Source organism: Rhinolophus ferrumequinum, chromosome 10, assembly GCF_004115265.2.
Source record: "Rhinolophus ferrumequinum isolate MPI-CBG mRhiFer1 chromosome 10, mRhiFer1_v1.p, whole genome shotgun sequence".
NCBI lineage: Eukaryota > Metazoa > Chordata > Mammalia > Chiroptera > Rhinolophidae > Rhinolophus > Rhinolophus ferrumequinum.
This window is the reverse complement of record NC_046293.1, coordinates 9971285-10028853: the sequence shown is the minus strand read 5'-3', so window position 1 is coordinate 10028853 and position 57569 is coordinate 9971285. Positions and strand designations below refer to the sequence as shown.

The 57569-nt window shown below is 50.5% G+C and overlaps 1 protein-coding gene across 1 annotated transcript; it reads right to left on the bottom strand.

The window, feature by feature from the left end:
- Positions 1 to 39613: 39613 nt before the first annotated feature.
- On the bottom strand, positions 39614 to 57150 carry IFT27 (intraflagellar transport 27). The gene is made up of 7 exons (XM_033116735.1): positions 56708 to 57150; positions 50065 to 50144; positions 49623 to 49682; positions 48486 to 48545; positions 47036 to 47153; positions 46089 to 46198; positions 39614 to 39828 (listed from the first exon to the last, which is right to left on the bottom strand). The coding sequence occupies exons 1-7, from the start codon at positions 56739 to 56741 to the stop codon at positions 39730 to 39732; spliced, it is 561 nt and encodes a 186-aa protein (XP_032972626.1). The 5' UTR covers positions 56742 to 57150; the 3' UTR covers positions 39614 to 39729.
- Positions 57151 to 57569: the final 419 nt, after the last annotated feature.

The window sequence follows — 57569 nt, the reverse complement described above, 5'->3', positions numbered from 1 at the left end:
GTCTACTGCCAGACAGGGCTGGGAGAGTGGGTCAGGGCCAGCCCAGCCTGTAAAAGGGGTGTGTGGGTAGTTCTGATGCTGAGCAGCCACGTGAAAAGGTAGGACACTCCTCTCCATGGGGATTTCAGGTGGATCAAGAAGGGATTGCTGAGGTGTCAGGGTTGGCCCATGGCAGGCCGGGGACCTCAGGATCTGGTCCCTGTCCTAAGGCCTCCTAGCTGTGTGGCCTCGGACAAGTGACCACGCCTACCCAAGTCTCAGCTGCCCCTCCTGGAAGACGGGACAGCGTTGCCTGCCTTGAGGTGCTGTCCTGATAATTAAACAACATTTAAAAAGTACTTCCAGTGCCTCTTCCAGAGTAAGACCTAAATAAATATTAGCTACATGTCGTGCTCCTGTTGGATGTTATGTGCTTTGAATAAAATACAAACACGAAAAAGAGGTGGTCCCTGTTCAGCAGCATGGAGAGAGACCTGCAAGTGGACCTCAGTATAGTGGATGGACACAGAGGGAGGAACATGGAGGAACCAGGTAGAGGGCAGGTAATGCCACCTGGGTATTCAGGAAAGACTTTCGAGAGTCGGTGACAGCTGAGCTGGATGAGTGGAAGACAAGGAGCAGTGAACGCCAGGGAAGGGTGTTCTAGACAGAGGGAACAGTAGGTCCAAAGATAAGGGATGTGAAGCATTCACTCAACAAAAGTTTGTTGAGCACCTGCTATGTGCTCAAGACTCGTTAGTGAACAAGACTGGGCTCATACACACCTGGAGACAGACACTAAATAATTGATCACACAATTGACTGTTTAATTGCAATCATGGTGCATTTGTGGAAGCTACTGGTAATTCTGTTTTGCCAAAGTGTCAGGAGGAACTGGCAGAGATCAGGCTGGAAGGGAGGTAGGCCAGGTCAGGGAGGACCTTGAATCAAGCACAGTGCCTACTATGTGCCAAGCTCTGTGTGATGTCTACAGAGATGAACAAAACCAAGTCCGTCATTGTCTGGAGTCAATGACTGAATGTGGAGTGATAGAGGGAGGCACATGTTGTGACAGGAGCACTGCATAGAAAGTGACAGGCAGGGAAGGCTTCGTGGAAGAGGTGACCTTTGTCTTTTCCCCCAGTTGGGTAACAGTCCCAAAGCCCATTGTCCTGCCTTTCAGGAGTGGGGCTTCTTCTTGGTAAGTTTTCATTCGGAGTGATTTGTTATGTTCTGCATGTGTGTCCCCAGTGTGGCTGACCCAACTCCTTACAGAAATGGTCAAAACGGCTAAGGGTGTTCTGTGGTGGGGGGTGGAGAGGGCAGCAGGTTCTGAGAACCTAGGAATGTGGCCCAGCACCTGCTTTGGCCAGGTCTGATTAGGGACCAACTGTAGTGGGTGGATAATGACCCCTCTCCTGACCCTGATGGGTTTCGCAGGGTGTCAAGTCCCTCTGTCCCTAGAACACCTTCCTCTTCAACACCCCACATGTACCGGAAGTCCCCGTCAGTGTCAGTGGAGACTCCTGTACATTGTGGGCAGTCTGTTATCCGAGCCAAGTAACTCACTGTGCACTAACACGTCTACCTAATCTAAGGCCTGCTGGGAATTCAGAACCCTGTCTCCCAGAGGGACATGGGGCCTTCCAGAGAGGGGGGTGGAGCCTGGCCCGAAGGGTGGAGCCTGGCCCTGGAGGTGGAGCCTGGCCAGAGGGGTGGAGCCTGGCCAGAGGGGTGGAGCCTGGCCTGAGGGGTGGAGCCTGGCCCTGGGGGTGGAGCCTGGCCTAAGGAGTGGAGCCTGGCCCTGGAGGTGGAGCCTGGCCTGAGGGGTGGAGCCTGGCCCTGGAGGTGGAGCCTGGCAGGGGTGGGGGGGCAGGTGGAACCCAGCCCCCTGACCTGGTCAGTCTTGATGCCCTAGCTGGGTTCCCCCCAACCTTCCTCCCTCCTGGCACTGCAAATACTCTTTTGTTGTCTTTCCTGAGAAGCCCTGGGTTCCGAGAAGCAGGGTCCCTGTCCCTCGTGCTTGTCCTGGTCATGGCCTTTGCATCTTGGGCAGAGTTAGGCACAGAACAGGCCCTCAGTCATTGTTTGCAGATAAATGGGGTGGGGCTGGGTGGAAGCAGAGAGAAGAGGAGGAAGAGTGATAATAGCACATTCTCATTAATGACAGGGGACTCCTGTTGATACTCCAGTTCCCATGATTTTTGCTGAACATGGCCAGATAATGCGTCACAGCGTATGAACTCATTTAATTCTGTGGCAAACCTGGCTCCCATTTTACAAATGGGGCACTTGAGGCACAGAGAGGTTAAGCAATTTACCCAAGGTTGCACAGCTAATACATAATAGAGCAAGATTCCAGCGCTGAGGCGCTCACACTGTAGAGCCTCATATTATTTATGGATTGCCCACTGCATGCCAGGTACCTTTCTCCTTTCATGTTGCAGAAACCTTGTGGGAAACTAGGGCTCAGGTGGGGCGGGATGGGGTGAACGTGCCAAAGCAGACAGCTAGCGAAGGGCAGATTCGCAGTTTTCACATGTCTGAAAGGTCCCGCCAGTGCATCACCAGGGCCCCAGAGTGGGGAGAGTCTGCTGGTCAACTGCTTCCTCCCCTCGCGCTTGACTCAGCGACAAGTAGGTTTCTACGGAGCCCTGTCATCTTCCCTGCGGGCCGGTGGGCAGGCGGGCACGGGGCTGCCTCCGCAGGGCTCACGTCTGGGCCCGTCCCCTGCTGCGAAGGGGATTATATTAATATTAGCGGTGGAGGCCAGACTGAGCGGGGTGGTGCAAAGAACTTGGAGTCTGGACTGAGAAGATGGATTAGAGTCCAAAGGACCTTGGGGAAGGTGCTTCCCCCCCTGAGCCCCCAATTTCTTTACCTCGGAAATGGGAAAAACAATAATGATTCCTTCAGATTAATTTATACCAAGCACCTACGACTGTGGGGTCCAGACGGGGTGCTCAGGACAGGTGCGAGATGGAAGCATCTCCCTTTAATGAGGTCTAACCCCGTTTGTGAAACCTGGCCCGTCTCCTCCAATCTCATCCATGGTTTCATCCTCTCCCCCAACGTCCCCTCCCAAACCCCACATACGCACTGAGCTCCAGGCACACTCCCTTCTTTCTCAGGCTCTTTCATGCCATCCATTCTCCCACGCCTCTCTTTGTCTTTCCACGTAGATCCATGTGCAGATAATCTGCAAAAGGGCATAATGGAGATAATGCCATACATGCCGGCTCTTTCTCGGTCTCTTTCTTTCTCTTTTGCTTGTCTCCCTCCTCCCTACACCTGCCGCTCTCCTTATCGCCTTCATCCCATGTTAGCAACCTGTGTATTTCTGCATGACCATATGATTGTAAACAAAAGAGCCATGCAGATACTATTCACACATGAACACACGCATGTACTTACCCACACACGCATTCCATGTGGCCCTTGGGCCCTTGTTTCCCAAAATGGGATCACATGAGGTACCCTTTCTGCATCTTGCTTTGTCATTCAAACAACACTCATGGGACACTCTCCAAGTCAGTTGCAGTAGCTCTAATTCATTCTTTTAATGGCAGCATTATATTTCATAGTGAGAAGTGCTATCAAGTTCTTCATCTGGTCTTCATTGACAGGCATTCACTTTATTTCCTGGCCCCCCTACCTCCCGCTATAAACAATGCTGCAATAAAAATCCTTGTATATACATCCTTCTAACTGAATCATTTATTTTGATGGAATAGATCCCCAGGAGTGGAATTGTTCTCTTGAAGGGTGTATGTATTTTTTTTTTATTTCAGTCGATGTTGCCAGATTGCTTTCCAAAAAATGCTGTAATACATTACATTTTCTCCAACAATTCAGGAGCCTACGATTTCTCCACATCCACTCCAGCAATAGGTGTTAGAATTATTTTTATTTTTATTATTTGCCAGTCTGGTCGGGATGAAATAAAATCTCATAGTTAACTTTAATTTTAAGTTCCTGTAGAGCCAGTGAGCTTGTACATCTTCCTGTATGTTTGTTGGCCATTTGCGTTTGCTCCGTATCTTGCTTAGTCGAATCCTTTTTCCGACTCCAATTCTCCTCATTCACTTCTTACCAGTTTGCAAGAACGCTTTGTATGCTGTAGACATTCACCTTTTATGGGACAGCTCTGTTGCAAATAGTTTTATACTCAAATTTCTTGTTTTTATATTGACTTTGTGAATATCTGTGCCATAAAAGTAATTTTGTGAAGTAAACTGTCTCTCTTTAAATATGACTTGCTTGTTTTTTTAATGTCCCGAGACTGCCCTTGTCATTTTTTGCATTTTTCTTTCTTCCGAGATATTTATTATTTTAATATTTTTTGGCTGTTAACTCCTTAATCCATCTGGGGTTTATTTATGCATACAATGTAAAATGAGGTCTCACCTTTCTTACAGAAGATAGCTGGTTATGCAAGTTTCATCAATAAACCAATTACTCGTTCTCCAGCTGAATCCCATCGCTGCCACATACTGGACTCTCATGAAGACGTTGATCAAGTTCTGACCCCTTTGTTCTGTTCCACTGATCTATGTATCGCTTCCTCGCCAGCACCATTTGGATTTGATTACCGGAGCCTTAATATATCTGATCTCCAATAAGCCAAGTTCTTCCCCAATACCCAATATCCCTCTCTTCCGTAGGATCTGGTTACTCCTGTGTCTTCATTCTTCGCCACGACCTTTAACGTTATTTTATTCAGTGGTGTCTTAGTCACCACTGATTCCCAGTGACTTACATGGGACCAAGCATTCTAAGGGGATGTCGCCGCTCTTCTCCTTCCCCAGTTGGCCCTGTCCCTCCACATCCAGGACTCTAAAAGGTATCCAATACTAACAGTCAAGCCCAAAGTCATTACCGTGAAAATGTGTGCAGAGCTGACACGTCTAACTGAATAGAGAAAGCCTCAGAGATGTTGAGACCCTCAGGGGGTTGTGATATTTGAGACCCTAGTAGAAGCAAAGAGATAAGGCATTCATTTATTCAATACCTGTTTATTGAACACCTACTGGATCCTACACCTTGTTCTCGGCCTGGGGGTAGAGGCGTGGCCAAGAACAAGTCAAAAGTTTGGTTTTAAGGGTGTGACGATGGGATGGTGTTCATTCTTTTTTGGTGTGATAATGATATTGTGGTTATGGTTAAAGAGTCCCTCTGTCTTTTAGAGACACATACGGAAACATTTACAGGTAAAGTTATATGAAGTGTAGAATTTGTTTCAAAATAAGCTAGGGCTGGGAGAAATGGGTAGCAGTATAGACAAAACAAGATTGGCTGTGAATTGATACTTATGGAAGCTCAGTGATGGTTTAACGGGGATTTATCATACCGTTCTGTCTACTTTTGTCTATCTTTGAAATATTTCATAATAAAAATGGTTTTAAAATGCATGCAGAGCTTGTTATGTTTCAGGCATTAGTCTAATTGCCTCACATCCATGAATCCATCAGATCCTTAAAATAGCCCTGAGTCAGTCAGCTCTGGCTGCCATAACACGGTATTATAGACTGGGCGGCTTCAACGACAATTTATTGTGTGCAGTTCGGAAGGCTGGGAAGTGCAAAATATAGGAGCCGACACATTTATTCCCAGTGAGCACTCTCTTCCTGGCTTGCAGACGGCCACCTTCTCACTGTGTCCTCACAATGGAGAGCGAGCGAGAGAGGGAGAGAGAGACAGGGAGAGAGATCTTCTTATAAGCGCAGTAATTCTAATTCCATCGTGAGAACTCCTTCGAAAGGCCTCACCTCCAGCTACGATCACACTGGGGGTTAGGACTTCTACATGTGAATGGGGAGGGGGCGACACAATTCAGTCCATAGTAAGACTCATGAGGTGGATATGATCCCAGATGAGATCACTTGCCCAGGATCACAGCGAGGAAGTGGCAGAGCTCTCTGGTTCCACGGCCCTGCTCTCAGCCGAGGATGTGGGACAGAAAAAGACTGGTCGTGGGAGGAGGACGGACGGAGGGTGGGGCCCTCCTTCAGCAAGGGCGACCAGAGAGGCCCCTTCCCAGGAACTGAGACCTGAACGTGGATGGGAAGCTGCGTGGAGATCTGGGGCGGGCGCTTGAGCAGAGGGACTGGCAAGTGCACAGGCTCTGAGATAGAAACAGGAAGGCCGGAGGGGCTGGGGCGCAGCGGGCCAGGAGGAGGGCAGGAGGCAAAGTGCTGGGAGCAGGTCTTACTGCAGACGGTGGTCAGGCGTGTATAGTTTCACAAGAAGGAACTACGGTAACTCCATAAGATCATAACGATTTATTGGATTTATTAGCTCAACGATCATCTAAATACATTTCCTACACTTCGCAGTGTGAAATTCATCTATAACAGAGGAATAATTTAATTCTGAAGCCAAATGAACTGCTCTTCACCTTCTTGCAAAGTCACCCGCTTTTGGTTTTTTTTTTCTTTTTTGCATAACTTGATTCAATTTCTCTGCTCTTGCCACATCTTCTCCAGCTCCTCCACACTTTTTTGGGGGGTGGTTATAATGCTATTATCTTATTATTAGTCACTAACCAGGGATAATTCATTTTTCCAATTGATCTATGCTGCTTATAAAGTGCTAGATCAACTGGAAGCAGAGGCAGCGAGTGGTTAGTGTGTGCGGAAAGCCAGTGTAGACACAAAACTGTGTGTGGCAGGCGGGGGAGCAGGCGTTGATAACCTCCAATGAGTGGCTTTTGTGGTGAAACAGTGCCAGTGTCCCAGAAGTGTCCACAAGGCACAGGTGGTGGTAATTGCCTGCATCAAACTCATGTTTTGTGTGGTTAATATTTTACACAGTCCTTGCTAGTTTGTATTTGTTCTAAGTAAGAATCTGACAACATCAAGTTCAGTGAATTCTGTAGATAAAACGTGCTTAAGACAATGCTTCTGTTGAAAAAAACGGCTGGCAATACAGGCACATTTGTAGCGTAGCCTGCACAAAAAGCACCCTTATTTGGAGAAAACGGGGATGTGTACACAGGGGCCAGTAGGCCCTTCTGCCATTTTGACTTGTGCCTGGAGAGTGTGAATCATAGACGAGCGAGGTTGGGGCAGAGAGTTGCTCGGTTCTCTACAAGGTAGATTCACCCCTGAGGTTGTAAGCTGGAAGAAAAGAGGATGAAGGCAGACATTAAATAGACTGAAAGGAGATGCCATAAAATAAAACTTATTCTTTGGGTTAGAGGAAGCCATTAAAAAGGACAAATTTATTCATGAATGAGAATTCCCGGTTTCTCCTTTCAGACTGTCAGCTAGTGAAGTTTTGCTGATTCTTGACTAGTGTTTTAGGGCAGCTTTGGGGGAAAAGGAAATGGACAGGAAGCCCTCCGTGTGGGGCTCGGGAGGAACTTTTCAGGGTGTTGGAGGAAAGTATGTTGGGGGATCTACAGAGAGAGGCCGATGGGAATGGAAAGGTGGATTTTAAGAAATACTGATTCAGATTATGTGTCCCTTTATGATGCTTGAGGGACACAATTAAGGAATTTGAGTCATCTTGAGCATTTTAGTTGCTGGATTGATTCTTTGACTATTACACCTCCTGGTGGACTGGAGCACAAGGGTCTGGGCTGCAACAAGACTCTGGAGAGCCAAGGAGTAGCTGTTCTGAGAAGATGCTGTTTTGGTCAAAAAGTTGGCGAAAGTCCATATCAAACGATACCATGTAGACATTAGAATTCGTCTTTTGGTTTTAGGTGTTAGGTGAAAAAGCCAGAAGAAATAAACAGCTCTAGGTAGAGGCTCAAGAGACCTCCATGCTCGTCCTTGCTTCACTTGGTTCAGTAGATTATTGAGTGAGCAGGTTGTGTGTCCCGGCCTGAGCGAGGTGCTGGGCCTTTAAAGAGAAATGCTTCATCTTTCTGGGCGATGTCGAGCTGTGTGTTGAAGAGAGGCTACGAGCTTACAGACAGATAATGGAAGGAAGGGAATTTTAGGCAGAGGGAACAGCATAGGCAAAGACATGGAGGCTTAAAATGGCAATGAGTCTTCCACAGCAGAGGGCAGTTTAATGGATCTTAAATCCAGGGTATGTGCGGTTGGGGGAAAGTGGGATTAATTTTTCTATTTTTGGCATGAAGGAGGTTCCTGTTTTTCATGATTATAAATAACACTGAGGTGAGCACCTTAGCACATAGATGGTCTCCGTGTTTTGCCTTAGGGTAGACTCCTAGGAATGCAAATCACAGCGACTTTTAATAGGAGCGTAACCTGGTGGGCTTTGCCCCATGACTTTGGCCACGTCACTGGCCCTTCTGGTTTTGTTTCCCCGTCTCTCAGAACATGGAACCCAGAAACCAAAATGGCCTCTCGAGTCCTCACATTCAGGCTTCTGATGGCATCAGCATCCTCCTACTACGCTTGGTCCAGGACTCAGGAAATTACTCATTATTATTTCATCTCAAGTAAGTCGTGTTCCTCCTGCCTGCCTCGATTGTTCTACCGGCTCCGTAAGGACACTAAAAGCGGGTAGGGGTCACACATCGATGTTCATGAAGTAGTTTTAATAAAAGAATTCGATGCCCCGGGGCATGGAGCTTCCTTCCACACCCCCTTGTATGCAGCCACCTCCTTTTCTTGTTCTCCTGAGCACACATCGTCCTCTCCATCCTGCTGCCACTGTCCGCTGCAGGGCTCTCCCCACCTTGCTGGTCACTGGAGCCCCATTCCTGGTCTCCAGCCCACCCCCGGAAAGGGGTGGAAAGTAGAGTCAGCTTTCCAAACTTCATGTCCTTCGCTTGGGTCATATACTGTTCCCCACAGGAATGACCTGGGGGGCCTCTTCCCTCTGCCTCTGCCCTTGCTGATTCTGTTCGGCCTCCATGACGCCACCCCTCCAGGAAGCCTCCTGCTGTCCTGGCCTGGGATGGGAACCCCTTTGGGATCGTCTTGGCCTCCATAGCGACCCTCTTTCATACCTAGTTATACTGCCTGGGACCTGCGTGCATTCTTCTTGCTGTCTTCTTCCCTGCATGTTCTGAGGGGCTCGAGGTGGGGACTGCAGCCCAGCCTCGTGGTGAAGCTCAGATGGTGGGGGTTTATCTTTCATGTGACTGTGGTCGCCCGTCTGTGCCTCAGTGTCCTGCTCTGTGAAATGGGAATCCCAGCTGTGAAACAAAGGGCAAGTAACTTTACACCTTGAAAGCTCAACTCCCCCCTCTGCAAAATGGGGATAATTCTCCTTCTCTTTCATTGGGCTGAACTGAAGTAATCTTAAGCTATGCATGTATGAGAGCTGATACAGTGTAGGTACTTAATAAAAAGATGTTTTAAAAATTATGTGGACTTTTATACTCCATCGGTCCTGCAGACCTGGGGCATGTGACACGCTGGTCTCTCTGAAAGCCAGAGTGGGAAGGCACCTTGGAGGACAGGTAAGCCCACCACCTCATTTACAGATGAGGAAACTGAGGCCCGAGAGAAGGCCAAGACTCACTTAAAGACCCCAGCTAGTAGGAGGTCCTGGAGAAGAGTCCAGGTCTTCCTGACCCCAGTGCCAGAACTTTAAGACCCTCCAGGCTGGCCTGTGGACATCTCGGGTTTGGAGAGCATGTGGGGCTTGTCAAAAACCACAGAGGCATCAAACTAACGGGGGCCTCACTATTTCTGACAATGACTTAAACAGATGGGCTTTGGTTTTCTCTTTTTCTTTTAATTTATTGGGGTGACAATTGTTAGTAAAATTACATTGGTTTCACGTGTACAATTCTGTATTACATCATCTATAAATCCCATTGTGGGCTTTGGTTTTCAAATGGTCAGACAAATAATTTTTAAATGCATCAGTTGTCCTGAGATCCAGAGTCCCACCTTCTCTTCCACTTTAGCCCGAGCATGGCGTGAGGGTCGCTTGCTTCCAGACGCTGCAGTGTGGCTTTCACCCCCGGGTCCAGTGTGACTCAGTGTGGCTCAGTCCTTCAGGCCTTGGGCCTGCCCCTCTTGGCCAAGCGTGGAGGTGACAGGAAGCAGAGAGAAGCCACGTTTCCTGGCCCTCCCCCGGGGGCTGATGCAGTGCCGACCACGCTCCCCCTCCATCCCAGCTAGAGGTTAAGAGGGCCTCTTGGAGCCAGGTGGCACGTCTGAGTCCCAGGATCACCACGCCCCAGCTGTGGGACCTCGGTAGTCTCCTCACTCTCCAGGTCTCAGTTTGCTCATTTGTCAAATGGAGCAGAGGATGGACTCTCCCTCAGAGTAGTGTTGTGGCAGAGACAGTATGAGGTAGAGCAGATGAAGCATTTAGGGCACATGGCAATCACAGTCATTGCGATCATCTCATGTAATGACAATCCTTAAAACTGGGAACCCCTGGTGTCTTTGGCCCGAGAGAGGGAACATTATATTACTGCTGTGTCTCACCGTTGCAGGCCCGGTGGCTGTCCACACGCGGGCCCCCTGACATCGTGAAAGGCGCAACCAGTAGTTCCCTGGTGTTTGCAGAAGCTTGGATGCAGCGTTTCACACCTTACAAAGGCCCTGAGTCTTCACAATGCGTAACTACCCCTCACAGGACTACCCCTCATGTACGTGCACCTCCAGCCTCCAGCGCATTACAATCTATACATCACAAAACGTCTGCCAAAGGTTAGGGAGGCTGAGCCTCAACTTAGAGACCAGGGTGTGGAGGCTGAGAGAGTCACACGTGGGCCAAAAGCCCTGCCTCTGCGGTGGCCCTCAGGGGAGTGGCCCCCAGGGGAGTGGTCCCAACGGACTTTACCCCTGTCCTCTGGGCTCTGGCGCCTCGCTCTCCTTCTGAGTCCTGCAGAAGATGGAGTCTTCCTGAAAAAGGCTTGGGAACATTGCCACTGTTCAATGAGCTAATGGCGAAATTGGAAACTCAAGGGCTGGTGGTGGAGGGAAAAAGAGAAGCTTTGATTCTCGACAGGAAGATCGGTGAATGGGGAAGACTCATCCTGTGGTGATTGGAGGGAATGCCTGAGTGGCACGTCCTGTCCTTCGAGCAGAGTCCCTCCCAGAGAGAGGAAGCTCAGGCCAGTGGAGACCTCAGCTGGTTAGTTAGCAGCGGGAGCGGATGGGGAAGGGAGGGAGCACTCGGAGCGCGCGCTCGGGGCTTGGGGCAGACAGGTCTGGGCTCACATCCCGGCGCTGCCCTGGTGAGCCTCAGCTGTGAAGTGGTTGGGGGGCGCTAGTATTTGTCATCACCCCCCCACCCCCGCTGCCCCCGTCAGCTGGTAGGAGCCAGGCACAAAATAGGGGCTCACAAAATGAAGCTTCTCTTGTTAGGGGAGAGTGGAGAGAATTTCCTGTTTCTTTAGAAGATGGGGATAAACTCTCACACCTACATCCACTGGTCCTGAATGAATGAATGAAGAGTCCATTTCCACAGCATCTGATCTGATTCTGTGAGGGGTAAGTAGCTGGAGTCATGAAAATGTTTCTAAAGGTAACAACTCACATGTCTAGTGGGTCCCATACCGTCTCTGTCATCTGCTCTTCATACAGACTCTGAGCCGGGTGCTCTGATGACGGTTCAGGCGAGGAGTTAGGGAGCAGAGAGGGCCAGTGATTTGTCTCAGGTCACACAGCTAGCAGATGGCAGAACCTAGTCTGCAGTCTGGATCTGCTGCCTCCAAATCCCCAGAACCTTCTCATACTCCATCTTAATTTGGGAGGAAATGAAAACTTCTGAGAATAGAGAGGGAACAGCCACACAGTGTGAGGAGGAGAGCATTATTGTACGTTGGTTGCTTATAGAAGTTTCTGCAGGCCCTGTAGGCTGGTGGGCTTCTTTGCCAACATTTTTTGACAGGAAAGCAACTCGGCTGCAGCGACAAAGTCTTCAACTCACCAGTTTTTTGGTTCACACATCAGTTTCCCAATTTAATGGAGGCTTCCTCTGAGTCCTGGGAGGATGGGAAGAAAGCCTCCCAGCCCGAAATGGGGGCAATAATCATAATTAATGAAGCTGGTTTGGGGGAGAGGCCTCAGCTTGCGGAGGAAACAGGAAAAGGTGATATTTTATTTTTTCTAATAACTTCTCCCACTGTGTTTTTAAAAAAGATTTTTTTTATTAAAAACATAGCTACCGTACAATATTACATTAGTTTCAGTTATTCAACATTTATGTGCCTAAAGAAGTGATCACCATGGTAAGTCCAGGAACCATCTGACACCGTCCCGTGCCATCACAATATCATTGACTATATTCCCTCTGCTGTATACCGTGTTTCCCCGAAAATAAGACCTTATAAGACCTTATTATAGGTCTTATTTTTGGGGAAACACGGTATTACAGCCCCATGACTTATTTGTTTTATACCTGGAAATTTGGACCTCTTATTCCCCGTCACCTTTCCCCTCCTTTTTAAATGTATCAATTACAGTTGACATTCAATATTATTTTATGTTAATTTCAGGTATACAGCATATGGTTAGACATTTATATAATTTAAGAAGTGGTCCCCCTGACTAGTCTAGTACCCACCTGGCACTATACATAGTTGTTACCATATTATTGACTATATTCCCTGTGCTTTACTTTACATCCCCATGACTATTTGGTAACGACCAATTTGAACTTCTTAATCCCTTCACATTTTTCACCCTGGCTCCAACCCCGTCCCATCTATCACCCCAACAAATCTGGTACCCATCTGACACCGTACATAGTTATTACAATATTATTGACTATATTCCTTATGCTAAACCCTACATCCCCATGACTACTTTGTGACAACCAATTTATGCTTCTTAATCCCTTCCCCTTTTTTCACCACATCCCCAAACCCCCTCCCATCTGGAAACCATCACAATGTTTTCTGTATCTATGAGTTTGTTTCTGTTTTGTTTGTTAATTTTATTCTTAGATTTCACATATAAACGAAACCACATTGCATCTGCTTTTCTCTGTCTGACACACTCCACTCAGCACAACACCCTCCAGGTCCATCCATGCAGCTGCAGACGGCAAGAACCCATTCCCTCCCATGGCCGAGCAATATTCCATTGTATATATGTACCACCTCCTCTTTATCCATGGTTCGATTGACAGATACCCAGGCTGCTGCCACGTCTCGGCCATTGCAAGCAGTGCTGCAATGAACATATGAATGCACAGGATTCTCTCTGTGTCTTTAACCTTTGCCATATTAATTATAATGTGTCTAGATGTGGGCCTGTTTGGGTTCATCCAATTTGGGACTCTGCACTTCCTGGGCTTGTATGTCTATTTCATTCACCAGGTTAGGAAAATTTTCAGTCATTATTTCTTCAAACAGGTCTCAATCTCTTGCTTTCTATCTTCTCCTTCTGGTACCTGTATGATGTGAATGTTATTACTCTTGATGTTGTCCCAAAGGTCTCTGAAATTATCCTTATTTTTTTGGATACTTTTTACGTTTTGCTGTTCCAAATGGGTGTTTTCTGGGTGTTTCCAAATTGCTGATTAAATCTTCTGCTTCATCTAATCTGCTGGTGATTCCTTCTAGTGCATTCTTCATTTCAGTTATTGTGGTCTTCACTTTTAACTGGTTCTTTTTTATGGTTTCTATGTCCTTTTCCATGCTTGCTATCTCTTCGTTGACATTCTCACTAAGTTCCTTAAGCATCCTTATAATCAGCGTTTTGAACTCTGTCTCTGGTAGGTTGTTTGCCTCCATTTCATTCAGTTCTCGTTCTGGAGTTTTCTCCTCTTTCACTTGAGATGTATTTCTTTGTTTCCACATTTTGGGTGCCTCTCTGTGTTTGTTTCTATGTATTAGGTAGATCTGCTCTGTCTCCCAGTGTTGGCTGGGTGGCCTTATGTAGTAGGTCCTGTGGAGCCCAGGTCCTGTGGGGCCCAGTGGCACCGTCTCCCTGGTCACCTGTTCTGGGTGCTCCAGGAGTGTATCTTGTGTGGGTCGTGTGTGCCCTCCTGTTATAGTTGAGCCTCCATTGCTACTGGCACAACATTGGGTGGAATTGACCCTTAGGCTGACCTGACTGTGGAGTTTGGCCACATCCACGGCTTATGGGCTGCTGTGTGGGAGGCTTACCCCACTGAGTGGGATTCATCTCAGTGGACTCTGGTGTCTGTTGCGACCACTCTTTGAGTGTGCCACTTGTGGGGCTAATTGGGAAGTGCTCTGCTGTTGTCTGAAGCCAACCTCCAGGTATGTTGGTTCTGCGGCCTTGTGGGAGGAGCTCTGGTACAGGCCCAGATCACTCACTGCCTGTGATCCGCCAGGGGCTACCTGGTAGGAACTGCAAAGCGACCCGTAGTTGTTCACTGCCTGTGCTAAACCTGAAGGTGTGTGGGAGAGACCACACTACAAACCAAGGACAGCTGCCTCCAGTACCAGGCCTGGGGTAACTCCACAAAAAGTCAGGACACCTGGAGGCCTATGGCCACCTGCCGGTTCCCTTAAGGTTCAGTCACTGATAAAGCCTCCTGCAGTAAGTTGGGTGAGGCAGGGTTTCAGGGAGTCACTAGAATTGGGAGAGCTGTGGTCACCAGGTTAATGTAGACTCTGGTGTAGTGCCAGTGCTGAGCCTGGAGTGACTCAGCAAAAGTCTCAGAGCACAGCAACGCCAGTTGCCACCCACCTGGGGCCCCTGGACTCCGATAGTTTTCCAACAAAGAATGCAATGCGGGAGGGGCTGGCTACTCCTGGAGAAATTGCCTCCGGCTGTTGGAGAGCTGAATGGGGTAGGATCCCAGCTGAGTCAGCAGGGTGGAGCAGCAGAGCTCAACGGGCCAATCAGATTCAGATTTGGCCTGCAGGGGGCGGGCTCAACATAGGAAAGATGGCGGCTGCCTGCCCGGCTTCACAGGAGAGGATCCCTCACTGGGAAAATGCTGACTGTCCTTCAGTCCTCCCTGTGAAGCCACACACCTCAGTCTGCACCCCCGGACGTCTCTGAGGCCCCCTGAGTCTATCCCTTTGCTGGAGCCCAAGGTGAGTGCCTGCGAGCAAGTGAGTCTGTTGTGCACAGGCCATTTAAGAGGAAGTGTGGGTTTCCCCCTGGGTTTCCCACAGCCTTCCTTCACACCCAAACGGTCAGAATCCCCACTGTTTTTCACAGCCAGATGTTGTGGGGGCTCCTATTCTCGGCACCAGTACTCTGGGCTGCAGAGCCGGGTGTGGAGCTGGGGTCCCTCACTCCTCTGGGGGGAACCTCCATGGCTGAGATATCTTTCCTAATTCTCAACCGCAACACAGAGGTTTGGGGCCTGTTCTGCATCTGCGCCCCGCCTACCAGTCTGGACGTGGCTTCTTCTTTATATTTTTAGTTATAGGACTTCTGTTTAGCTACACTTCAGATGGTTCTCCAGGTTGATTGTTTTATAACTTAGTTCTAATTTTAATGTGTTCATGGAAGGACGCAAACACAGTGTTTATCTACTGTGCCATCTTGGGTCTCTCCTCTCTATTGAGTTTTATCTTTCTTGCTGGGTAGCTGGTTTCCTTCAGAACACCACAGGCCAATTCCCTAATTTTCCAGTCACTTTCAGTTATTAAAAAGAACAATTTCATTTTGGTTATTAAGACTCAATCCTGTTCATTTTAAAATGTCAATCTCATGTGAAGCTTGGAGCACCCCTCTGGGGTTGCGTGTGTATATATGTGCATCCATGCCTGCACATGTGCGCGCGCGCACGTGCCCTCTGGAGTTGGGTCCAGGAGAACGTTGCCTCCTCGTGTGCCTGCATCCGGCGAGTGGGCTGTGCCCACCTGGGGGCTCAGACCTGCTGCCCCCTCTGCAGACGGCCTCATGTCAGAGATGGTGAGTTTTCTACACTCCCCGGTCCATGGTTTTGCCTGTATTTCTGTCCAAAACACAGGAGCCGTTGGCTCCCTCTGTGAGGCTGGTACGCGAGGGCAGGCTTTCTAGGGAGGAGGTGTTGGTCAGATGTAGCTCAGGCTTAAATATCCCTCCCTTCTCTCAGTTCTCATGGGCAAGTGAGGGTTCACCTCACAGCTCTGACTCCCAGGGCCCCTGATTTTGGGAGTGGGCCAGGATGTTGACTTAAGTTCTCACCGCCTCCTATGATGTCCACTCATGCTGAGGGAAGCCATGGGTCCTTGCCACACCAAGCGGTGGGCATCCTCCTCTCTGCCCTGCCATCAGGCTTGGTAGCACAGGACATATTGCAGGTTCATGGCAGATTCACTCACTGGCGCCTGATGGCGTGGGGGGGGGAGGGGCAGGCGAGGTGGTTTCGGACATTCCTGGTCTTGTGGACAGACAGCTGGATGTGAACTCTGTGCTTCTCCCCAGACTTCTCTTTTGCACCTCTTACTGGTAGGTGCCGTCTCCTGCCCCTGGGGCTATAGGAACTCCTAGGACTCCAAGAATCAGACCTTCCTTGAAATGGCTCTGGAAAATGAAGCCACTGGATTCTCTGCAGTGAACCTTTGCAACCCCTTCAGAGGGAGGGTGGGTATGGAAAGCCCAGATCTCACCCATCCTATTACTGGCACCCAGACTGAGCCAGGCACTGGCATATGCTTTATAAATGTCTGGGGATGCGTCTCATGATCTTCATAGCAGGTTCTGTTATCCCCATTTTACAGGCTCAGGCATAAGATGGCTTGCCTGAGGTAGCACGGACAGCATGTGGCAGAGCCTAGAGTTGAATTTAGGTCGGCCTGTCTTCAAAGTCCAGAAGTGATGGGTGTTGGTTGTTTGGGGTCACCCAGAATCGATTCCTTGTTCTCTGGTCACAGACCCTGATTTCTTTTGAGGCAGTTACCTCTCCCCCATTGGGTACCGTCTTGGGGGCACCATCAATTCAGGTGGCCTGCCCTTCCTTAGACACCTGATCCAAACTTAGCTAATTGAATGAACCCTCTGTCCTCGACCTTTAGTCTAGAACAGAGACATACAGTGACAAATACCATCCTCCCGCCCACCCCCTGCCAAGTAGCAGACAAAGGAGAAGAGCTGGAGCACAGTCACTCCAGCACTGGGAGTTCGGGCTTCCCTGATGCTGGAACCCCTACAGTCCTGCTTCTTGTCAGACCCTAGTTCCCTAGCTGGTCCATCAGTTCAGTGAACTAGCCAATATCCTTCTACTGATCCCCTCCGTCGCCCATGTTATTTCAGCGAAGTTGGTTTCCATTGTTTGCAATCTAATAATCCTGTCTGCTACCCTAAGCACGGTATTGGGGGTCCCGCTCTTTGCCTGATGGGAACACCTCTATTCTATGTGTCTCAATGAGTCATGACAGGTACAGTGTTCGGGACAGGGTGTGGCACTTCACAAATGACCACTGCTATTATTATGATTGTTCTCTCTGGCGCTGATTCAGGTTGGGGTCCAGGAAGGTGGGTGGCCACGCCTGGTCCTTCCAGGCCTCAGGGCTGTTGGTGATCTTCACGCAACCTGAGCTGACAGGTCCTGGTTTAGTTCCTACCAGGCACATGCTTGTGTCATATCAGATGGCCGCTCACCACAGCTGGCACTAATTGACCATGTTGTAGCAGGGCAGTGGGCAGCGAGCTCAGTGGGTTGGTGGGTGGGTGGTGTTTGTGGGAAGCCAGCCGTGCTGCTGCCTGCACTGTGGTCCAGGGGCCCCAGCCTGGGGCTGACCATCTTGTCCTGCAGTTCTGCAGGCTCTCACCGGCAGGCAGGCAGGGCCTCAGCCGGAAGGGCTAGACTCACCATTCTCCTCATTCCAGCGTCATCCTCTGTGTTGTTCTTAAGAGTGACAATCATTGCTCTGAGCACCTACTATGTGCCAGGCCCTTTATGATAGTAAAGACAACCCCAGTCATGAAAACGACAGCAATTAACATCATCACAGTTACTCTTCCCAGAACTCTTATGGGGCAGCTTATGCCCATATTATGGATGAGTAAACAGGCAGAGGGAGGTTGCTGGGGAGACATGGAAAGTGCTTGGGGTCCATTTGGTGTCTCTCCTTCAGCAGTGGCTGTGGCTGGTTTCTCCTGATTTACTGCAGGCAAACACAGAAGTATTTGATTCGTTCAGAGACAGCCATTTGATTTACATCAGAAACACATACACTTAATATGGGTTTGATCCTGCTCCTTGTAAAAATAATCCTGGGTCTGAGATACTAACGGGAACTTCCTCTCCTCCCTGGGCCAAGTCTGGATCCTAGGGGACAAACGGTGTTATCCTCACAAATTCCCTCCACACGTGGATTTCTACCCCCGGTCAGAGCCCTCTCGTGCTCTGCAGACTCGCACCTCCACCAGCCTTCTCACCTCCACTGGGGTGTCAGGTAGACACTTCCAGCTCTAAACCCTCGGTCTCCTCCACCCAGACCCTGCTTCTCCTTTAGCTTCCTCCACCTTGATTGCCGGCGACTCCATCCTTCCTGTGCTCAGCCCCGAAGCCCGGGAGTCATCGCTGGCTCCTCTCTCCATTTCATACCCCGATCTAATCCATCAGGAAATCCTGTATTCAGAATGGATCTGCTTTCAGCCTGCTTTGAACCACCATCCTCTCCTGCTTGGATGATTAACTTCTAACTGGTCTCCCTGCTCCTACCCGGCTCCTCCTCCATCCATTCCCAACGCAGGGGCCAGAATGATCCTTTTAAGACATAAGTCAGACCATGTCATGTTGCTGCCTGAGCCAGGGTGGCAACTCCCCACTTCCCTCCGGGGAAGAGTCAAAGGTTTAAGGGGGCCTCCGGGGCCCTCCCTAACCTGCCCCGTACCTCACAGCTCTCCTCTGCCCACTCTGCTCAGCCACACCGGTCACCTTGCTGTTGCCAGCACACCAGCCACACTCCTGCCTCAGGGCCTTTGCACTGGCTGCTCTCGCTTGCCCCAGATATATATACAGCTCACTCCCTCACCCCCTTTGAGTCTCTGCTTCTTCTTCCCTGACCACACTAAGATCGTATCACTCACGCCCTACACCCCAAACTCCCGATCCCCCATACTCCATCCTACTTTTTCTTTGTTTCATAGCAACTATCACCTTCAGACATTTTATACAATTGACTTAAGGAGAATTCGGATTGCCGTTGATTGTCTGACCCCTGACACCTGCATGAGGGCTCTTCATGGGTGAAGCTCTTTGCCTGTTTTGCGTACCCACATGCCATAGGCTTCTGGAATACTGCCTGGCACACAGTAGACACTCTGTGAATGAATTCCTGATAGTTTTTCTCTGATCCTCAACTTGCTCCCTGAAACGGGGGACAGGAGAGCATCCATTCATTCCACTATACAAGGTATCGTTAAACTATGCAGGGGGTCCAGGTTGCTGACCTGGCCCCTGCCCCCACTGCCAGTCTCACCTCATTTTACTCTTGTTCTCGCCTTTGGGCTCCATCAATATCAACGTCCTGCAGTCTCCTGCTCTGTCATACCTCAGGGCCTTTGCACGTGCTATGCCTTTCTGCTTGGTGGGATCCTAGGTGTCATTCAAAGTCCTGGTTAGGTGTTGTCTCTTCCCTGAGGTCCTCCCTGATGCCCTCACCCTCCTCAGTCCTGAGAGACTCCTCCCTTCCTCTGACTGACTTTTGCACCCTTTGTGTGTTTCTCAGTGCACGGGTCGCATTGTCTCACTGGGCTCGTCTGCATGTCCACTGCACCATCCGACTGCGAGCTCCTTGAGGGCGGAGGCTGGGCTCTGGCCCTGGGCCTGGCACATGGCAGTTGCCCCGTCAGTGTTTGTTTATTGCTGACATTAGAGCAAGTTTGAAATAAGCCGGGAGAGAACAAAGACTGTTCTAAAGACCCTTCAAGGTCACCGTATGGCAGGGAATGAGCAATGTCTTATTATTTGATCATTTATTTATACTCGATTTTCAAATAGGATATGAGGCAGCCTGAGATGAAAGGCACAGATATGGCAGAAACAAAGCTCTGTGTCCCGAACAGCTCCTTCTCCTTCACTGCTGGCCTATACATGCCCCCTTCTCTGTTCTCTTCACAGAAGTACCCCCAACCCTCACGTGGCAACATGTCCCTCTGCAGCTGGCACCTTCAAGCCAGGCCTTCAGGGTTGTCTCTGTTCGGACCACTTCCTCACGCCTCCACTAACCTGCTCTTATCGGGGACAGCAGCGGCCCCGATGACACTAAATACAGTGGACGCTTCAGACCTAAGTCACTTGAGCTCTGGGTAGCACCGTGTTCCCTTCCTGAGAACAGGGCAAGTCAGGTGGCTCTGAGTCCCCGACCCAGCCATCCATTACCATCCCTGCCACTGGGGGACATCTCTGCCTCTCTGAGCACCCACCCTTTCCCTGTCCATCCAGAGAGGAATAACCTTTAGACGGTTGTGAGGCTCCCTGAGAGCCTGGACTCACATGATGCTGACAGGAAGCCCTTCAGGCAGGGAACGGCTCCCTGTTCTCCCATTCTCACATTTCTTGGGCCCCGGAGTGACCGGTCAATTGGCTGAGCCCAGGAGTTGGGCATTGGTTGGCAGGAGATGGAATCAAGAATCAACCGTGGGTGGCTTGCTGCTGGGAACGATGCAGGGACATGCCAGCCAGAGGGCAGCTGTGTCACTGGCTCCTCCTCTATAAATCTGTGACCAGAGCTTGGGGACTCACCCAGAGAACTGACTCAGCCTTGTGGCTGGCACTCAGAGCCTGTGCTGGCTGTCCGGCAGGGTTGATGGTCGAATCCATCACCCACGGTCAGTGGTATGACTGGGCATATGTTACTAGCTCTTGAAGCTCGATAGGCTGGATCCTCTGTCCTCTTTAAGGAAAGGAGAGCTGACATTGATTAAGCACCTACTGTGTGCTAGACATTCTCCTAAGTGCTTTACACTGACAATCATTTAATTCTCACAGTAGCCCTGGCAGGAAGGGCTGGTTGTCGTCGTCATCTAATAGATTAAGCTTAACATTTGAACAATTCAATAAAAGCACAACAACAAGGGGGACACCCAAAGATTGCACATTTCAAAGGTCCAACAGCTTATTTTTGAACTCTCACTTGACTCACAATTTTAACTCTCCTAGGACCATAAGACAGAAAGGAAAAAGGCATGGACTAGGAATGGGGATACCTGGGCTTGCAATCCAGAGTCCCGCACTTACTAGATGAGTCATGTTGTACAAGCCATTTTCATCTCTTAAAAAACTCAGTTTTCTCATCTGTCAAATGGGCACACTCATGCTGATCTCCCAGTGGCAAGTGAGAGAGCTTTATAGACTATAAAGTCTGAGTATCTTTGGTGGAGTTGCTGTCATCTTTTGCCTATATGTTTCTTAGGGGTCTTCTCCTGTTTATTCCTGCTCCTTCCTCTGTAACCTCTTCTCTGCACGGGGATTTTTTAGAAACAGAAATGAGTTCATGTCACTTCCTTTCTGAAAACCTTTAAATGGGTTCACATACATTCCTAGTACCCTGTATGACCTGGCTCTGCCTGTCTCCCCAGGGCCCACCTCTTGTCCCTGCCTCAGCCCCTGCCTTTAACTGTCTCTCTTCAACCCACTGGCCACCTTTCAGTTCCTTCATCACATGGTGCTCTTTCTTGCCGCAGGGCCTTTGCACAGGCTCACCCTGCTGCCTGGAACATGTTCTTGTCACTCTTCACTTGGGCAACACCTGCTCCTCCTTCAGATCACAGCAGAAACTCCACTTTCTCAGGACGGCTCCTGTCTGCCTCTCTATCTAAATTCGGTTCCCTGGTTTTCCTCTCTTGTAGCCATGTTTCCTTCACCCTGCACAACCTGTCATTGTGTTCTTACTTGTGTGTGTGATTCTGTCTTGTTTTGATGTCAGTCTCCCTCTCAGAATGTGAGATCTGTGAAGACAAGCACCTTGCCTGCTCTGCCCACCCTTGTGTCCCCCTCGCCAGCACAGTCACTGGCACAGAAAAGGCACTTGGCACTTTCAGTTGAAGGAATGAAGAGGTTCCCTGCGGGTCCCTAGGATGCCCGGAACGGCTCGTTTCCGTCTTGGGCTGGAAATTGCCGGGAGACGGAATCTGCCCCCAGCTGCAATTGTTAACCAGTAGTAGTTCCAGAGCTCTTTTCAAATCTCTCGTCTCATTTAACCTCATGACATTTAAGCCTCGATTTCTTCATTTGTAAAATGGGAGTAACTGGGGCCACCCCACAGGTTGGAAGGTTAGACGTGATAAGGCGTGGAAGTGTGTGGCTAAGTGAAGGTATTTTAAAAATGCTGTTTCTTCCCCATTTTACAAATGTCCTTGCTCCCTCTGTGGGTGATATTTCAGGATGCTGAGGACCAGAGAAGTTAAGCAGTTAGCCCAAGAACACGACAGCAGAGCTGGGCATTGTGGGTTCTGTGAGATCAGGCTGCCTCCTCCCCCCGCCAGCCATCGGGCTGCAGTCCCAGGACCCTCTCTGAAGCAGTGCCCGGAAAAAGCCCTCCTGCGCTCACAGGCCCCAAGGAGGAGCAGAAGGAGCTCCTCTTACCCGGCTCCTCTGGTTCCAGAAGAGCAGCCCGCCCATCTTCTCCTGCCACCGTGCCAGGTCCCCTCCTCGCAGCTTCCCTGAGATGGCACCACGGCCACCTCTGCAGAGCCGGCCCCAGATGAGGTTCGCCTTTCCCTGGGACCCCTGGGACGCTGCTCTGCAACTGACCTATATTAATCGCAAGTGCTATTCGTTGTCGTGATCCCCTCCCACCCAGCACGCAACCCCACCCTGCGCAAACACCTCCATCCATCCAAGGACGTTGTAAAAATAAAATGCTCAGAACCTGGCCCGCTGGGAACCTTGGCTTTACAGCACGTTCTGCTCTGAAGAGGCATTTACAACCCAGTTTGAGGAAGAGAAAATGCAGGAGGGAGGTGGTGAGGAGACAGTGAGGCAGATACTCAGGAATCTGAAGGGGTGGGATAGATGAGACAAGAAAGGCAAAGGAGAAAGGGGCCAGGAAAAGGAGAGAGACCAAAAACAGGGCCTAGAGGAAACATTAGCAACAGCGATTCAGGGGAGATTATAAGGTGAGAGGGACTAAAATTCTAAAAAGAACATATGGAAGCCTTAGAAAGAAGAGTAAGTGGATGGGAACAGGGAAGAAAAAAAGAGTTCTGGAAGAAAATTCATGAAAGGGGGAGAATGGGACAAAAGAAACAAAAAGCAGATTGTTGAAAGTAGAAAACAGAGAACGTGAACTAGAACAAGAATATACGAAACTTAAAGGTCAGAGTTGGGAAGGAAGGGTTGGTTGGCGAGACAGAAAGCACGTTGAGGCAGGACCGGGGGCAGCTGGGGGCTGTGGGCAACGACTGGACCGGCCTCAGAACGCTGGCCGGTGCTGTCGCCCCAGGACAGGCGTGTCCAGCCCACGGAGCCTGTCTCCTCTACAGGGTCTCCCACAATTCACACTGGCCTGTCCTCCTGGGGCGTCGTCAGTCCTGGGAGGCCTGCTGCTGGAGGCTCGGGTCACATCCGTGGACTTGGTTTCTCTCGTCTTTAACCTTCACGTGGAAGATCTGGTGCAGCCGAGGGTTCTGTCCGGGAATTTGTAGTCTCTCCTGGGCCCGTCCTGAATGTTGTCTTCAAATTGTGCGTTAAAAAAACTGAGTGTACTCAGACTTACAGTCCTTCCTTCTCCCTTCCTTCGCTTATTCACTAATCCACAAGTATTGATTGAGTCCCTTCTGTGTGCCAGGCCTCTTCAGTGAGCAAGGCACATCCATTCTAGTTTCTTCTTTCTTCTTTTTTCCTTCCTCCTGTCTTTGCCCCCTCCCTTCTCTTTTGCTCTTATTCTCTTTTTCACCCCCAGGTGTATCAGCTGTCTTTGCTGCATTGCAAATTGTCCCAAATTTAATGGAGGGTAAAACAACAGCAATCATTTATTATTGCTATTATCTCTCATGGTTATTGGGGTGACTGGGCTCCATTCGTAGCTCCCACCTGGGGTGTCATGGGGTCACCGTTCGGTGGTGGCTGGGGCTTGAGGCCTCCTCTCTCGTATGTCTGGTGGCTGTGACCACACCTGGAGCTGGCAGCCAAAATGCCTACATGTGGTCTCTCCATGTGGCTTGGGCTTCCTCACAGCATGGTGACTGGGTCCTAAGAAGCTGTTTTATGACTTAAAGAAGGCTTTTATGACTTATCTTCAGAAGTCACTTAGTGTCACTTCCGTGGTACTCTATTGGCAATAGTATTAGGTTGGTACAAAAGTAATTGCGGTTTAAAAGGTCGAAAATAATTGCAAAACCCACAATTACTTGTGCACCAATCTAATATTATAGTCAAAGGCAGTCTCCAAAGTCCCCCCAGGTTTAAGGCGAAGGGATGTAGGCCCCACCTGTTGATGGGACAGCCAAGACTTGTAGGAAGAAATAAAATCTGCCAGTTCGCCCTCTGGCCAGAATGATTCACAATGATTCCCATCCCCCCGTTATGCTGAATTGTATCCCCCACCCCCACAAATTCCTCTGTGAAAGCCCTCACCCCCATACCCCAGTATGTGACTGTATTTGGAGATAGGGTCTTTAAGGAGGTGGTTAAGTTAAATGAGGCCATCTGACTTGACAGGTGTCCTTATAAGAGCAGGAGATTTGGGCATTGACATACGCAGAGGAAAGAGAAGTGAAGACACACAGCAAGAAGAAAGCCATGTATAAGAAGACATGCCTGGACAAGACCCTTCCCTCGTGGCTCTCAGAAGCAAACAACCCTGCCTACACCTTGATCTTGGACTTCCGGTCTCCAGAACTGTGAGAGTGAATTTCTCTTGTTTAAGCCGCTCGGTCTGTGACTTTGTTATGGCAGCCCCAGCAAACGAATACGCACCTTCACAAGCAAAATATGTTCATTCTCCTCCTCCAAGACCTCTCTTCATGGCATCAGACCGAAGACCAGGGTCTTGTCATCAAATCAGGTGCAGGAAGGGCTATGTCTCCTTAGGTGGAGTTCCTTGGGTGTAACTCCTTGAGAACCACTCCTCTCAGTAGGAAGATCTATGAGCTAAAGACACACGTTCCCTGCGCTCTCTCCAGTATCCAGCGAAGGATGGTGGGGCAGGCGTAGGATAACGGCCGTAGACACTCCCACTAGAGAGGGAGGTGGGGGGCGCTCGCTCCGCAGTCACTGGTCCGTAGCCATTCTGAGCTCCACCTGCGCACATGTTGCCCGTTTCCTGATTACTACTCAGTCCTATTGCCTGAGAATCATTCTCATGGCTCTTGAATCTGCTCTCTGGGGTTTTGATTCTTTCCTCTGACTCACCCTGGTATTTCCACAAGAAATGACCAGTATTTGCAGCTGAACAGTTTTCTGAACCTGCTTCCTGCCCATTGAGATTTGAGGGTCCAAAGGGCTCTTTTTTTTTTCCCAAAAGAAAAATATGTCAAAATTTTATTTTCACTACAAATGAATACAGTAAAGTGAAAGGTGAATCGATAGCTATTATTTTGTGAATAGGAAAATTAAGATTATTATTAGTCTATCTTAAATGTGAGGTTTTTTTTAAATTAATTAATTTATTTAAAATTTATTGGGGTGACAATTGTTAGTAAAGTTACATAGATTTCAGGTGTACAATTCTGTATCACATCATCTATAAATCCCATTGTGTGTTCACCACCCAGAGTCAGTTATCCTTCCATCGCCATATATTTGACCCCCTTACCCTCATTTCCCACCCCCCCCTTACCCTCTGGTAACCACCAAACTATTGTCTGTCTTGTCTATGAGGTGGTGTTTTTTTTTTCCTTGTTTTTTTTTCTTTTAGACGTTTGTCATTTGTATCCCTCACTCTGTGGACCCCCCTCCACCCATCCACTATCTCTCTGATATCGCACCGCAAAGGGCTCTTTTTTTATTTGATGTACTCTCTGCCTCTTTCATTCGTAGCCCTAACAATTCCTTTAAAAGTTTAATGTGCTTCTTATGAATCCACTTATGATTCATTCCATTTCACAAAAGCTACACCCACAAATCTCTCTGTTAACTTGGGCTCCTGGCGAGGCTGCCCTTAAGAGTCTTCAGAGCTTGACTGTTGAACAGGGTGGGTCTTCAGCATATGCTGGTAAGGTCCGCAGAAGGCCTTTGTCTGTCGGGGAGGGTCTCTGAGGCACTTGAGATCTTTCCGAAGTTTTAACAAAAGGCCTAGGATTCATCTTTAAACCATTTTCCTGATGGTGGCCCTGGCTTTGATCTTTGCCTGAAAGTCATTTCTTCTTTTGAGAATTGTATGTCCTGTGGACAGCTTGGGAATGGGAAAAGTTTTCAAACCCAGCACATCTGGGCTTCTTTATAGTGAATAGCTTGTTCTTTGGCTTCTCTTCTTGACAGAGGCAGGGTTTGCACCCAGCACTACGTGCCCCCCACCCTGCACTCTGGCCGAGAGGCCCCGTTGCCTGTCTTCACAGTGGCGCAAGTGGGGGCTTCCGGGAGTCCTGCAGGGAAGTTAGGGTTTAAGCAGGTGGGAGAAGGGAGGCCATTCCGTGCAGGGGCACCAAGTGGACGAAGGAACAGAAATGGAAGGACGTGCGCAGTGGTAGGGGACAGCCGGGCAGCCAATTACACAGTTCCTTTCTGTCCCTCTCACCTGTGTCGTCTTCATGCCTCTAGTTCCTACTTCTCACTCTGTGTGGCCTCTTTTCATGTCCCTTTGCAGCCCGAGCCCTACTATATCCCCCATACAACATTCCACTCTTTAACTGGTTGGCTCACAGGGGTCCCGTCTGCCCTGAGAATGCGCTTCCTCTGAAGGGTCCACCTGGAGAGTGCCTTCCGTATCTGTCAAGGCCCAAGAAGAATGTCACCTCCTCTGTGAAGCCCTCCACATTAGGGTATGCTCACTGTAATAAAAACAACTCCGACCTCAGTGGCTTAACACACAGACTTTATTTCTCACTCAGAACGCAGCTGAATGAAAGTTGGCTGGAGTGAGGTGGGTGGGCTGTGCTCCACACAGTGGCGTGGGGCTCCCTCAGCCGCCAGGACGGAGCTTGGCAGACGGTGACCTGTGTTCATAAGTAATGTGTTATGGGGACACAGCCACACCCATTCAGTTACATATTGTCTAAGCTGCTTTAGTGCTACAATGACAGGCAGCATTGAGGAGCTGCAACAGACACCGGATGGCCCATACAACTGAAAATATTTGCCCTCTGGCCTTCACAGAAAGTGTTTGCGGACCCTGTTGTAGGCTCCGTAGGCCTGTGAAGAGAGAGTGTGGAGGGTAGTGAGGGAGGTTTCTATGGGTCAGGCCTGGAAGTTCTGTCCATGGCTTCCTCCCACATTCCCCTGGTGACAGCTAGTCCCGTGACCCCGTCATGCTGCAAGGCGGCTGGGAAACGTAGTCTTCCTGGCGCTCAGCGGGAGGTGAAGCAGGTCTGATGGGCACACAGCCCTGTCCCACCACACCTTTCCTCCTTGACTTTGTGCCTCTTCTCCACAATGCTCCCGGCACCAATGCCCATGGGGTAGGAAGCTGTGTGAGGGCTGAGACCGTGCCTGTCTTGTTTATCACTGCCTGCCCCGTGCTCAGCACAGAATAGGTAGTCTAGAAATAGTTCCTGAAGAAAGGAATGAATCGGTCTTTCATGTGTGCTCCTGGAGCACTTTGTAAGGACCTCTGATCTGGCGTTGACATCACTGTGCTCATTCTGTGCCTGTTCCCCACTCATTGCCAGATTTCTCTCTTGACTCCGCCAGCTTCTTCTCAGGCACCTTCTGTGCAGTGACACCGTGCTAGACTCTGGGCTCGTCTTTGTGAACAAAACAGATTCAGCCTATTCCTCAGGGATCTTGCAGTCCAGAGGGAGAGACCAGCAATGAGCGGAGAATCACAAACAATGGTGCCAATCGATTTAAAGTGACAACGAAATTCCATGCTCTGAAAGAAAGGGGCAGGGTAGGTGCTCTGAGCCCACGTAAGGGAGACATGATCTGATCCAGTGATTCAGGGAAGGCTTCCTGAGGAGGTGACAGTTGGGCTGCGACCTAAGCATGCGCAGATATTAATCAGGTGGCTGGAAATGAGTACCATGTACCAGGCATGGGGAGCAGCCTGGGGAAAGGCCCTGAGGTCCGAGACAGCATGCCGTCAGCCACAAGCACAGTAATAATAACATTCTTCTTATTATTACAGCTCGACACACTAGGTCCTTTCTATGTGCCAGGCTCTCTATTAAGCACTTTACATGTATTATGTCAGGTACCTTGCATGACGCTATGAGAGATACTATAGCAGAGGCCGTTAACATCCTGCCATATTCCTTCAGCCCACACCGGAGGTCCCCTAGGATAGTTCTCATGCATTCTGACAACTTCGGGTGTTGCTTTGCAGGCCTGCAAGTGGCAGGCTGGAAAGCTGGGGAGTCCACACTTCCCCGGTCTACCCTCACCAACCACTGACGGGAACTGGAGGATAAATATCCCAGCGTCCACGCCCCGGGGTGTGCAAATCTGAGGCACACCTGACACTAACTTTCAGGGGCCCCCAGGCGGTGTGAGGCTCATTGCCACCAGGCTGCCCCTTATCGATGCCCACGCCAGTGGCTTTTCTCCCTCTCTGTCAAGCACGACGATGCTTCTGGGATCACCTAAAAATAACGACTTGCTCCTGAACATTTGTCTCAGGGTAACCAAAAACTAAGATGCTATTAAGTATCCCATTTAATAGATGAGTAAACTGAGGCACAGGGGAGTTAAGTAACCACAGAACTGAAAGAAAGTCTTTGAAACTAAAGCACCAACAGTGGTGTGTGTGTGTGTGTGTGTGTGTGTGTGAGAGAGAGAGAGAGAGAAAGAGAGAGAGAGAGAGAGAGAGAGAGAGCGCGAGAGCGAAGACAAGATGAGTCTGGTGAGGTGTGTGTGCAGGCCCGGACAAGGATTTGAGTCATTAACTTAGGGACACAGGAGGCTTTTGAAGGGCTTTATGCAGATCAGGTGACATGTTGTGATTAATGTCGGGACAGCGTCATCGTCATCGTAGTGACCTACGCAAACCTAGATCAGAGGGGCTCAAGCAGATGCAAAGGGATGATTGGGGGTGTGGCAGTTATTTGGGGGGCCCTGGAAACCCACCAGAGCAGGGGCATTGAGTTCACTCACTGGTCTCTAGAGCTCTGGGTGGTACTGTGAATGCCAGGGAGGACCTGGGCATCAGAGGGGCTCATGCCCTGCGCAGCCACATTGTTCATCTCTCAAGGGGTGACATACACTTGGTACCTCTGCTCGTCCCCTTTTAGGTCACAGGGTCCTCTCTTATCCCCCATCCCTGAGACCTCCGTCAGGGAGGGTCTGTGCCTATAGTCCAGCACCCCTGCTGCCCAGCCATGCTGGCAGCTGCAGCGGGAAGGCCAGCCAGGCCTCCTGACCAGGCTGCCCTGGAGGCCAGCATGTAGCCGGCCGGGTGCTGGCCATTTCTGCCCCAATGCCCTGCGCGGCCCGTGACGGCCCAAGCAGATGGTCTTGGAAGTGAGTGTGGGCTGAACGGGGTCCGGAGGGTCTGTCAGCTCCACCTTTTCCTCCTCTGCCTCCTCTGGGCTGGGCTCCACTGCCCTTGTCACTGTTCTGGAGGGGCCGGTGAGCTCGGCTGGCCAGGGGCACCGTGCAGCATGGCAGGGATGATGTGACATCGCCCAGGCAGGCGTCCAGTAGTGCCCGGTGCAGGAGGATGGAAGGGTGGCAGGAGAGTGCGAGGGATGTGGGTTGCCCTGCAGATGCCTCAGGGAGCCCCTGAATGCACAGTGGGCCCCTCACGGGGGGGCTTGTGGTGGCAGCAGAACCGCCATTGGGGTCCCTGAAGGTGGCAGTTAAGGGAGCTCACATTTGGCCAGGGCCTCGCATGGGCCTGGCCCCAGGAAGTGTGTCCTTGGGCTATTACCTGTCCCCCCTGGCCCCTTTATGCCCCCTACCTCCACCCTTCCTGGGGTCCTTTCTCCAACTCCCAAAGTTCACAGTGTTGATTACGGGCGTTATCCTTGCACATCCTCCAGGACAGTGGCTTCCCCGCAGGCCTGTATTCGGATGTGCCCAGCCTGTGTCCTTCCTGCGTACCTGCTTGCCCACTGGGGCTGCTTTTTAGTGACCCAAAGAGCACAGGTTCTATGTGGGTTTTACTCCTTGACTAAAGTTGACTAATTGGCTTCACCTCTCTGAGCCTCAGTTTCCACGTCTGTAAAGTGGGTAGAATCTACCTCAAAAGGTTGTTGTGAGGATAAAAACCGGTGAAGGACGTAGGATACCTGCACAGCGGTGCTGGCTAGGGGCTCATCGCCGCCCCTCCTTGTTCGCCGTGTGGCTGGGCAAGTTGTTTCCCCTCCCTGGGCCTCAGCTTCCTCAGTCCTAAAGTGGGCGTGCCCTGTACTGCCACAGGGAGGGGATGGAGGGGACACAGGGTCACATGGTGTGTGGGCTGCGAGGGCTGTGGGCTGGGACTTCCAGTGCCTGCATTGTCCCATCCATGAGACGAGAGGTTTGGATAGATGTAGGTACCTCCCACCCCGCTGCCCAGCTACAGTCTGGGGGTCTTGGAGCTTCCCCTGCCCCACGTAGCTGTCATTCCCTGTCACCTCTGAGGGTCAGTGGAGGCCTCCCTCAGGCCTTTGCTCTGATTTTGCAGCCCATGGGTCGGCTTGGTGCTGGGTCAGTCTTGCGTGGGACCCCAGGGCTGACCATGCTGTGAAAGGGAGAGTTCAAGCCCCACCCTAGCTCAAGGCTCGTATCTGGTATCTGCTGCTCTCTCAAGGACGGGTGTTCCAGTGCTTGGGAGAGAAGGGCCATGTGGAAACCCAGGGAAAGTGGGGACAGAGGAGGCTCTGCTTAGAGCTGCTGTGGGATTGGGGCTGCTATTCCTCTCTGTCTCAGGACCTTTGAACATGCTGCTCCCTCTGGCTGATACATAACTTCTGTTTCACTGCCCAACTCCTACCCCTTCATACCTCAACAGAAAGGCTTTTGCTGGACACCCCCACCCCCTTTCCCCCCCAATCTAAAACAGGCCTCCTTTGTAGACTTGTTCAGAGGACTCTGGTCTTTTCCTCCAAGCAGCTTTTACCACTTGGTTACATATGTGTCTGTTACCTTGCTTATTGTCTCTCTCCCTCACTGGACCGTGTGCTGCAGGAGGCCAAAAGGGTGTCACCTTTCCTATTGAGCCCTGAAGCCCCTGCACCTACAATAGGGTTTGGCACCCGGTTGGTGCTCAGAAAGTCGGGGCATATCGAGACACATCTCTGTGCCTGGATGTGCTCGTGAAACCCTTCTTGCTTGCCTGCTGTGCTTGGAGAACCAAAGAAGTTAGAAGGTCAGGACTCTCAGGGACTGTTAGTCCAACTGGTCATGACAGAGGTCCTAGAGCAAAGGCCATTCCAGTGAGGGGAAGAGATAGAATTGAACCCAGGTCTCCTGGACCCCAGTCAGGTCTCTCCCCAGATTCTCGGGCCATGGCAGGCTACTTCCCAGGGGTCACTTGCAGGGACCCCGGCCTCCCAGCCCCAGAGCTGCTTTGAATGAGGAGTGGGGGGCAGCAGACTCAACACCTTGGGATTATCCAGGACAGGGGCAAGTTAGCAACAAGAATCATGAGGCAGGAACATGGACTGTCCCAGCACAGGGAGTGTTGCCACATTGGGAATCCTCAGCCACCATCTGAGGGAGCTGCTATCAGGGCCCAGAGAGGCGAAGTGACTTGCCCAGGGTCACTTAGTGAGGAAGTGCTGAGTGGAGATCCGCCCCCGAGGCTGTTGACTTCAGAGCCGAGAAGGCTGTGTGCAGGCTCTCAGCCCCACCCTCTGCTTCTCCGAGCTGTTGCCACCTGCTTGTTAGACCGGGGAGGTGTCGAAGGAAGGCTGTTGGGAAGGACCCAATCTTCCCCAAGATGTTTCCTGAGATTCACAGATCCCGGAAAGCAGCTGTGCGTGTTCCTGGAAAGCTGCATTCGGAAGGAAGCTCGCAGGCCCGTTGTGTCCTCAGCTGTGAAATAGGAACGTTACCTTGGTCTCCTGGCTTGTTGTGCAGGTTGTGAGGAAACAGGCTGGAAGGGGCCTTGGGGAGATCCATGCCCAAAGAAGGGTTCCCGGGCTCAGCCGCCCACCGGGCCCTGCACTCGGTTCCTGAGCCCCAACACACCTGGGCACGGGAGCTCCTGTTGGAATCTGCAACAAAAAAGGCTCACAGATGCTGAGAAGGCAGCCAGAGGTCCTGAAAAGAGGCCTAAGTTGGAGGGAACTCAGGTGCCAGTCCTGACTCCTACCGGCCAGGTGAGTCACGTCACCTATCACCTTTGGAGGGTTCAGATTCCTCTTTTGTGAAGTGGGGGCCAAACGCGCACTTCAAGGAGTTGCCATACACGAGAAAATTGAGATATGTGTGAACTGCCGATATATGGTTCATGAAACTGTTTCCTGATCTCTATTTGGAAACTTTCTGTAACACCAGCAAGAACCCACCACGACCTGGACCCTGCGTGCTCTTCATTTAAACATCATTTTGGAAATGATACAGCACCTCAGGAAGTTGTAGGCTTGGCACCGTGAACTCACCGAGTCCTTATGTTACCACAGTCAGTGCTTACGGTTGGAGTGGCTTCGTCAGCTAAAGGCTGGACAGCTTTGATCCTTGGACGACTTCTCCGAGTGCTTGTGCTCAACATGCGAATTTCATGGTGCAAACTGGAGAGAGAGCATCCACGTCCAGCAAACCGTCACGACGTCCACCTGTGGAGTGAACCGCCAACGCACTGCAGGCTGCGGGAGCCAGACCAGCCGGCGCCCCATTTGTGCGTATAGAGCCAGGCCTCAAAAGTATCTGAATTTTATCTGCTCTTCTCAAACCTGAAATTAATTTCAGTTTTTAAGGTATAGTAATCAATCGATCAAAAAAGCAGCAGCAAGGTAGATGCTTCCATCCTTAGCAAGTGCAAGAACAGAAGGTCCCCCGGCATTGAGTGGTGGAGACCCTCACCCCAATTTAAATTCTGTAACCTTTAGAACAGGGTCCCAGGGGATTGTGAGCCCAATGGATGGAGCTCTTAATTGGGATTTTAGGAAAACAGACAAGCTTAGCGCACAACTGGGCTGCAGCACTTTTTTTTTTTTTTTTTTTGCCTTCAGCTGTGGCAGCCTGTTCCTGGTTTCTGTGGAAAGGCAGCTCCTAATTAGGATGGATCGAAGGGTCTTCGCTCCAGCTTTGTTCTCGGTCTCCACTGAATCGTTGCTTTAAGACTTAATTTGGTGCAGTCACCGATGGGCTTGGAGCCTTGGCTCTCCGAGCTCCTCTCAGGTTGGCGCCGGCTGGCAGCCAGGGGGCACCGAGAGCTGTGTGGTGCCACTCTGCCCCCTCTCACTCCCGGCCTCTCTTCCTTTTTCTTTTTCTCCTCTCCTGCTTTCTCTCCCTTTAATTTCCTTTCATTAACGACCCAAGGCTGTCCAGGGTGCCAGTCCCTGCTGGTGGGAGTGTAAATTGGTACAGTTTCTCTGGAGGGCAATGTCAAATGCTATTAAAAGCCTTTGAAATGTGCATAGGCTTTGACCTGGAAAGCTCCCTTCTAGGAACTGGTCCTGTAGAAATAATTGGACAGGGGTCCACATGTAGGCCCAAAAGAATGTGGCCGTCAGTGCTTTTCCTGAGTGACAACTTAGAAACCTGGTGTCCTTCCACAGGGGGTCATTAAAAATGATCATGTGAGAAGCCAGTTGGGAAAGGACCTTTTGGAGCTAATTGGGGAAATCTGAATCTCGGCGGGGTGTTAGGTGTAATTCCTGGGTGTACTTCCTAAGGAATTACTGTTCGTTTTATCAGGTGTAATAATGGCCTTGAGATTGGTTTAGAGACATATGACAGAGTGTTGGTATTTGGTTTAAACTATTGTAACAGTAACAGTAACGGCAGGGGGGATAGGGTGAAGCAAGGGTGGCAAAATCTTGCAAGTTCTGAATCTGGCTGACGGGTAAATGAGTGCCCATTGTGCGGTTCTCTCTGTTTTGGGGTATGTTTAAAATTTTTCATGATTTAAAAAAAATAAAGTGGTCGTGTGAAACTGTGTCTCTCGACCTGAAATGATGTCCACAAGATATTAAGTGAAAAGAGAAAAATTCCAAATAGCATATATGGCATTATATTTTTACTTAAAAAACTATGTCCAGGATTTTATATGCAGAGGAGAAGGATGGAAGCACATATACTAGAATGGGATTGGTGGCTGTTTCTGGGTGGTAGGATTTGAATAATTTCCATTTCCGACTTTTTTTTTGGAATAAGCATACATTATTTTTACGGTTACTGAAGAACATTTGGAAATACCTACTACGTGTTGGTCATTACTATAGACCACGCGTGGTAAAAGGAGGCTTTGCATCTTTGCATCCACACACAGTAATTGGTAAGGTTGATGCTCTTATGCCCATTTGATAAATGGGGAAACTGACTATCAGAGAGGGTAGGTGACTCATTCGTGGATGCACAGCTGCAATTCTAATTCCGCTCTTCTGGTGTCAATAAAGCCAGTGCTCTTTCCACGAAACCCTGGCTGCTTCTAGAGGATCTACGCCGAGTATCAGGTGTGTCCCTGACCTCCAGGAACTGACACTGTCTTTGCTCTCCGGGTCTCTGCCCCCACGCTCAATCTGGGGTCACCCCTTTCTGCCCCTAGAACCAGTTACATAATGGTTTTGGCAAAAAAAAAAAATGCACTTTTCCCTCACATCACAGGTAAAACTCAGACACTGCCCGGTCAATATTTTCTCCTAATGAGCCTTCCCAGTCTTCTTGCCTTTTTGGGGTATAAATGAGCTCTCTGCTGCCATCCTCTTCATATTTATCTGCTCTGTTTACTGGCAGAGAGGAAGAGTGGACGGGCATTATATACATAAATATCATAAAATCCACAGAGGACTCGCAAGTCCGAGTTCTCAATCCTCGCTCCATCACTAACAATTTGTAACCCAAAGAAGTTACCCTCTGTTTTCTCTGTCTCTAAAGTAAGTAAAGGATAATGCATTCAAAAGATCAATTGGTGTTCTAAGGAAAAGAGGGGAAGACAACTCTAAGGTGGGTTGAAAATGCAAGGTTTCCCAAGGTTTTGCTAATGTGCTGGAGATGGATAAAGCCTTGTGTCCTCCTCAGCCTGTCAGCGGCAGAACTGGCCTCTTTACCTCCAGGCACTTCCTCTCCCACTCCATCCTCCAATTCCCTCCAGGTTGATCTTTCTAAAGAAGAAATTCAGGTGAATAACTTCTGTTAAAACTTCATTGGTTCCCACTCCTTTATGGAAAAAGCCCAACTCCTCTGCTCTGTGTACAAAAAGCTCCATGCTTTTGCTTCGTCCTTCTCTCCAACCTCTCACCTGCTGGGCAGCCACTCGCTGCTCACCCTACACTGCACTCCTCGTTCCCCAAGAGGGCCCCCAGCTTCATGCCTCAGGGCCTTTGCACACGCTGTTTCCTTTGTCTGGAATGCCCTTCCCTGCTTAGCATCAGGTACTTTGCTGCGAGGTCCCTGGAAACCCTCCCTGCCCAGTAGACCTGACCTTCTCAAGGGTAGACCCTCCATCATTCTTGGGATGAGCAGGGCCCTTGCACAGAGATGGATACAGAAATGGGGCCCGCAGGTGCGAAACCAAAGGCTTCCCTCTGCATCTCCAGAATGGGCAAAACTCCGACAGATTTGGGTTTCCGTCCTGGGCTCAGTTGAATCTGTTTATTGACACCCCAGTTTGGGACAGGAAATTTTTAGTTTTCAATATTCCATTTCTTCAAAACACAACATTTTAGCACCAAGATGAATGTATTTTATCACAGACACTGAAGCAGGCTGCCTCCTGCCCGAGTCTCTTGGTAGAAGACGGTCTGACCAATGCACCTTCACAGCCACGGGCATCTCCAGGGCTGGCTGTCACGTCAGACACAGTGTCATGATGGACCACTGGGTACGGAGACCCCTCCAGGGGCTGCCCCCCACATCATCCACATCTGAAAGTGGACCCCAACAAAGGAAAGTGCCTCAGTGTCACAGAGGTATCGTGTTTGAATTGGGGGACCTACCGGTTTACGTTTCTGAACACCCACTCCAGACGTAACTGGCCTGCTGTGTCCTCCCCCCGCCCCAGTCGCCTGGCTTCCCTGCCCTCCTGGTGCGTGAACCCAAGTGGTGTCAGCAGGCAGCCAAAGAGACTGCAGAAGGGTCAGCTTCAGAGAGCCAGGGAGCACCCACTCCTCACAGTGGGAGGGAAACGGTGGAGGGCAGTGAACAGAAACGTCCGCCTCAATCCCAGAGGAGACAGTGAGAGAAGTCATTTGCTCCCGTGCCCTCCTGCGGCAGCTGGGAGACCCTGGCTGGGGTGCTTTCGGGGTTCCACTGGGGTGTAGAAGTCAAGTGTGGCTCAGCTTTCTCCTCTACGGAATGTAGGTGCCTGAGTCCCATCCAACTCTGTAACCCCCTGCAGTCCGTATACACAGCCTGTGTCCATCTCCTGCGTCCCAGTGCTGGGTGCCAGTGAAAGAAAGTGGAAGATGGGCCACCGTGGTCACGCCCACCTCTGAGCGGCCAGTGAACCAACCACGCCCAGGGGGTGCCAGTTGCTCTGCGCTCTCTCCAATCTTGCTTAAATGTCAGCTTCTCAGGGAGCTCTGTCCTGAGCTCCCTATGTCACCTTCCCGTCTCCCTCCCTGGCATACCCGCAGCGCTCCCTGCAGCACTGAGCTCTGTCAGTGACTGTTTCGCTGAACCTCTCTCTCTCTGCTAGAACGTAAGCTCCGAGGGGAGGGAATTTTGATGTACTCACCAACAAGTCCCCAGTTCCTAGTATGGGGACCAGCACTAGTAGATGCTTGGCACATGTTGACTGAATAAATCAGACCCGGCATGCATTTGTAAACGTTTGCTCGTTGAGGATGGGGTTTCCCGGGAAGTGACGTAATTAATATCCACGTACTACTTTCCCCAAACCGTGCCGGGCACTGAGGACATAAGAAAGCTATGATGTCAATCCTCCGCTGGCTTCCTGTCGCCTTTGCAATAGACTCCAAATTCCTTCCAGCACGGCCCCTGCCGACCTCACCTCCTTCTGCTTTTTCTGGCAACACACCAGACAACCTCTTCACTGGCCTGACGTTCCTGGACTCTGCGAGCTTGTTCGCACCTCTGACCTTTGCACTTGCTGTCCTCGCTGCGGAATGGCTCATCCCCCAGATGGCCGCGTGGCGGTCAGACCTCAGCATCAATGTCACTTCTCCTCAGACGTCTTCCTGCCCACCTAACCCAGTTACCTCTCAATCACCAGCTACCACAGCTTCATTTTATTGTCTGCACATTACTTAACATGGTCTGAAATGACCTCCATCCTTCATTACTGAACCAGTTTATTGGGGAATCTCGACTCCATGGGCTCCAAGCCTAAACCATCTTACTTTTCCTAATTGCTTCATTTCGTCACACTCTGCTGAGTCCCTCCCTGCTGGGTCCTCATGACAGGCTGATCTGAACGTATTTCAGGCACTCTGAGTTGTTAAAACTCAGACCAGGCCAGTCCAAAACTCCAAGTCTTGGGTCAAAGCTCCGCTCTAGAAGCGGGAAGGGAGCAAGGGCTTTCTCTCCTCTCTCTGGGCGCCTTGGAGCAGAGGGGTCGGGGGTGGGGTGCCTGTTTTCCTTGCAGGCCTGCCCCTGGTCTGGTTCCCTCGGCTGCAATCTCCCTGAGATGGGGTGCCTGGCTGTTTGGGGGCGGAGCCTCCTCTGTGGCTGGCATCTCCTCAGGAGGGGGCGGCCATATCCCCGGAGCCCTGCCAGCAGAACAAGCCCTAACCTTTCCAGCAACTCCTTCTGCTAGGACCCGTCTGGAGAGCCCAGTGCAGCCCTTTCCGTGGTTCCTTATATGGACCACAACGGAGGGGGCACCTGCTCTCGCCGCTGGTGGTGCAGGCTCCTCCCCAGTGAGTCTCCCCAACTCCAGGTGATGTGCCAAGCTCCCCCAAGGACACCCTCACCACCCTGTGCCTGCAGTTGGCGCCAGGTCCCTGCAGCTCAGCGAGCATCCAGCTGGGGAGCGAGGTGCCAGGCTCCTCTTCTTGGCTGTCTCCTCCGTGTCAGGAGGAGGTTCTTGGGGCTTCCTTAGCTTGGTTCTGGGGGTGGGGCAGGAGAGGGAGTGGTACCCATGCACCAGCACCGTGTCTGCCCTCATTCCCTCTTGACCACTCTGTTTTCTTATATAAAGAAGGAAGAGCAAGGAGCGAGGGTCGGGGTGGCCCCTGGTAGCAGGGCCAGTTCTGCCATCCTGTTAGGCTATAGCGAAAGCAGCCCCAGCCTTTTGCAATCTCTTTAGCATCTTTGTCCACAGCTGTGGGTCCCCATAACCAATTCCAGGGCAACCCCAAATTTCCCCTCCATGTATCCTTGGTTGTTTTCTGCAGGTCTTCCCTTCTGGAACACGTGACATGAGGCTGGCAGTGTGGTGTTGCTAGTGCGTAGAAAAACACCCGGCATGCTCCAGGCCCTTGGTACGATCTTCTGAAAGAATGACTCAGTAGGAAGATGGCTGTGGCTACAGTGAGTTCATGTTGACAAGTAACCGGAAGGGGAAGAGGGATGGGAAGGGCCTGACGTAGGTGACACCATGTGCCTGATGTCCTTCACCCATCATTTCAGTCATCACAATCACCTTGAGGGGCAGCCTAAGCATGACCCTTTGCAGATGAAAGGACCTCCGCCTGCTCCAGGCCAGGTCAAGCTCAGGAGGCAGAAGAGGGCGGTGGCTGTGGGCGGGGCTCTTGCATCCGTGATCCTGGCTGTGCCATTCTTTGGCTAAGTCACTTGGCTCTGACTTTGGCTCTTCATTTGTAAAGGGGGATAAGACTACGTTGTAGATTAAATGAGCTAATACACGTAATGTGCTTAGCTCATGTAGAGACCTGGCAGGTCAGACACAGGAACCGGAGTCATTTCCATTATCATCACTGTCATTGGGACGAACCCAGGTCTGTCTACCCCCAAAGTTGGCACTCTCAGCACGAGGTCCTCACTCTAAGGTGCGAGGCCTACCTGGGGACTGAGGGACGGTCCCCCTCTGGGGCTGAAAGCCGAGGCCTCTGGGTGAGGGTGACAGTCAGAGGTGGCCTTGGATGCCAGCCCATGGCCCTCAGCCCTCTGTGAAGGCAGTGGGGAACCTCTGCGGGTCTTTAATCAGAGGAGTGAAACGATGAAAGTGGTGTTTTAGGAAGATTAATCTGGCAGCAGAGACAGGATGGAAAACAGTCAAGCTCGGTGCAAAGACTTATGACTGCTGCCCCGCTCACTGGGAGTCGGGTCATTAAAGGAAAGTGGCCTGGTTCTTGGCTCCCTGGACGCTCAGGGTTCCCGGCAGCTGGGAGGGGCTGACCCCTTATTAAGAAGAGGCACCAAGGGAGGCCGGCAGAGGGCACTGTTTTGTCAGTGACAGTGGCCCCTGAGAGGGAGCTTTGGCATCTGGACTGCGAACAGGCAGGACGTCTGCATCTGTTAGAAGCAGGTGTGGGCCATCGGCCCCCTCCGCCATCGGCCCCCTCCGCCCTGCGGCAAGCTCCAAGCTGAGCATCTCAACTGCAGCCAATTGTAAGCAAGTTCACATCACACGGTGGGGTTTACTCTCAGTGGAAGGTCCTTCAGGGGGGTGGGACCATCCACTCTGACAAGTGCCAGCCCCCCCCCCCCCCCAGGTGGCAGGGCCACCAAGGTTCCCAGCCTGGCTCCCAGGGCTGCTCTGGAACCAACAGCCAAAGTGCAAAATGGAACCAGGGCTGCCCTGGCCAAGAACAGAAGGAGCTGCTGCGTCTATGTTTCCTCCTCACTTTATTTAAAGCTGTCAGGATATATTGGAAGTGCCCAGGCAATTCCATCTTCTCTCGTCTTCCAAGGAGACGAGGCCCACTGCCAGATGCCGGCAGCGCCTCACACCAGTGTGTGGAAAACCTCCACCTTCTCCTGGTACAGCTGGTGGAACTGCTTGGCCACACAGCGGAAAGGGGCTTCATAGTTTTCCATCTCCTTCTGTAGAGACAAGAAGTCGGTTGTGTTAGGTGTGTCATCATCACAGAACCAGCACCCAGCCACTCTTACCTCGTGTCAGGTGCTACACGCAGTTGCGTCATTTCACCTCCACACCTTTCGGGGAGGCTCCTATCATTACACCCGTTTTATCAGAAGGACACTGAGATATGGCGAGATTAAGGTAACTTGCCCAAAGCCGCACACTTGTCAACGGTGGAGCTGGGTCTAGGCCTAGATCCGTTTCCTTAGAGCCTGTCCTTTTGGCCACTCACTGTGTGTGTGACAGGATGTTAAAAGGAGACTTCTTTCTTGCTTAGTTTTGACAGAGACGTCGAAGGCCAAAGCAAAATAACAGCCGGCAAGGACCCTCACACCCAATCGAGGGAGGGCCGGACAGGAGGGGCCCACCCTCACCTCAAGGTCGGGCTTGTGCTGTGGCATGTCCCTCCAGGAGGGGCACCGCTCCCTCCCCTCCAGCTCAGCGGGAGGTTCCAAGAGAAAGCCTGAGGCCTGAGGGCTTAGGATAGGGCTGGACCCAGGCCTGGGAAGAATCCAGGTGAGGCGGGGGCTGGCGGTTTTGATGGCCAAGCCAGCGGAGGGCTGCACTGGGGATGGCAGCTCTGCCTCCGCTGTCAAACTAAGGCTGCAGCTGCACTTCCCTGGACCAGTGGCGGGCAGGCCAAGCAAGAGCGCCAGCCCGGAGCTGTCTTAAAGGGACTTCGGAGATGGCCTCCAGGAAGGTAATGGGTCCCAGGAGCAGATGGACAGGAACCAGCCAGAACTGCGGCTACAGGAGGGGTGAGGATGTGTATCACCTGTTAGATGGAAACTGCAGGTGAGAGAGCGCCACTGATGGGGGCAGGGAGGGGGCACCTGTGACATGCTCAGCAAGCATCACCTGAGAACCCTGGCAGGTCCAAAGCCGCCACAGCAGGTCCCAACAAAGACCACATGCCCCTCCCTCTGTATCTCCCCTCTCCCACAGGCTGAGAGCTGAGCTGGGGGGAAAACACAGGTGCAGAAACGCAGAAGCTGCCAGCCGGGCCCCGCTTCCCAGAGCAGGCCAGGGGAAGGCACTGACTGGAAATCAAGTTAGGAATTTTGACAGTCACCCAGGACTGGGCATTTTAACAAATGAAATAATACTTTTGTGACTAAAGGTGCCCAAAGGACTTTCTCTCACTCTCTGTGTGCACACACGTATTAAACAATTTTTTAATTCAACTAAAGAAAAACAACACAGAACAATTCACCCATTCGCCACCGCCCGCCTCTGGCAACCACCAATTGGTTCTCTGTATCTATGAGCTTGCTTTTGTTTGTTTGTTTTTTGTTTGTTTTTTAAAAACATTTCACATATTAGAGAGATCATATGGTATTTGGCTTTCTCTGTCTGACTTACTTCACTTAGCCTGATGCCCTCAAGCTTTACGGAGGTTCACCTGCAAATGGCAGGATTTCCTTTTTTTTGTGGCTGAATAATATTCCATTGCATATACACACCACAATTTCTGTCTCCATTCGTCCATCGATGGACACTTAAGTTGTTTCCACGTCTTGGCTATTGTAAAAGCTGAAATGAACTTGGGGGTTGCAGATATCTTTTTGAGTTAGTGTTTTTGTTTTCTTCAGATAAATAATGCAGAAGTGGAACTGCTGGGTCATAAGGTAGTTCTATTTTTAAGTTTTTGAGACATCTCCATACTGTTTTCCATGGTGGCTGCACTGTGTGAACATATTTTTAATTTTTTTTTAAGCAAGAAGTTGGCATAAGAAAGAACTCACTACTTTCAAGACAGTAGCTCAAGCTATGAATGCACAAGAACCCGTTTTCAAGCAATCCTTGGCAGCTGGCAAGACTGCAGCGTTGATAAGAGGCAATGAACCATCCCCAATGAATGGAAGAATTTCCACACCGAAGAATGTTACCAAGTCATCAAGCCCAATGCCTGTGTTTTACAGACAGCAGTCTGGGGCCCCGGGGGTGCAATGGCCCAGCTGCTTCGTGCACAGCCCAGCCCAGAACACAGATCCCCCAATATGAGAAGAGCAGCGTCTCTTCTCTGCCAACCTAGGGCAGAAATATGCAAAGGAAACCAGTTCTAGTAGAGAGCGCTACCTGGATTTTCTACCAAGCAAAACCCTGCACATAAGGTGGAGGAAATAAGCCGGCCACGAGGAGAGACAGAGGAGGCGGTGCTAAGAGAGCGCGCAGGACCTTTTGTAGCCGAATGAGCTCGCGACTGCGAAGGACAGGGAAGCTGTCACCCTCCAGGCAGACGTGAGAGAAATAACTCAGTTATACCTGCAGGACTCCTGTGGTCGTGCAGAGCATAATGTCCTAGGTAATGCCAATGTCAAAGAGTAAAATGTTAGATCGGTTGAAAGTACAGCTAAGTACTGAATGGAAAGAGAATGAGGCCTGCGAAGCCCACGCACAGTGATTTCTAAATGTATTCGAAGCTCTTGAAAGCGAGATCTTGGGAGAACGCAACTAAAGAAGTAAGGAATTCAGTGGAGGTGAGCCTTGGAGCACTCCTGAAATGGCAGATGCAAACAGAATCGTTTTCCAGATGCGTTAGGAGGGCTTGCCAATGACAGGAATCCTTTTGTTAAATGACGAATCTCGCTGACAATCTATAGAGTAGGTTTGCTTCGCCCGTGAAGGATCCTTCAGGCAGGCTCAGATGAGCACTCAATGTGGCCTGGAAGTCTGTTCCGGAGAGTCCCAGAGTGGGCTCTGTGGGAGGCCAAAACCCCTGCGAGAAGGCCCTGGTTCTCAAGCTGGACAGGCCTGCATTCTAGTCCTGGTTCTACTACTCCTGAGCTAGGCAACCGGGGAGAGCTACACAGCCTTTCTGCGTCTCTTCATCATGTGTAAAACGGGGACAGGCATGGCTGCCTGGAAAGGCTGGTAGAGAAGAGTCATAGATAATGGGCACCAAACAGCTGGCATGCAGTAGGTGCTCAGCAAGCATCACTGCCCTTGCCCTCATCCGCCTGCAAGGGGTGCCATTCTTGTGGACCTTTCTTGAACTCACTTGTATTTAATACTGTCCAACTTCTTACAGAGATGAGCAATGTTTTCAAAAATTTTAACTTCTGTTTAAAGAAATTCTTTTTTTTGCCTAATTTTTTTGCCTGAAAATGTCCTATCAAGGGGTGTTACAAAGTCAAAGAGGAATCACACAAGACCTCGAATAGCCAAAGCAATCCTGAGAAAGAAGAACGAAGTTGGAGGCATCACACTTACTGATTTCAAACCATATTACAAAGCTGGAGTAATCAAAACAGTATGGCACCGGCATTGAAACAGACACCAATGGAACAGAACTGAGAGCCCAGAAATAAACCCCTGCATACATGGTTAACTAATACTTGACAAGAGAGCAAAGAATACTTAATGGGCAGAAGATAGTCTCTTCAATAAAGGGTGTTGGGAAAACAGGATACTCACATGCAAAAGAATAAAACTCAATCCCTATTTTATACCAGTCACAGAAATTAACTCAAAATGGATTAAAGGCCTGAACTTAAGACCTGAAACCATAAAACTCCTAGAAGAAAACATTGGGGAAAAAGCTCCTTCACATTGATCTTGGCAATGATTTTATGGATATGACACCAAAAGCACAAGCAACAAGAGCAAAAATCAACAAGTAGGACTATATCAAACTAAAACGTTTATGTGCAGTAGAAGAAATAATCAACAAAATAAAAAGGAAACCTATGGAATGGGAGAAAATATTTGCAAACCACAAATCTATAAGGGGTTAATACCGTGTTTCCCTAAAAATAAAACCTAGCCGGACCATCAGCTCTAATGCGTCTTTTGGAGCAACCGGGTCTTGTTTTAATATAAGACCGATCTTAATATAATATAATATAATATAATATAATATAATATAATATAATGTAATATATATAATATATAATATAATAGCAGGCATAATGTATCATGTCATATAATACCGGGTCTTATATTAATTTTTGCTCCAAAAGACGCATTAGAGCTGATGGTCTGGCTAGGTCTCATTTTCGGGGAAACACGGTATTCAAAATATATACCTCATGAAACTCAATAGCAAAACGACAAATAATCTGACAAAAATGGGCAAAGGACCTGAGTAGACATTTTTTCAAAGAAAATATTCAAGTGGCCCACAGGTATATGAAAGGGCGCTCACCATCACCGATCATCAGGGAAACGCAGGGCAAACCCGCAATGAGCTGTCACCTCACAGCTGTTAGAATGGCTGTTATCAACAAGACAAGCAATGACCAGTGTGGGCCAGGATGTGGAGAAAAGGGAAGCCTTGTGCACTGTTGGTGGGAATGTAAATTGGTGCAGCCACTTTGGAACACAGTGTGGAGGTTCCTCAAAAAATTAAAAATAGAATTACCATATGATCCAGCAATTCCACCTCTGAGTATGTATCGAAAGGAAATGAGATCACTAACTTGAAAAGGTATCTGCACGCCCAGGTTCACTGCAGCATTATTTCCGATCGCTAAGACATGGAGACAACCTAAGTGTCCATTGATGGATGAATGGATAAAGGAAATGTGTATATATACATGATGAAATATTATTTACCCATAAAAAAGAAAAAAAAATCCTGCCATTTGTGACAACATGGATGAAACTTGTGGGCATTATGTTAAGTGAAATAAATCATACTTAGAGGGACACATACCGTATGATCTCACTTATATGTGGAACTGAAAAAAAAACCAAACTCATAGAAACAGAGAGCGGATTGGTGGTTGCCAGGGACTGGGGCTTGAGGGTGGAGAAGGGGTGAAGGTGGTCAAAGGGTCCAAGCTTTCAGTTTTAAGATAGGTAACTTCTGGGGATGGACTTACAAATAAAAAAAGAACGTCAAGCTACCGTGTAGGTACCACCTTTAGGTCTGCAAGACGACTGCTGCTGCGTTCAGTAAGAAGAGGAGAGGGGCTTGGTGTCAAGACTTGGCTGAGTCTCAAACAGCATTTGGTTATATTTCCTTTTTAATTACAGCTTCTTAACCGAGCTGCCAGTGCGGCTTCTGTTAGCATCAACTCAGGGGGGACTAGTTAACTGGCACAGTTAATACCAAATGCTTAACTGCAGCCTCTGCAAGCACAATTTATACCCACCCGTTTCAATAGCGTAGCTACGAACACCGAGCAGAGAGTAAACACGCAACCCAGTGATCTTTGCTGACTAATGTGTTGGGTGTTAATTTTTGAGTTCCATCAAGAGTTCTGGGGAATATGGGATATTGAGGTGAGGAGGCAATTTCACAAATGCGAATGGTGGAAGGGGGAATACTAAAATATTGTTTGCTGTGGGTAGTACGACTTACTGCTTTGTTCGAAGGTGTGCTGCGTAAAAGATGCAAAACCCTCTATACGGTAAAAGTGCGCTAATTTGAACTTCATTAATTTAGAATTTGTGATAATTGGGCCACAGGCAAGAGTGACATTTATCTTTGTACAATCTATGAACGCAAGAATTTAGTAAGTAATAACAGTATAAGTAAGATTACTGGAAGGAAATATTTATACTTTAAAAAAAGCTACCATTTATTGAGTGTTCACTATGCACCAGACTTCATGCTAAGTATTTTTATATTCACCATCTGACTTTATTTTCATATCTATTACTCGGTGAGGGATATGTTTTATTATCCCCACTTTATAGGCAAGGAACCTGAGGCCCCCCTAAGTTAAGGAAGTACCAGACTGAGGCTCCCACAGGTTCTGCCACTCACCAGAGTCACCCTGGGGCTGCAGCAAGGTGGGACAGGCAACACTGATGGGAATCAGAAGCCATGGACCCTCGTCCTGGCCCAACCCTCTACTAGCCATGTGACCTTGGGCAAGTCACTTCACCCTCAGTATAGAAGTGGGGATTGTGGGGCCAGCTCCGGGGTGACGGGACTGAGCGTGAGGGTCTCTGAAGTAACTTTCCAACAACACCTAATCCGTAATATCTTATGCAAATATCAAGGGTCACTGTAATCGAACACAACAGACTTGTATTTCTCAATAATTGAGAAATTAGTGAGCTGGCTGGCTGATCTGCTTCACTGAAACGCATGAGTGACTCTCGCTATACTGAGAAAACATCTTGGGCCAAGGATTTAAACATCAGTTCCAAATTCGACTCTGCACAGGGCGGAATAACAACGCGATGCACTTGAGGTCATGTGAAAAACCACTTCCAGCAGCAGCCCGCTCCAGACTTAGCTATGGAGGAAGCGGAGGATCCTTACCACGGATGTTTCCAAACATTCCAGGCCTTGTTCCAGCGCCCACGCCTGGGCCTGAGCCGATTCCACCACTCGTCTGCCAGCCAGGTCTGTCTTGTTCCCCACTAACACACCTGCCCAAAAGAAACAACCAAAGCACTGCACTGAACTGGCAGTCTGGGAGGCCAGCTGGAGGGAGAAAAGAGCAAGCACACTGATTCTGAGAGGCATGAGACCCCGGTGTTAGCCTGGAGGGCGTTAGCTGAGCGGGCGGGCTTTGCTTTTCACACACAGCTTTTGCTCTGCCCTTCTAGACTTCATGTGTATCTGTCTGCCTTGTCTCCTTGAGGCTGCAAATGCCGTGAAGGCAAGGGCCAAATTTATGCAGGCATTTGCGTAATTCCTAGTGCATGGAGCAAACTTTAAAAATGGTCATTAATACTAATCTATGGACTGGGCTCAGAGTCAGGGATTTGGAGGTAATTTTGTTCTGTCCCCAGCTGCATCAGCTGCAGCTAATTTTTGAGCCTGTCTCTGGAGATCGTTTTTCCTGGTCTATAATGAGGAGAATTTGTTGATCTCACATAGGGATGAAAAATAAACTGATCTAAAGCACTCAGAAGTGACAACAGGACTTGCATGTTTACTTGTGTCTTACAGGAGAAAATGAGGAATTCTTCCCTGGGGTTAGCTTCCTGGAAACAACAAACTCACATTTCCACTACAGCACCTCCCCCCTTCTTACCTCGAGTCTCCCCACATCCCTGAAAGGTGGATGTCATTATGCCCATTTTACAGACTCAGAGGTGTGTGATAACTCACTGAGGTTTCTGTGTACAAGCCAGACCATCACACCTAAAACCCCGAGCACCCCTTTTTTTGCACCCACAGCCAGCTCTGCAATGATCTTGTGCTCTTGAACTTGAAGAAGACAGGTGCTGCTGGCAAATCCAGATGCCTGCAGTTCCTACCTGGGAGGGAGGAGCCTGGAACCTGTGCCCGAGCCTTCTCTAGCCACTTGCTACAGTTGTTGAAGGACTGCTCACTGCTCACATCATAGACCAGACACAAGGCGTTGGGACTCTCCCACTGCGCGAGAGGGACAGGATGAGCACATGTCAGTAACAGTGAAAGTGACTTCTAGGCTAGGAGGGAAACTGGGTCTTCCAAGGGCAGGGACATGAGTGGAGGGAAATGAAAAACTATAAAGGGGATGTGACTCAGAAAACAGCCACACCCACAGAGGAAAACAGTTCACCCGAAGGAATGGATGGAGGGTGGGCTCGGCATTGGTTGGGGCAGGTGCTGGGACCACCGCACGGGTGAGAGCTCACAGCCATGCCAGGCTGTCTGCTGGGTGCTCTCTGTGCGTCGGCGTGAAAACTTCCAACTTTGCAGGGCTGGTCTGAATGTCCCTACTGTGTAGGCGGAGAGTAGGGGGACTGACTTGCCCAGGTCAGATATACTTTCAACATGAGGGCAGGACTGCGGCTTTTCTCCCACCAGAAATGCGTTTGCTTCATGAATTCATGCTTCCACTCATTCTTACCGGGGGCTCACTGTTATGCAAGTTGGTACGCCTTTCTGCTCTGCAGGCCTAGAAGGGTATCCTTTCTCTCAGCTGTCACTGAACGCTTGTTTGCATGCATCTCCTAATAAGGGCTGGCTTTTCAAAATGCAAAGGGTGCTTTCTGCTTCTCCTGCAGCCCTCATCCAAACCAGACTGGAGAGGGCTCGCTGTCCCAGTGAAGAACCAGGGCTATGCTCTCAGGGCCTGTCACCTTCAGGGACTGCTCAGCGTCCTGGGACACCTTGCTGCCTGGCACGGGGCCACAGGATAGCCCTGCTCAGGCCGTGACGCCAATCCTGGTGCCTGTGACTCTTAGCCATGCCTTGGTCTTGAGACCCCCCTCCCTGCACAATGAGAGCCTGGTTTGTTTCTGGGGTGTCATAACCTCCCAGGGTGTGAGGGAGAATCCTTTTCCTTCAGTTGTCCTTGGAAGGTCAGCTTGGAGTCGCTCTGGAGGGCTCACCTCCCTACCCTACAGCTACGCGGGCTCCCGGAGGCGTCCAGGACGGGAGGGCTGTGATCTGCGCGGATGCCGCCTCACCTCCTCACTCCACAGACTGACTCAGGAACTCTCACAGAACCACAATGCCCTCCCCTGTGTGCCTGTGGGAGCCACCTCCTTTCTCCAGGCCTTAGTGAGGGACCCCGGATCGTCCTAGGATGGAGTTAGAGCTGGAGAGGGGGAGCCCGGAGTCAGGGTGCGGGCTGATCGTGGCCCGGCACATCTTCCCTCCCGCCGGGCACACAGCAGCCACGTGGTGCGGTGAGATTTCTGGGAGAACATGGTAAGGGGCAAAGCTTTTGGCAGGAAGTGGAGGTGGTGGTTGGGAAACAGACCGCACGCTACTTGCCAGTTTATCCAGCATTTCAGAAAACAGCTCCTTGCCGGCAGAGTCAAAAATGAAGAGTTCCTGGAATCAGAAAGGCATGTTTTAGTATTAGTGTCAGCTCACTGCGGCCCTGCCTTCATGGCGAGGTGCAGGCATGAACACACTCATTCAGACAGGCGCCACCTTTTCCCGGTGGCACGAGGAAGACGACAGGAAGAGGAAGGACCTCAAGCATCTTGGCAGGGCCGCACAACGGTGTCCCCACACCAACCGGCACTTTCTGTGTGCCATCTCACCTCTCTTCACCTCAAGTGCAAAAATACCAGGAACAAGCTGCCTTTCCACCTGGCGGAACAGAATGCTAAACAGGCTGACAAGTGCTCTGGTTTCCAAAAGGTCATTCTGCACTTTGTTAACCAAATTGATATTCAACTCTGAAAACCATTCTTTTTAAAGAGGTCACTGAGTAGGTCTGGGAAGGAGTGTAGAGTGGGACAGTCTGTCATCGTCCTGCGTGGCTAAGGATGATTGTGACGGAGGACGCGGGATGACCTTCCTGCCTCAGTGCAAACCTCAGCCAGCCAGGGGACAGCCCCTCCCCAATGCTGACACCTAGGAATTTCCCCCGAATTTCCCCCTCCAGCTCCCTCTGGGCACTGGATATCCCCTGGCTGGCGTCTGACCCCTGGCACACGCTGCCTGAACGTCAGTGCCATAACCTGCGTTACACATTGGCTATGTATATATTTGTGTTGATCTCTTTTCATTGCATCGGGAGTACTTAAAATTGTTTGGAGCTCATGGACCTCTTTAAGAATCTGGCGATTTTTGAAACTTCTCCCAAGGAAAACACCTACAAACATAACATCTCGCAATTCAATTTTGAGAGTGGTGGATTCCCATAGAGGGACCCGGGTTGAGAACTTGGATAGATGAGTTCTGTGAGGGCAAAGGCCCACGTTCCCGTCTGCCTCACTTCCTCTTCTTCTGCCCCTCCCTAGAAGGCTTCCTGTGTTCCACGATCCTGTTCTCAAATGCCCAGACAAGTCTAGGTCGAATCCTTGCATTACATCTCTCATAGGGAGGGTGACGGTAAGTAGGAGACCCTGGGCGCGGCTGGAGGGGACTGGGCTCCCTCAGGCCAAGGCCGTCACTTACCACACTGTCTCCTGTGTCAGGGACTGGCACTGTCTTCACCACCAAATCCACCCCTGTCGTCTGCCGAAGAAAACCAAGAATGTTTGCATCAGCCGGGGGGCTTGTTACAGCACCCACTGCCTGGGAGGCATTTCCCCAGCTTAACTGTTTGTGTTCTGGACTCACTTTACGTACAGAAATCGGAGAGGGTCCACTAATCTCACCCAACTCCCTGCCCACGAGTGAACTGTACGTGGTGACCCAGTCGATTACTGGCCGGTCTGCTCTGCAGACAGCCCCACGCCCTGTGGTTTGTGGAAAAACGATTTCCACATGGCGCCATGTGAGCAGCCCCTCGTCAGACCTCTTAGGGCCCCGTAAGGTTTGTGGGGAAGTCTGTCCCTCAGGGTTCTCTGATCACTGCTCTTCACGCCTCGGCCAGGCCTAAACGCCCGCATCTCACCAGGGTGTAGTTCTTCTGGAAATGGGCTCCGTCGCTGCGGAAGATCTGTGCCAGGGCGGTCTTGCCCACGGCGGGGTCTCCTGTGAGGCCAGAGGAGAAGAAAAAAAATCACTTCTATCCTCGTGACTCAACACCCTCCCGCTCCATAATGCTCGTCTAGAAACCAAAAACTTCCAAGAGTTTTCAGAGAAAACGCACTTGATTCTCATGGGAACTTGCTCTGAGGTCACTGGCAGGGCAGTGGGTCCGTGAGGACCGAGCTTCAAAACCCACGATGGCCAGAGTCCCATTTCTTCAAGGCTGATGCTCTCATCCAAGAGAACTGACCCAGAAGGTAACAGAGCTTCAGGGTTTTGGAGCCCCGGAAATAGGACTGACACTCTTCCACTGAAACATACCCCAGGGAAAACCTGTCACTTTCAAACTGGAATTTACTTTGAAGTCTTGAAGGTAAAAGAGGTGCGACCAGTCACAGACTATTGATGGTCTCAGCTGACTGACGGAACCAATTTGAGTTTAGAGCTTCCATACTCAGGACCCTGCATCCTTTCTTTGGGGGGCAGGGGTGGCGTGGGAGGGGAGGTGGGAGTTGGGATTTATGGGAAACAAAAAGTCAGGTGCTACACTCGCCATCCTGAAGTCCGTTTGCGCCTCCACCTCAGGTGCCCCTTTGTGACCACTGCACATCCTTCTTTCCAGGGGCCAAGTCTACCTGCAACAGCCCCTGTTTTCTCCGCGCTGTCTCACACCTACTGGGTTTATCTCCTGGCTTTCCTTTTGATCGCCCCTTGAATGGGTACCTTGAAACTAAAGGTTTATGTCGGCTTCAGTCTGAGAATTGGACCTCGCACAAGAGAACTGGAATTCCTCCTGTGCCCCCAAAGGTGCTGGCGGCTCTACGTGCCCACCTCCATTGTCCTGTGCCCTCCCCACCTTCCCACCGATGGCTCCGCGTGGCTTCTTTTGATGCCACGCTGTCTTCATTTGTAAGAACTTCTCCACCTAGAGAGCCTCACACAGATGCTCCATCACCCAGCCCCGAGAGAACACCTGTTTGCTGCTTCCTCGCCCTCTTGACCCGGCATGAGCCTGGCTCCAAGATCGCCACAGCCGCCGCGACCCTGACTGGCACCCTTTGGTGCAAGCTCTTCGCCTTCACTCCGTACTTTACAAGTCGGCTTCAACGCTTCTCTTTACTTGACTTCTGGATAGCCTGCTGCTCTGTTCACGCTTCAGTTTTGACTTTTCCCACCTATAATTTTCTCTTGTGAGACAACGATTTGACTACTCGTGGCCTTTCATTTCATGTTAATTTCTCCAGGTCTGAGTGAGCTATTCAGGTCCTGCTTTCCTATTGGCCACCACTTCTTACAGGGAACCAACCGCTGTGCAGCCTCCCTCCTGAACCCATTCACACCGTCTCATCCGTTCCCTCCCCGCCCAGCCTCCCTGCCCCACACCGGGACTGTCAGTAACCTCATTTGACAGACGAAGAGACCGAGGCTCAGAGAAGCTGGGTAACTTCCCTAGGATTCCAGCATCACATTCTCCTGGCCAGACCCCACTCCTAGAGCTCAGGGACCCTTCTGACCACTTTTAACCCTGTCCCTACCGACCCTCATCACCCCGCCTTCCATGACACTGCGAGCACCCGCAGGATGGACTGTCGCTGGGTACCCAGGCGTCTCAGAGCAGAGAGCCTGTCACTCTCCATCTTGCGTAGGGCTGCATCCACCCTCCCGGCTCCAATTTGGCTTCTGAATCCAGTTGGATTTGGCTCATCCTGCTTGTGAAATTCCCCACAGATTTGTTCTGGTGAATTTCAAAAAAAAAAACTTTCTTCCGACTGCCAGTCAGTCACCCACACTTAGGGAAAACCTCCTGTGTCAGCTGAGGAGGGATCTGAGCTCAGGGCCGGGAAGGAGCTGACAAACACATCTGCACAGCAACAAAATGACAAATTCAAATAGCACAAGCTGAGAACGCAAGCGTCTCAGGGTGCATCGAGGAAAGAATGCACGAGTGGTTTCATCAGTGGATGGACTTTCCCGGGGCGAGGCTGGGCCTGGGGGAGACGGCAGGGAGGGTGGCGTCCGCAAAGGCCCGGTGCAGTCACCGTGACCGCAGAATCGCTAAGTCCAGTGGTCTTTCCTCTGTCCGCATGCTTCGTGACGGCTCTGAAGGATGAGTCAGTCTGAAGCGGTCCGCTCCTTCCTGAGCCCTCTGGCCCCGTGGCCTTGGGGACCCTGCACTGGCCGGGTTCTCCTGCCACTCTGCCTCCACACGTGGGCACCCCTGTGCGTCTGTCCTCGGCCCTCCGCTCCCATCTACTCTCTTTACCGTGCCTGTCACTTCTTGGGCCAGGATTTCTCTCCCCAGCCTGTCTCTATCTCCACCAACGGGTGGAGGTTCCCTGCAATGACAGGACTTCACCCAATGTCAGTGCGTCTACAGCCAGGCTCATGCCGCGCCCCTGGGTCCTGAACGGTCCTGCCCGCATCACACTTGTTCTGTCCACGATGTCACTTCGTTCTCACTGTCCCACCTTCCCCCACAGTCACTTCTGACTCTCTTCCTTCCTCATCTCCTTTGCCGTGTCTCCTGCCCACGTGTCCTTGGTGGTCACTGCTGACATTGCCCTCGTTACCTCATACCTGGGCTTCTGTCGCAGCCCCTGACCTACCCATCCGGGCCCTGCCTGGGATGCTGGGGCTGGGACGCTGCCAACACATTTCCCCTCTGCCAGGCGCTCCCTGTCAGGCTCTGCCAATGCGAGTTCTAGAAAAAGCCTGGAAGGCGGGAAGGGGAGACGGGACTTGTTCCTTCCCATTTGCTGCTTGTTTCTGCAGCAGCCTAGCAATGGCCGTCACCCCAGCGGCACTATTAGGCGCCGTCTCCACCTTGGGTTTGTTTCCTTTGCACTCCCAGACCGGCCTTTTACAGCCCCTCCCACTCACCAGGAGCAGTGAGCAGGGCCTCCTTCCCGGAGGTCTGCCTCTCAGCTCCCCAGGGCCCTCCTGAGCAATGAGGTCCTGAGGACCCAGCCCCTTCTGCTGTTCCCCAGCCCTGGGGCAAGGCTCCTTCCTGGTTATTGTCTGTGTGGCCCTACTGTCCCCCTTTGTCTTTCCAGCCCTCTAGCAGGTTGAGGTAACATCCCACACTAAATCCTCACTGTGGAAGCACCTAGTGCGGAATCTGCCTTTTGCCTGGACCCTGACTTCTGTAGCACTTGTACCAGGAGCGGTCTCGAGGCACAGACCCTCACGATGGCCTGCAATCGGTTTGTTCCTGTCTCGCCCTGAACACGGGCCTGAGCTCCCTGCAGGGGGGCAATGGGTCCCAGCGATCTGTGGCGTGGGGTGGCCTCACACGCTGGTGACTGAATTCCTGAGGTATCACCGAGCTGGGCAGCGTCTCCTTCCTCAGAGGTCTGGATCCTGGTTTGTGGGGTTCTTCTTCAAGCTCTGGCAACCCCACTTTCATATACCAGTTCCATGTCATCTCAATGTTTCCTTCTAGCTTTTTCAGGTCTCTAATACCTGTTGAACCAATTCCATATATGAAAATTTCTCTGTTGAAATTCATTTTGTTTTCTTGACTGGGTCTTGCCTGAAAACACTTTCCAACCTGCCCTCTCTCCTTTTCATCTTCTCCCTGTTCTAACACACTCAGTTCGGCATCAACAGATGAACCTCCCAACGTAGGACTCTCTTTCATCCTGTGACGTTCTCACACAAAGCCCATCGAGGGTTCCTTGCACTGCATACCCCTCTCCACCGCCAACCCCTACCCTACCTTCCGACTCACTCTCCGGCTTTCCCTGACAGAAAATCTCAGCTCTACACTCCCATTCTCTCTCTCTCTCTTTTATGGGTTTGTGTAGAACTGTAATAACAAATATATATGTTTCTTTTTTATCGACGTAACATTGGTTAATAACATTATATAAGCTTCAGATGTACAACATTATAACTTGTTATCTGTATGCCTAGTCTCTTGATCTCCGAGAATCCCTTGAAGATAACCTCTTTCCAGGTACTCCCGACCCAAGTCCAGATCCTGCCCATTCTCTGCCAGGCCAAGCTCAAATAGCGTCCTTCCTGCACAGCCTCCGAAGGTCATCTCTCCCTCCTTTGTTTTTACTTGTGTGGTCATGTGGGTCAGTGCCATTTCATTGAGACCTGATGTCAGAGCAACCTTCTGGTGAGGCTCTATCATCCCCACTGACATCGAGAGGCAGTAAATCATAGGACGTAGGGCATAGATTCCAGCTCCATCACTTATGCGCTGTGTAACCTTGGGTCAGTAATCTCTCTGGGCCTCAGTTGTCCCATCTGCAAAATGGGGATAACAGCACCTATCTCATAGAATTGTTATGAGGATTTAAAGAGTTAATATGTACAGTGTCTCATGTATATTAAGTAATAGTTAAGTGATTTTTTAAGTAAATAAAATATAGATAAACGTCAAGTGTTGTTTTCTTTCCTGATCTGAGCCAAAACAATCAGCAGGTATTTCTCTGGTATCTGGCACACAAAGGGCATTCGATTCATGTTTGCTGCATTGTAAGTTACTATGCACATCTCAGCGCTTCCTTGAGTCCAGGTGCTGGCCTGATTCATGCTTGCATTCGCACCGCACCATGCATGGTGACTCGCACATAGTAGGTGCTCCATAAATATCTGTCGAATGAATAAGCACTTGAATTGAATATTGGGTCCTTCAATGACTAGGTACGTGAGAGAAAAAGGGCAGATTAACTCAATTTAAACAGCAGACCTGTGAGGGGAAAGGACAAATAAAACCAGAGCAGGTGTGTGAAGTTGGGTGGTGTGGAGAACAAGAATTGGGTGCGTGGTGCTGGTGGGGCTGATTCACTGTCTTCTAGTCCCTGGAAACTTCCAAGAGGAAATAGTCTTGAGGCTGCAGATGGAGAGCTAGGTTGGAGTTCAGGAATCACTAACTCAGGCAGTGGCTGAAATCAGGTGAAACAGTACCTGAGGGAATGGGTGTAAAGAAGGGCAAAGAGTCTAGAATCGAGGCTCGAGGACAGTTTAGTTTGGGGCTAAGAACAAAGCACTGGAAATCAGATCACCTGGGTCTAGATCCCAGCTCGGCCACATCCAGCTGTGTGACCCAAGGCAAGTGTCTTAACCTCTCTGGGCTCAGTTGCTCCAGCTGTGAATGATGATGACAATAATACTGACCCCACAGAGTTATTGTGTGGATTCAGTGCGATGACCTGTGGTGAGGGTCTGCCACAGTGCCAGTACATGGAGGGTACTCAGCACACTTAGCTCCATGATAGAAGCTGAATTACAAAAGAAATAAGAGAAAGTAGAGTTGGAGGGAGAAACGCATTAAAAAATGTATCTAACTTCAGAAAACAAAAACAATCCCAACTTATGTATGAAGAAATTGAGGCTCAGAGATGTGCTTTGTCCAAGATGACACAGCCAATGAGAGGAACAGCCAGAATTCTTTTTGTTACACAATACGGCCTCCTCCGGCGTTCTGGGAACTAGAGACCCCTTAACTTCTTTTGCTCCAGTCTGATTTGAGTTACTGTTGTCAGTCATCTTTCTGTGTGACCCTTTTATTTCCAAATTAGAAAAGTCATTAAAAGTATCATCTCTTTCAGTCAGAATCTCTTTACCCTCTTAATAATTTCTCACTGCTTCTTTCCTGAGCTGGTCAAGGAACCCCGGAAAGGTCACAGGTTCCAAGAGTAACACAGGTTAAGAGTTTTGGAATTGGGCAGATCCAGGGGTTGAAATCCTGCCTATGACCTTCCTTCACTAGGGCGTGACCTTGGGCGAGACTTCACTTCTCAGTGCCCCAGCTGAAACGGGAACAATACAGCACCTACCGGTGTGCTCACCTACCACCGGGAGAGGATGAAATGAAATACATGTGCCTGGCATGCAGGAAGGACTCAGTACACATGTGTTCTGTGGTTCCAGGTCTACAATCCAGGCAAATGTTTTTCTAAATGTGCAGACTGATACAAAGAGCACCACACATGTGAATGCCACATATTCATTCACTCTACAAATATTTATTGAGGACTTAGTAGGTTCCAGATATTGTTCCGGGTGCTTGGGATCCATCAGTCAACAAAACAAAGATTCCTGCCTTTGGGGGATTCGATATTTCTGTCCTCCTGAGCGTAGGGAAGCGCAGTAACTTTGGGTTTTAAAGGCAATACACTTGCACCTTTTTTGCAAACTCTGGTCAATTTTACATTATTGTCTGTCCCTGTCATCAGAGGGGCAGGGTCAGGGAAAAAATCCCATAAGACTAGCAAAGCCACGGGTGCCTAATTTTGGGGTACAGCACATGGTTTGGTTGAAGCACTCAGGGTGTGGTTAGCCTGGTTTTTAAAGAGTCTGTACCTCCTGAGTACAGCTCAGAAAGGTGAAGATGGTCTTACAGTCTGACAGGGGGCGGGAGAAATCAGCTGGAGCTACCAGTGTAGCCTGGAAGATACTTCTTCCACAACTAATGGAATTTACTGTTAGTAATTGCATTAACTCGCCTTTGGAAGAGAGAAAGGGAAAGAGGGTAGACAATTTACGTGAACAAAAGCTCTTGGTAACTTATGAGGTCTCTGGACTCTGGAGACTGTAAATTTCACACTCACCTGCCAGGATGCATTTGGCTGCCAGCTTCACCATAGTAACCAGCCACTTCCACGGACCAGACGGGAAGAGCGGCGGCTAGAGGCGTTGGTGGGGCTGCTTGGGAAGGGAAGTGGGGAGGATGACGCTCAAGGTGCCCGTGGCCGCGGTGGGAGCAGGGACAGATGGGGCCTGGACCCTCTGGGCTAGACAGGGGGCGGCTATCCGGCGCGAGGGATGCGGCGGAGGCGCAGGGGAGCGCCAGATGGGGTCTGGCTCAAGGCCTCAGAAGGCAGCCTGGAAAGGGCCAGCGAGGCGACGCAGCACCCGTTCGCGGCCCACTCCCTCGGCCCAGCCCCTGCCTGTGGGGATCCGGAAGAGTGACCCTACAACCCCGGGGCCCCTAGCACCGCGTCTGACCCTCTGGCCAAACAACCGCCTGCCCCGCCTCCTCCGTCCTCGCTGACCTTCGATTGGCTGCCACCAAAAGTTCCCACCCTGAAGGCTCTCCGAGACCAGTGGGAGGAGGGGGCGGAGCTCACAGGCTTTCCTTGCAAGACAATTCGTAGTGTTATTTGCTTTTCAAACTCATCCCCCTTGGCTAATGGTTGTAGGAGACATCAATCATTTCCACTCCTCCCCCCCTCCCCACACCCCTCTACCCCGCACTGCCGGAAAGTTCTAGGAAAAGAAGCTCCAACATCTTTTAGCCAGAAGCGGTGCTAAAAGAAGCTTTCTGATTGGCCAGAAGCTGGCTTGGACCATCTGTGGGAGGAATGCGTGTCCCCTGCCCTCCTGGAGGTGAGTTCGTCCGCGAGGGGGCGGGTCGGGAGCGCGGGAGACTGGAGTGGCGCCTGCGCAGTAGATGAGGCCGCAGTGGACGAA

What these genes read in the sequence shown, in the direction of transcription:
- IFT27 (XM_033116735.1), bottom strand. Translation starts at nt 56,741, where the DNA reads ATGGTGAAGCTGGCAGCCAAATGCATCCTGGCAG. An exon ending in AGCCAAATGCATCCTGGCAG is followed by an intron (nt 50,145 to 56,707) that starts GTGAGTGTGAAA and finishes CTGGCCTCACAG; the next exon opens with GAGACCCCGCCGTGGGCAAG. An exon ending in AATGTTTGGAAACATCCGTG is followed by an intron (nt 39,829 to 46,088) that starts GTAAGGATCCTC and finishes TTGTCTCTACAG; the next exon opens with AAGGAGATGGAAAACTATGA.